The sequence below is a fragment of the Nicotiana tabacum genome, chromosome 2, assembly GCF_000715075.1.
Source record: "Nicotiana tabacum cultivar K326 chromosome 2, ASM71507v2, whole genome shotgun sequence".
Classification (NCBI taxonomy): Eukaryota; Viridiplantae; Streptophyta; class Magnoliopsida; order Solanales; family Solanaceae; genus Nicotiana; species Nicotiana tabacum.
In genome coordinates this window covers 114,656,111-114,728,199 of record NC_134081.1, presented here as the reverse complement: position 1 = coordinate 114,728,199, position 72,089 = coordinate 114,656,111, and the positions used below count along the sequence as shown (strand labels likewise).

At 38.3% G+C, this 72,089-nt stretch overlaps 3 protein-coding genes across 3 annotated transcripts; 2 read left to right on the top strand and 1 right to left on the bottom strand.

The window, feature by feature from the left end:
• The first annotated feature begins 7,728 nt into the window (after positions 1-7,728).
• Positions 7,729-12,396, top strand: LOC107788706 (GDSL esterase/lipase At2g04570-like). Its single transcript, XM_016610406.2, has 3 exons — positions 7,729-8,171; positions 10,825-11,323; positions 12,132-12,396. Exons 1-3 carry the CDS (start codon positions 7,806-7,808, stop codon positions 12,323-12,325), a joined length of 1,059 nt encoding a protein of 352 aa, XP_016465892.1. The 5' UTR covers positions 7,729-7,805; the 3' UTR covers positions 12,326-12,396.
• A 33,198-nt stretch (positions 12,397-45,594) lies between these two features.
• LOC107810512 (GDSL esterase/lipase At2g04570) lies at positions 45,595-48,378 on the top strand. The gene is made up of 3 exons (XM_075237878.1): positions 45,595-46,014; positions 46,991-47,480; positions 47,967-48,378. Exons 1-3 carry the CDS (start codon positions 45,643-45,645, stop codon positions 48,161-48,163), a joined length of 1,059 nt encoding a protein of 352 aa, XP_075093979.1. The 5' UTR covers positions 45,595-45,642; the 3' UTR covers positions 48,164-48,378.
• Positions 48,379-48,946: 568 nt separating this feature from the next.
• On the bottom strand, positions 48,947-55,463 carry LOC107810517 (protein disulfide isomerase-like 2-3). Its single transcript, XM_075237868.1, has 9 exons — positions 55,031-55,463; positions 54,226-54,384; positions 52,380-52,493; positions 51,701-51,858; positions 50,843-50,942; positions 50,044-50,220; positions 49,804-49,949; positions 49,532-49,678; positions 48,947-49,450 (listed from the first exon to the last, which is right to left on the bottom strand). The coding sequence occupies exons 1-9, from the start codon at positions 55,151-55,153 to the stop codon at positions 49,276-49,278; spliced, it is 1,299 nt and encodes a 432-aa protein (XP_075093969.1). The 5' UTR covers positions 55,154-55,463; the 3' UTR covers positions 48,947-49,275.
• Positions 55,464-72,089: the final 16,626 nt, after the last annotated feature.

Here is a 72,089-nt window from a genome sequence, read left to right as displayed (position 1 = left end):
ATGTGAGTTCTGGTTGAAGTATGTAGCATTCTTGGGGCATATTGTATCCGATGAAGGTATAAAGGTAGACACTCAAAAGATTGAGGCCGTGAAATCTTGGACTAGACCTACCACTCCGACAGAGGTTCGTAGCTTTCTAGGCTTAGCAGGATACTACCAGAGGTTTATAGAGGGTTTTTCTTCCCTTTCGGCACCATTGACGAAGTTGACGCAGAAATCAACTAAGTTTCAGTGGACGGAGGCTTGCGAGCGGAGTTTCCAAGAGCTTAAGAACAGGTTGACCTCAGCGCCAGTTCTAACACTTCTAGAGGGTCCAGAGGGTTATGTCGTGTATTGTGATGCCTCAGGTGTTGGGTTAGGATGTGTCCTGATGCAACATGGGAAGGTAATTGCTTATGCTTCAAGGAAATTAAGGAAGCACGAGAAGAATTATCCAACCCACGATCTCGAGTTAGCTGTGGTTGTCCATGCACTTAAGATATGGCGGCATTATTTATATGGTGTTCATGTTGATGTATTTACCGATCATAAAAGTCTGCAATATATATTCAAGCAAAAAGAGTTGAATTTGCGATAGAGGCGATGTCTTGAGTTATTGAAAGATTATGATGTTAATATTCTCTACCATTCAGGGAAAGCTAATGTTGTAGCAGACGCCTTAAGTCACCGATCTATGGGTAGCTTAGCACATGTAAAGGCCGAGAAAGGACAATTAACTAGAGAGATTCATCAATTGGCTTGTTTGGGGGTTCGGTTAGTAGATTCTGACGATGGTAGAGTTGTACTCCAAAACTCTGCAAAATCATCTCTCATAGCTGAAGTCAAGGAAAGGCAGTACAATGACCCAGAGTTGGTCGAGTTGAGAGAGCGAGTTCCGCAATAGAAGAATCCATTGTTAGAGCTCAAGGGAGATGTGATTCTCAGATATAGGGGTCGTTTGTGTGTACCAGATGTAGTAGGGCTACGAGACAGGATTATGTCAGAGGCACATTATTCGTGGTACTCCATTTATCCTGGGTTGACAAAGATGTATCATGAAATTAACGATGTGTACTGGTGGAACAATATGAAGAAGAACATTGCTGAGTTTGTCGCCCAGTGTCCTAGTTACCAGCAGGTGAAAATAGAGCATCAGAAGCCCGGAGGGCTAATGCAGACTATAGAGATCCCGACATGGAAATGGGAGGCGATAAACATAGACTTTGTTACGGGTTTACCTCGTTCTCATCGTAAGTTCGATTCTATATGGGTGATAGTCGATAGGCTCACTAAATCAGCTCATTTTCTACCGGTCAGATCTACATATATAGTAGAAGATTATGCAAAGTTATATATTAAGGAGATAGTACGGCTACACGGAGTACCAGTATCTATTATATCAGACCGTGGGGCTCAATTTACAGAACATTTTTGGAGGTCATTTCAGAAAGGTCCAGGGACTTAGGTGAATCTCAGCACAACTTTTCATTCACAGACTGATGGACAAGTCGAGCGCACAATTTAGACGCTCGAGGATATGTTACGAGCATGTGTGTTGGATTTTAAAAGAAGTTGGGATGAACATCTACCTTTTATCGAGTTTGCATATAATAACAGTTACCACTCCAGTATCCGGATGGCTCCGTACGAGGATTTGTATGGGCGTAAGTGCAGATCTCATATAGGATGGTTTGATGTTGGATAATCTGGGTTACATGGGCCAGACCTAGTTCAGCAGGCCGTAGAGAAAGTAAAGCTTATCCGGGAGCGACTGTTGACAGCTCAGAATCGCTAGAAGTCATATTCTGACGTGCGGCGACGAGACTTAGAGTTTGAGGTTAAGACTGGGTATTCTTAAAGGTATCCCCTATGAAGGGCGTGATGAGTTTTGGCAAGAAAGGCAAGCTTAGCCCACGGTATATTAGGCCTTACAGGATTATTCGGAGAGTGGGCCAAGTAGCTTATGAGTTAGAAATGCCCTCAGAATTGGAGTCAGTCCATCTGATTTTTCACGTATCTATGCTACGAAAGTGCATTGGCGATCCTACCAGAGTGGTGTCCACATATGATGTACAAATTATGGAGGACTTGTCATACAAGGAAATTCCAGTTGCCATCTTTGACCGACAAATTCACAAGCTACGAAATAAGGAGGTAGCCTCCGTGAAGTGAAGGTTTTATGGAGAAGCAATAATGTGGAAGAGATGACATGGGAAACGGAGGAAGAAATGAAGTATAAATACCCCCACCCATTTCAAACTGAAGATATGGCTCGAGATAGGATGCTACAGCACAACTCTATTCAGGCTAGTAGGTCATTAGGTAAGCTCTTATTTTCTGACTTTCAGTATTTATGATTTACGACTCTTTGAGGCAAAGTGTTGTTATTTATAGACATTGGCCATGTGTGGCATGCATAGTATGTTTTCTGGTTGCATGCAAGTTGGCTATAGTCTAGTGTACGGAGGAAACTCTGGCAAAATTTTTCCAAAGTCTCTAAAAGTAAACATTCGAGGACGAATGTTCCCAAGGGGGGAATGATGTTACACCCTATATTTTTTTGTACGTAAAACTGCGTCGTGAGCAAACTAATATAGGACCCAAAAATGAGATCATCTTTGAAAATATATAAAGCAAGTTAATCATGTTACCTCGGAAGTTACAAATATTGAATCTCATGAACAACAAGTACAAAGAGGGTTGGAAGGTTTAGAAGCTAAAGGAATTGAAGAAAATAATATTTTGTCGAAAGCCGACAAATTGGGAATGTTATAGCATGTACTTTTGGGATGAGACCAGGGTGTTTTACTTGATAAGGAGGTTATGTTACGAGTTATGTTATTCGTATGATAGTCGTGTGTTATGTTTTGAAGTCAAGCGAGTAGTGGAACAAAAGTCGATGAAAGTCATCACAAGTTACGTTCATAAGTTTTACTGAAACTTTGGGTCAAATTTAACTGCAATTTTCTCCCAATATACTTAGAGTTATGGGGTGTTCCACCCATCAAATTAAATATCTATGAGTCTACTTTCCAACGCATTAAACCATTTGTCAATACGATATTTGACTAGAGATATGGGCATTTTTGCGAGACTGCGCAGACTGTCACCTACTTGCTTAAACGAGAATCTAAAGCTGGGCCAGTTCGGGTCACTCAAAGAGGCCTTTTTAAAGTCCTATCCCCTTCATATATTAGGATGATAATAGGGCATAATAACCAGACTTAATCTCTGCAAAACTCCTCCCAAAAATTTCCCACAAAATTAATTTTCTCTCCCTTTCAAGTTCTAATTGGAGAAAAAGCCTAGAGTTTGAAGAACCAAGATAGGAGCTGAGTTATCCCACAAATAAGGTAAGTTTATTGCTCTCTTTTATCCATTCTTTACAGTTGTAGATGCATGGTAAGTTGTTCTATATTTGTAAGAACTCACGGGACGGTGATCGGAAGCCGTGAGTTCGAGTTATTCACTTGTAACAGACTGTTTTATGGATTGTTTTGTGGACTGTTTGGTGTTGCTGTTGGGCTGCGTAATTTACTACTGTTTTGTGGAGTTTTGGAGGAGGAAGGGTATGGAGAAACACCACATAAATGCAGGATGTTGGGCTGTTCGTTCGTCGTAACATTTTCGGGGTTGTTGACACTACTACGGTGGTCGTTTTGTGTATGAAGAGATTGGGGTGTGTTGGACTGTTTTGTAGTATTGTGTGGTGTACATAAGGTTGGAAAATAATGTATATATGTTGTTATTGTTATTTTTGGTATTGTTGGTGTTATCTTGAATTTGGAGGAAGTAAGGATTATAGGGGAAATGCTGTCCGTTTTAATACAAAATAAGCATGTCGTTCGTTGTGCGATAGTTATACGTTTCATAACTTAATGATAGTATTATTATCGTTGTTGTAGATTAAGGTGAGAAGAGGCGAGTTCAACTTGGTGATTGAAAAGAGCGTGATAAGGTATGTTAAGGCTAAGCCTTCCTTCATTTTGGCATGATCTCGTAGCTACATATGTTAGTAATGAGATATAAAGAGAAGTTCGTATTCATGAATTTATTCACATTATTCTAGTCTCATAAGTTACAATATTATTCCTTATCGAGACTCTATATTCAATTTAGTATTGTCTTCTTCCAGTCAAGAGAGCAGCAAGCCTATATATACAGTATTACAGTATTTTCATTTCCATCGAGCTATAATCGATGGGCAGGCCCCTATTGGGCAACCTCTGATCAGATGGAAAGTTATATACCGAGCCTACTGTGGCCGAGTGCCTATGAGCGAGCCCAGCATGGTCGAGATACATAGCCTAGTATGGCCGAGAGCCTATGAGCGAGCCTACTACGGCAGAGCAGTTATATATACCGAGCCTTATAAGGCCGGACAATTATTTTACTTACTATATTGAAGGAGTTGAGTCAGTATCAACAAGTAAGTATATCTCCAATCATCTTTGACTCCCAATTACTTTCAGTTATTATATTATCAGTCCAGTTTCAACTTTCAGTTATGTTATTGCCTTATATATTCGGTACATTATTTTGTACTGACGTCCCTTTTCTGGGGACGCTGCATTTCATGCATGCAGGTTCAGATAGACAGACGGGTATACCTCCTCAGTAGGTGTTTCCAGAGTTCAGCCTGATCGGTAAGCTCCACATTCTTCGAAGTTATCGGGTCTAGGTTTTCGTGTACATCTTCTGTATATATGTATATATATTATGGGTAGGTCGGGCCCCTGTTCCGATCACAATATATCTATCAGTAGAGGCTTGGAGACATATCCTGTCAGTTAGTGCACTATGTTGGGCTTGTAGGCCTGGTATGTATATTTTGGTGGTTTGTCAGTTGTAGTAGTTATGACGGCCTTGTCGGCCCAACTTTATATTGATGTTTAGTCAGTACTAGTTTCCATTCAGTTTTATATTTTGCTTCGCAAATTATCTTGCTAGGTGGCCCCATGGCCAAATTATGATATTATATGTTCAGAGTCCCTTAGTCGCAATTTGGTATACTAGGTTAGTTGAGGCACCGGGTGCCAGTCTTGCTCCCAGGTCGGGGCGTGACAGTTTCACTCGCGAAGATCGTTTAAAGTATCAGTTTAGTTTCGTCAAGGTAAGTATCTTGCCTAACCTTGAGTAGGGGAATTACCCCTTAGGCATTGAGTCTTATGTGAAAATTGTATGATTGAAAGCCGTGTACGCAAGGTGACGAGTACGTACTTGGTTTATATGTGCAAATTATATCGGTTAAAATTTGTAGACACCGTTAAGTATTAAATTGGAAATTGTTGGTACTTATTAAATCCTTTATTGTCGTGCTTCATTCCTTGTTTGCCGAATTTGCTCTTATATGATAATTTGGTGTGATTGTCACTTGACTTTTATGTGGATTCTGTGTTCTGTTGAGTTGTCATTTAGTGGAATTTAAGGATTTTTCATCTGCAAATAATTAATTAATTAAATTTGTAAAGATGTATTAATTTAATTACCAAGAATATGGATTAAAGAAGGCGTTGTTCTTGCTGAGTTACTTTTCCATCCTTATTGTTGTTTTTGAGATTTTATATACATTGTGTTGAGCCGTGGGCTCTTTGTTGTGAAATTTATTAATTTCGTTGTACCTTTGGAAAGGTTGTGGCCTATGAGCAATTTGTAATTACGAGTTGATTATGTTGTATTGTTGTGATAATATTCTGTGTGAATTATTGTGTGATTTGGGTTACTATTATGTGGCGTATAAGAGTGGCATCTCACTGTTGATATTATGCGGGCATAAGGGTAGTATTTCACTGTTATATGTGTTGGGATATTGTCTGGGCGGAGTGATAAGGGAGGCTGTTAAACAGAGCGATAAGGAAGGCTATTATAAGAGCGATAAGGGTGGCTATTGATATTGTAAGGACGGAGTGATAAGGGAGGCTATTACAAGAGTGATAAGGGTGGCTATTGTCGGGGATAATATGTGATGATGTGGGGTTATTGTACTGGTGATTTTCACGTGATGCTGTGATTTTTCTTATGTTTATTTTTATATCTTGTGCAACTTGTCTTGTTGTTTCAGTAAACTTGATAATAGTCTGATCTATGTTGAAATTGTGAGCCTGTGGCTATTATATTATTGGCACGTGAACTGTCCATGCAGATGTGATATGAAATGTGGGCACGAGTTGCCAGAAAAATATAATAATTATGTTATTGGCACGTGAACTGTCCGTGCAGATGTGATATAAAATGTGGGCACGAGGTGTCGGGAAAATATAATAATTTTATTATTGTCACGCGAGTGTCCGTACGGTTTTGATAGAAATATGGGCACGAGATGCCGTGGAAATATGAAAGTGGGTTGAGACACATGTTACGAAAATATGAAAGTGGGCTGAGACCCGTGTTTTATGATTATGAAATGAGGTGTCACAGAATGACTTTTATTTGAAAGAATTATATTCGAAAGATTTTGTTTGAAAGAAGTATATTCGAAAGATGATTATTTGAAAGAAGTATATTCGAAAGATGGTTATTTGAAAGAATTATATTCGAAAGATATTTATTGGAAAGAAGTATATTCGAAAGATATTTATTTGAAATAATTATATGTGACAGGTTTATATTTGAAGGACATGATTAATTAGTTGTACTTGTATTCCTTATTTGTTTGAGCAATAATTATGGTGTTCTTGTTGCCTTGCTGTTTATATCACTGGTTGATTTTTGTTGATATCATTGCTAGTTGATTTCCAGTACTATTGTATACTGCTATATTGCACAGGTTATTTGACTAGTGAGTGTCTTGACTATACCTCGTCACTACTTCACCGAGATTAGTCTTGATACTTACTGGGTACCGACTGTGATGTACTCATACTACACTTCTGCATATTTTTGTGGAGAGCCAGGTATTGGAGATATCAGATTTGGACAGAGATTAGAGTGTGATCGCAAGGATTCAAGGTAGGGCTGCTTGGTCGTCGCAGTCCCTTTGAGTCTTTCCATTTTATTGTAATGTCAACTCTTATTCGAACGATATTGTATATTCGATCCTTGAGATCACTGCATATATTCAGTTAGAGTTCGTGACTCAATATTATCAGTCTTGGGAGGTTGTTATAATTGTTTTCACTATTGGTTTCGATACTTGTATTAAATTATATGTTTCAAAAAAAAATGGCTCGAAGTGTAATTGTAATCGGCTTACCTAGTTTTAGAGACTAAATGTTATCACGACGCATGTGGTAAAATTTTAGATCGTGACAAATTTTCTCTTAACAATTTGAAACCATCATCATCATTAAGTATTAATAGTACTTGAGTATATTGCTCAAATTCTTCAAAAATAATATCATATTCGTGTCGGATTCTCTAAAATACATTACTTTTTGAAGCATCCGACCCTCAACCCGTGGAATTTCTGAAGAGTGCGAACAAACATAGTTACTCAGTAACGTACATATACGAGCAAGATTGTCATAATCTAGGAGCACTAAATTTGAGTAATCCAAAACCAAGAACCACATAAGAGTGACAAATATGCAATTTCCGACCCAAAATTAAAGAGCCGAAGCACAGAAACTGACACACTATAGCTGAGAAGTAAAAACCGCTGAACGGTCATTTACATGCTTTTCAACTAAGTCTCATTAATTGCTTCACTCCAAACTTTAATTTGCTGGACTCTTCACTGCTAAAGAGTAAAAATATTATCTACCGATATTTATTTTAGTGTCATTAATGATCTCAACAACCTTTCCACATACCCTCTTTCCCACACATTCACTTATATAAAAATCACCAAATTTTCACTCAAATTAATCTATAACACAAATTAAAAAATGGCTTACAATTTCATCAGTATTATTTTGGGTCAATTCTTCTTACTAATGACTACAATTTTGGCAAGCAAAGTTCCAGCAATTATAGTGTTTGGTGATTCCTCTGTTGATTCAGGCAATAACAACCAAATTTCCACTGTTTTAAAGAGCAATTTCGAGCCGTACGGCCGTGATTTTTACGATAAAAAACCAACTGGGAGGTTTTGCAATGGGCGAATTCCGCCGGATTTTATATCTGAGGCTTTTGGATTGAGGCCATTTGTTCCAGCTTATTTGGATCCGGCATTTAATATATCTGATTTTGCAATGGGAGTTTGCTTTGCTTCTGCTGGTACTGGTTATGATAATGCCACTTCTGATGTGCTTGTAAGCTTTCATTTTTACCCTTTATATGCTTTTTTTTTAATTTATGATCAAAATTTACTCGTAATTTAAAGAGGAGTCCTGTAACAACCGTAAAGTCAGTAGAAACAACCACTAATGTTTATATTATGGTAGACATCTACATCATACCTCTTGGGGTGCGGCATTTCCCAGACTATGTATGAATATGAGATGCTTTGTGTATGTCTTTTTTAAAATTTACTCGCATTCGATATTCATACCAAATCAATAATTGCAAACAAATGGCTTTTATGTACTCATTTATCACTTAACAGATAGGAGTAGGTATTTTAACTTAATTTATAATTACTATTATAGTTATATTACTTTATTTGATATAAATAACCAATGCGGATAAATAGGAATTCTATATTGGGATCAACTTGTTTTCTAGACTGATACTGTTTTAGGCATTGACCGTCAGGTGGGATTGTAACAATGTACTGTAGTAATGTTTATTCAAAGCGTAAAACGTGCTGCCTTTTGTTATATATGGAAATGGAAGGACAAATAGAGCCCATAATATAATTAAGCTTTTCACTTCTTTCTTTCTTATTTATTTATTGATAGAAATATGCATATGTTTAGCCGCTCCTAAATTAATACCCGACAGTATATATATTTTTTGTATATATGTATATTATATACATAGAATATACATATTTTTTTTTTTTTTTGATTAAAAAATGACAGATCGGTGTACGAAGCATTCCGAGTTCACGCAGGATTCAGGAAGGCCTGCACCCCAAGGGGTGTAGTGTAGATAGTCTACCCTAATGCAATCATTAGTGATTGATTCCACGCCTCGAACCATTTTATATAAGTTTTAACTAGCGATTGCAATTAGTTTCGACCGACCAATCAATTGTTTAGTTTTATCCTCTCTTTTTTTGATTGAGTATATCATGAAATAGTTCTAGTGTTTTCTAGATCATTTTATGTTAGATATATACTATTTGCTAAAATTCATTATGTAAGCGCGCTTGGTTTACTAAAATTGAATACACTAGGTTGAATGTTAAGTAGTTGGGTAATAATTAAAAACTTTCAAGGAAAAGAAGTTTCAGAGATTTTGAAACTCAAATTCATTAATCTGTTGATAGTTAATAAAAATTACCTAAAATTGCTTGCGACTCTTCCAAAAGGAAATCACGCCTCCTCACATTTTGATTTATGGGTGGTCATTCAATTTTGTGTTCATTATCTAAAAGTTATTATTTTTTTTTAATTACGTAAAATTCATTCAACTTTGTGTTCATTACCCAAAAGTCACTTTTTTTTTGTTACACAAAAATTATTTTACTATGCTCTAGTTATCACAATAATCACTTTGACCAGATTTTACAAACCTTTCACCTGAAAAGTCTATTATGCCCTTGACATTATAAATCCTCTCATTTATGTAACACCTTCTATATTATATACTATATACTATAATTTTACCCCTGTATTTTACTTATAATTAAAATAAATTAATACTATTTTATTTATTATTTTATAATATATTCATACACTTAATGTTTTCTTAAAATTAATTTTCAATATATATAAGTAGCATTATTAAATTTCTCAGTAACATTACCGTGAACAAATCTCAAGTCCACGTTCTTAATCATGCTTAATGAAATATGTTTAATGAAAATTAAAAAATCAAAGCTCATTGATTTATCAGCCAAGCTATACCTATTAATTTAATAAATAAATTACCCACATTTAGCAAAATGACATATCATATTAATACATTCAAATAAATAATATTAATAGATAAAGCTTAAAAAACTTAATATTAAACACAAATATCTTTGAAACTTTTTTTAAAATTTTTTATTGGCTATAAAAAATTATCATTTGTTAAACAAATCTATTTTTATTATGTTAAATAAATATTGAAAAATAAATATATTTTTTATCATTTTTAAATTTTAAAATATATTCATGTTTGAATATGATTAAACAAATTGAGTGCCATGGGAAAATTAAATGTATTGATATATAAAACTAATAAATAAAATAATTTAAAGTTATTTTAATCATAAGTAAAATACCTTGGTAAAAATATATTATATAGTACTATATAATATAGAAGGTATTACATAAATGAGAAGATTAATGTCAAGGACATAATAGACTTTTCAAGTAAAAGTATTATAAAAACTGGCCATGGTGACTTTTGTGATAAATAGAGCAAAGTCAAATATTTTTTGTGTAACAAAAGAAAGAAAAATGACTTTTGGGTAATGAACACAAAATTGAATGATTTTTACGTAACAAAAAGAAAAAAAATGACTTTTGCATAATGAACACAGAATTGAATGATCACCCGTGAAATTTACTCCTGAGTGTATATATACGCTCCCCTATGTGCCTTCTACAAGAGATTACATGGTAAAACAAAAGACAATTTGATGTCAATTAAATGGTGATTTTCTTGGACATTTTGGTCTCTTGATTTGGTTTATTTAACATTCTAAGAGCCAACATGCATAAAGAACTTTCTTGTTTTAGCATTTATAGTTAGTATTAATTGCTTAAATGAAAATCAAGGCATTACACTGATAATATAAAATATTATTTACGTTGTTGTTATGTATATAAGTTAAATGTTACTATTAATTACAACTATTTTTCTTCCCAGGATGTGATACCTTTGTGGAAGGAAGTAGAGTACTACAAGGAATATCAGAAGAAACTAAGAGCATACGCAGGCAAAAAGAAAGCCAAATACATAATAGAAGAGGCATTATATTTAGTGAGCATAGGAACAAATGACTTTTTAGAAAATTACTACTCAATGCAAAGTAGACGTGCGTCTCAATACACAGAAGATCAATTTCAGACTTTCCTTCTCCGACTTGCACAGAATTTTGTAAAACAAATTTATCAAATGGGAGCTAGGAAAATTTCCTTAACTGGACTTCCTCCTATGGGATGTTTGCCTTTGGAAAGAGCAACAAATTATATAAGTGGAAATGGAGATGGATGCAATGAGAAATATAATAATGTGGCTAAGCATTTTAATGTGATGTTGGGTGGTTTAGTTCAGAAACTAAACAAAGAGCTTCCTGGGATTAGAGTGGTTTTTGCTGATGCTTATAATCTCTTGCTACAAATGATTAGAAAACCTTCTTCTTATGGTAAGTTTTCTTTTTTCCTATTTGGATCCTCTTTTCATTCTTTCCCTTCATTTTATTTCCTCTGAAAACATTTTTGGCCCTCTAAGAAAGGATAATTCGTATAGGATTTAAATTATATTCATTAGTATAAAATACGTTATTGATCTAATTTAACTTGTTGTCTATTTTGTTTTTTTAGGTTACTCCCTCCGTTCCAATTTTTTTGATGCATTTCAGATTTCAAGAGTCAAACGGATATTTTTACCTCGACTTTTTTATATAATTTTTAAATTATTAATTATTGTAATTTGTACTATTAGTACTTTTGATATTGTTTCTAAATATGTAAATTTTATTTGGAAAAAACTAAAGATTTTATGTCTGAATCAGCGGTCAAAATTGAAAAATTTAACTCTCTGAAATGCATCAAACGACAATGGAAGTGTAAGTTATTAATTAGGAGATGTGAGCAGCTCTAATAGTTGATAGGAGTACTATTGTTTATGCTTTTCCAATAATTCAAGTTGGCAAAATGAACTTCAAATAGAACAAAAGCTTCTTGTATTCAACGATGATAATGCACCTAAAATTAGCTTAGCCCCTTCAAAACTTATTTAAATCTCATAAAGTTTTGGTAAAAGTTCTTCTACAAATTAATTGTTTTTTTTCTCTATTTGTCAACTTAAAAGGTTCTAAAATAATTAATCTTCTCTATCTCCACTTCATGCAACCAACTTTTCTTCAATTTGTTGAAGAAAATCAATTTTTCAATATGCATTTATCCATTTATTTAGTTGTCTCCTGACCCGTGTACATTTTTGGAAAACAGGGTTTGAAGTGGCAGGTGTAGCATGTTGTGGCACAGGATTATTTGAAATGGGTTACTTGTGCGATAGTTTAAATCCATTGACATGCACAGATGCAAACAAGTACATATTTTGGGACGCTTTTCACGTGACCGACAAAACAAACCACATTATCTCTAATTTCTTGATGAAACATGTCTTTCGCCAATTTCAATAGTTGCAGTGTTGGATCATATCATGTGTTTTGTACATTTGATAGGAAATGCATTATAGCTTTACTTGTTTTTACTGGTTTATTTTGTTTCTGCTGTGTCAATTATCGAATAGTCTATCGAAAATCGTCTCTCTAACTTTATAAAGTATAGGTAAAATTTGCGTACACATTATTCTCTTTAATATGTTATTGTTATTGTGTCCTAGGTGAAAGAACGTGCTACGGAGAATTTGAAAAGAAAATATTTATTGTACTTTTTTATAGTCTCAAGGTCAAGGGTATATAACTATCGGACTAGCTAGACATGTATACTTTTCGAATTATGTAAGGGAGTTCGATGTCAAATCAGTGTTTTGAAAGATGATGGTGTGGTGCGAAAGTCTCAAGAGGCGTACGCCCAACAATTTGGGGCGTACGCCCGGACGTTTGAGGCGAGTTTTTTTAGTGAGATGTAAGTCCCAGAGATTTTTTAAAATTAAAACAAAATTTATTGAATAAGTCGTTCATATAATACCCAAATTTTTAAAATTCAGCTTGGTAATTACTCAAAAGTTTTAAAAAGGAACTGAAATGTATTAAATTTAAAAGTCAAGACCTTTTTTATTGATTGAAACCCCAATTCATGGTCTTTCCCAATTCTATATCTTGGCAGCTAGTCTGCTAATATCTCCCAAAAGCAACGAATATTCAATTTATTTTTTACAAATACAAAGAGAACGTCATTCTCCTTCATAGCAGCAAGTTCAAAATTCAAATTGAAGGTTAGTCATCCTTTTTGTTCCTCCATGTAGAAAACTTTATTCTTTTCGACTCAAGTTACTTGAGCTTCTAAGTAGCGTATAATAGATTGTTTTGACTAGTTTTTTGTGGAGATGATACCCTTGTCCTTGTAAATGAATGGGATGAAGCAGGTCTATATATATACTTTTCACATATTTATAGTTTTATTCATATTTTATGCAATTTTACCTGTTTATAAATATTTACTGTAATTATATTATTTTATAAAATATTAAAAATTAAATACCTATGGGACTTACGCCCCGTGTCTCGCTTATGCCTCGCTGAGACATATGTAAAACGCCTCGCCTTACGCTCACGCTTTTTAAAACACTGTGTCAAATCCACTTATTATGGAAATTTATTTACAATTATGTTAAGGTGACCAAATATTGTATACTTCTTCTATATTTTCAGAATACAGAAGTTGAATTCTATTGAATATCATTATAAGTTGGCTATCCTAAAAAACGGATAACAATTAAATTTGTAAGTGATTTTCAGGATACGTGGATTAATTCGATACAAACGATAAATTGCGTTAGATTAAACAAATAAAGATGTAATAAATTCAAACCACTTGAGGAGGATAATTCCAGTCTTGATGAAATATCCACCCTCGATCCGGGTTCACAATGGCTAGCAATGATGAACGAGAATAAGAGCTATGAATAACAGTGAAAATAATAGTATATTGCTTTGGGATGCGTGTTACAATGTGTTCAATAAATAATCAGACCCCTTTTATATAGTAGAGGAATCTCACTCTAGTTACAATTCCATAAAAGGTAAAAATCTCCCGTTTAACTAATTACTGAATTTTCGTCGATATGTACCGAGATCCGCGTCGTGATACCCGGTTGGTCACGGATATTACGGTCTTCCGTTAATTGTGTTCGATTGCCCAATAATGCTCTCCGAATTCTTTTGGGATTTGGACTGATCCCGGAGTTATGGCCTCGATATACTCGAGGGCGGAGTCGCGCCCCCGGTGCCTACCTCGATGAGTCCCTTACCTCGGTTCTGGCTCCTCGTCATCGCGTCCCCTACTCGATTTATTTTATCGGGAACCGGGCTAGCTTATGGGTCCGGTTTCACCCGTATACATATAGTCCCCTCGTTTCTCGGAGAGTAAGTTTTCCGGATACAACGAGGAAACGACAAGTGTTCTTCGATCTCTTCTTCAACATGCTGCGACACAAAATGACAAAGAGACCGAAACATCCTGTCAGTCGCGTCATAATAACCCCTAACGCGTCTCAGCCGTCGGCAGGTCGTGCCTGGATGCGAAATGGCGCCAAGACCTTATAAATACTCCTTCATACGTTCATTTTTAACTTTGGACCAAGTTTCTACCTTCGATCCTTTAAGATATTACGGTCTTCTTTCATCCCTCAATATTCTTACCTTCGTTCTTCAAGTTACAACCTTTTTTTTACCCCTTACTTAAGCCAGTGTGCTTGTTTTTGTTAGCATGTTCTCATCCTTCATCTCCTCATTCTCCTTCATAGCTTCAAACCCTTCTAACCAGATAAAAGAAATGGCAAAAACTTTCAATACCGTTCCCCAAAAAGATGCTCATTCTTCTTCGCGACCGGCCACTGAGGTCGAGGATACCGCCCCTGATGTGGTCGTCCTTGAGAAGTCCGTTCCGGACGCGGCCACGAATGAACCGGCAGCCGAGCCCCCCTTGAAAATGTTCATCCCCGGGGGGTGTTCAGTGAATGACGATTTCAAGGTTGAAAAGCACTCTTCGGTTCAAGGCCGATGTGAGGTGGTGTTACGATACATCTGCTCTATTACCGAGGCCATTCTTCCTGCAATTCGAAAAGACTACGGCTGGGCTGATAAGGATGTAGTGATTCCCGGGCCCGATGCCGATATCACTACACATGTTGAGGGATATCTAAGTATTTACACTTATCCCTTTACATTGGGTCTGGTGGACCCAGTCATCTTGGACTTCTGCAGGAGGTACGACGTATGCCTTGGCCAAATTCACCCATCATTGTGGAGGATCGTGATCCTCATCCGATACATTGTAAACAAAATCGATTCGTGCACGTTACCATTGATCACCTGCTCCACTTATACAGTCCCCGAATCCTACGGGGGGGACTGATAAAGCTTATACGTCGGGCTAGTAAAGCCCTATTTTTGAGTATCGACGAGGACCGGGATCGGGGCTGGCAAGGACGCTTTGTCCGGGTGAGGACCGCCGACCTGATACCTGCCGAATGGAGGCCGTTCCCCGAGAAGTGGTACATATCACGTACGTATAACTCCTTTTAAACGTCGATTTCATGTTTTATCTTCCCTTTTCTCATCGGTGTTTGCTGTAGTGCAGCCCTCGCTCGAGTTCTGAACGCCATTTCTCGACTCAAGGAGTGGATCGGAGGCATTTGTTCGCAGATGCCTTATGTCGAGCGCTCGTGACGCGAGCTCTCAAAGGGATACTGTGAGGCCTAATCTCACAGTAAGATTCCTTTCTCTGGATAAGTAGCCTTAAATCTTCTTTTTTCATTACTATGTCCTCATTGTTTCTTTTCGTTTTTTTTTCAGGCTTGCCTAAGACCATTGAGGTTCGGCCCTTGGTAGTGGGCGAGGACCTACCCAGCGATCCATCGGCTAAGGGGCAGTCCGGAGCCACAGCTGGAGAGAAGAAAAATAAGGAGGGCCCCGAGTTCCCCGAGCTCGGAGAAGAAGAAATCGAGGAAAAGGTTGGCTCGTAAGCCAAAGGAAAGCTTCAGCTCCCGAGTGCTTGACTCGGATTTACTCTTCCGGCTCAGGGATGAGCCCTAGGAGGATGACCTTTTTGTAGCCCATGAGTCATCCGTTCCTGAGGAACAAGTTGAAGCCGGAGGGAAACGACAGGGGCTAACCCCACTCAAGTTCACGAGGCTCGTATAGAGGTGAGGGTTGAGACCTCTCGAGTCGCCGGCTCTGCCCCGCCCGGTGTTATAGAAATTTCGAGATCGCCCTTGTTCACAGAGTCTATGTTCGATGAAGCCCGAGCGACGAAGGAGCGATCTAATGAAGGGGCTCATGGAGCGGACGATCCCCTCCGAAGCTTCTTTGATGGTGTAGACTCAACTGCCCTGGAAGACTACTCTGGGTTGGGTGACTTAGAGGTGCCGAGGAAATTTCCATCCTCGGAGGTTCGTGGGCCGAACTCAAGCCCGAGGTTGATCAACCGGTTCCCCGCTCTGAGCATAGATCCTGGCCGAAAGCGATCAGTAGTTATCACCGTCCTGGATGATACTCGGGTTCTTTCCGCCCCCGTCGGGGTAGCTAGCTACCTCCAGTGCATGGTAACCGAAGAAGACCAGGTAAAGATGAACGAGGTGGACGCGCCATGCTTGTTCAACAAAGCGCAACATGTGTTGAACCATGTAAAGTGTTATCACACTCTTTTATCTTTGAATTCAGTATTTGGTGACTCTAATGCCTTTTCTTTTTTACATTCAGCAGGCCTCGGTGCTCTACCATAAAACCTTTCTCAGGTACCGGGATATGCTTAGCCAACTGGAGGCCGAAGTCAAAGAGCTTGCTGAGAAGAGGGACATATATAAGCTTCTTGGCGAGCAACGTGAAGGAGAAGTCAAGAATCTCCAGGCTGAGTTGAACGCGGCTCAGAAAGAACATGTCGCCCTGGTGGAACAGGTAAAAGATCTTTGAAGTTAGTGATGATGAGTTATGCATGGTGACTAACGGTCGAAACCCGCAGGTCCAGTAGAAGCTTGATCGGATCGACCAGCTTCGAGCTGAGATGGACGAGGTCAAGGCCATGGCAGAAGAGTGGAAAGGCAAAATAGACCGATTGACTTCGGAAAAGGAGACAGCCCGGGAGCAGCTGGCTCAACTGAAGTCCAACTTCGAGGGAGAAAGCTGAGGCCCGGTCCCAAAAAATTGAAGACCTCCAGTCTCAACTGGGCTCGGCCGCTGCCAAACGGGATACCCTTGCCAAGGAGCTTAAAGCAGCTAAGTCAGTGGCGGAAATAACCAAGGCCGACGCGGAAGAGATGGTGATCCAGTACAAAGCTGATGCTGAGGCATCTCAGGACCTCCTGAAAGTCATTGTTGAATACGTGAAATGGTAGTTGATCTCGTCCAAGTTCACACCTCAATTCAAGGTTATGAAAATGGTCGATGCAATGATAGTACCCAACAAGAGTCGGGGTCGAATTCCACAGGGAGCTATATGTATGGGAGTAAGAAGTATATATCTTAGCGTGTGAGTTTGTATATCTAAATTTACACTTCCAAAATATTTGGTTTGTTTAAAGTCTAAACTAAACTACAATTTCAATTTAAGAAATAAAACTAGAAGATTGTTTTTGTTATTTTTCAAATGTTGTAAAAGGCCTAGGGCTATGACCTTTGCCTAGGTGTTTGCCTAATGGGTTATAAACTTTAAAGCTTGTTTTATTGGTCGGGGTATATTATAGCTATCAATACTCGGTTACCCACTCAATATCTCTCGGTTAGCGAGTAATTTTGCCCAATTTGGCTTTCTCAAGCCCAAATGGGTATTCAACAAACGGTTGATAAAAAGCTCAAGTCGGGTTTTACTATCTCTAGGTTCAACCCTTTAATTGGGTTTATCAATCTCTCAATTGACCCAATTTCTTGTTAGCCAAGTTTTCCTAGACTAAGTTTCTCTTTCTCAAGTAGAGACCAAGTCAAATAGGCATGAAGTAATGTTTGCAACCATTAATTCTATAAATAAAAGCAAGAACAAGGCTAAATAATAAACACCCAACCATAAACAAACAATAAATCAAACACCCATTAAGTTTACACACTGGGGTTGGGTCACAACCCTAGTGAAAATCTAGCTACTCATGCTTAAATTGGAAGAAAAAGAAGAAGAAATGATAATTAAACCTAGGGGTGTTCGTCGGTCGGTACGGTACGTTATTTAGATATTTCGATTCGATATTTTCGGTATCCGGTTTCTTAAAATGCAATACCAATACCGTACCTAATTAAATTCTGTATGGTTCAGTTTTTTTCTCCTTTCGGTTTCGGTTTATTCAGTTTGGTAACTTCGGTTTATTCGGTTTGAATACTAACTAGTGCATGGAGTCATAAATTGTAACATTGTAAATTAAAGTACTCAAAAGTACAAAACTAAAAATATTTGTTGACAAAAGTTTTGTCCAAAATTAGCAAATATCAACCTAGAGAGGAAAAGTCGTACATAAAAGAATAAATTTGATCATTAGAAATGTCTTGTTACTTGCTTAGAGTTAATTGATGAATTTAGAGAATAAAGGAAAGTAAAATTTTAGATTTTTCATATTTATGGTATAATTGATAATATGTATTTTGCGTAATATAATATATATTTCGGTACGGTATCAGTATTTCAGTATTTTATTTTAAAATACCAAATACCATACCTAATACCAATATTTTTTAAAACTTAAACCAAATACCATACCGAATACCAAATACCAAAATTTTCAGTTTCGGTACGGTAATTCGGTATTTACCAAATTATGCACAGCCCTAATTAAACCCATATTGCTAATTAAAATGATGAAATCAATGTTCAATTAGCTCAAAATAGCAAAAACTACTAAAAAGAGTAAAAGAAATCGCTTACTGTAGCAGTTGATGTCAAAAGTTAACCAAAAAATGTGAAACTCTTATATTTATATATGGTCAGAAATTTCGGACAAAAATGCCTTTTCGGACGTTCTGCGGCTGCACAATTCCATGTGCGGTCCGCAATTTTCTTCAGCTTGACAGGATTGAAAATCTGCGGCCGCATAATTCTTAACTGCGGCCGCACTGCGCTTTTTATGCGGTCCGCACAATTGTAAGTGTGGTCGCACCTTGCTCTTCTGCGGTCCGCATAATTGTAATTGCGGCTGCTTAGCTCTTCTTCTGCGGCCGCATAGCTCTTCTTCTGCGGCCGCACAATAATTATGCGGTCCGCACTTTTGGTAGACTTGAAATGTAGGTTCTCTGAACTTTTGCTCTGACCCAGCTTCCGTTGTGCGGACCGTACTTTGCACCAATCTCTGATGGATTTTTCTTCACAACCTGCGGTCGCAGATGATATTCTACAGTCCGCACTTCTGAGCTTTTGTGCCTGTTTTTGTCCTTGAGTTCATATTACTCCTTCTTGAGTTGGATTTCATCTTGAGAGCTCATCTTCCAATACTCCTGCAATTAAGCACATTTCATCAGTTTTTGAGAACACAATTAACCGCTTTTGGACTAAAACGAAAGCTAAAGGGAGCTAATAAGTAGTCAAAATTTCCATTTATCAACTCCCCCAAACTTAAGCTTTTGCTTGTCCTCAAGTAAATAAAGTAATTCCCACCTCTACAAGTTAATAGCTATTCCAGCTAATAAAAGGTGAGTCATTCACACGTCAATTGGGACCAACAATTACCCACATCACTTATGAATTATCAACAAGGCAACAAGTTAAACTTTTAAACACAGATAGTTCTAATGGGTAACTTGAGCATCAAGAGTTGACTTTATTCATCAAGGAAGCTCGCTCTTTCAAGTAGGTCATTGTGGATCCCAAACTCCTCCTCCTCTACTCTCCGTTTTCCTATCTCACTTCAGAATATAGCACTCAATCCAAAGATTTACGAAAGGTTCACTCATCTCTCTCAAAAGAATATCGCAAGTATGACTTTAAGTACCATAGGCTTGCCCCTCATATAAATCACCACTAATGTAAGCTCACTAGGCTTGAAATCACATAGGGCTTTTTCGAAATACAATGAAGGCTTTTGGACTAAGGTTGGATACGCTAAGATAGAACAAGTTCATCTTTCCTTAAGCACTCCATTTTCTTTTCTCGGCTCAAGCTTTGCCAACTCTTTGAGGCATTTTCTTTTCCTTGGGGGAACTAGAGAGATTTAACATCTTCATTCTTGGTCATAATATTCATTTTTCCTTATTTGAATTCTCCATGCTTTGCATCATTACTTTTCTTTGAACCCCTTCAACTCTTCAACTTATTCACTTTTTTTTGCATTTTTCTTTGTGTTCTTTCTTTTTCTTACCTTTCCTTCTCTTCATTTCTTTTCTCTATTTGTTCCCTGATACCTCTTTCAAGTTCCTCATATCTCCCCCAAACTTATATTTTTAGCTAATTATTTCACAAGAGTGTTAAGGAAAGCTCGGGTTCCAAGAGAGGGTCACGACAAAATGGGTCAAGACTTGTAACATGGTTATCAAATGAGAAAGGTTTTAGGATCGAATGGGTTGACTAGGGATGACAACATTGGTGGGCAATGAAAAATTTCAAGTGGGTCAAGGAAAGCATACAATCACTTCTCAAGCCAAGCAAAGCTTAAAATTTCGCCTAGAAACACATTCGGGGTAAGTTCTAGACCATTAGCACGGGTACTTGGACTTACAACAACAATATCTCACCTCTCACGCAGCTGGATTGTTAAAGTGGATAGAGTTGAGGGCCCACACCGACCATATTCAAGATTGCAAATCACTATGGTTCGATTGAACCACTCGATGATTGTCTAAGTCAACACAAGAGTCACAAGGTCACTAACTAGAGCTATTTCTTTCCAAAAACCTTGTTTTAAACCATAAGCACGTAGTTAAGTGTGTTGGTACCAAGTAACGCATGTTTGGCTCTTCAAGTATGCCTCAATTAGGTATTTTTCTTTTCATTACTACTACTATTATTACCTAAACACGAAAAACAGACTCAATCCCTTAAGAAAGTTATCACACCATCCATCGTTGGGAAGAGTCACCCGGTTCACACAAACACCACCTTTGGAAAGAACCGTGGCATTAAGAAAATCAAAGGTTTATTATCCACTAAAACATAAAAAAAAAGTTATTAAATAAAAAAGAAACTACTAATTCAAAAAGAAGACAAACATAAAGATAAAGAAGCTATAAAACAAAAGAACTATTGAAAGCTAAACGAATATACATAATGAGGGATAAGAGAGAATATATACATAATGAGAAAGAAGAATAAAATAGTAATAAGTTAATTACAGGCCAAATGTGTCATAGTTATCAAAATACAGAATCAGAATCATCAAAATATCAAAGAAACTCCACCCCCTGAATAAAAATAAGCATTGTCCCCAATGCTTAACAAAATAAGAGTAAAGGAAGGGTAAGAGTGAAGAAAACTCCCTATGGCCATCTCGGTGTCCCCATCAGTGGCACCGACCTCAGTCTCCAATTGGATCTCATCATCCTCAAGTCCGGGAGTGGCTGGGTTAGTGAACATCTGACGTACTACCTCGGCAGTGTCAGCAGCAATGTCTGGCTCCTCAGATTGGCCAGCTGGTGCTGTAGGTGCTATAGGATCTGGGCTTGGGTGGTGCGGGTCTATCAACATATCAAATGGAATGTCTCTAGCTGCTGCAATCTTGGTAACCTATCGCCGGAGCTTGTCCACTGACTTCTTGGAGGCATGTGACTTTCGCATCTTCTTCACTTCCTTTCCCAGCTCCTCTATGACTGACCCATGCTATACTAGAGTGGCCATAATTATGTTCTGGTTGTCTAAGAGCTTCTTCAAGGATTCTTCAACTGTGGGGGGAATCTGGGGTGCCAGAGAGGATGACTATGCTGCAACATGACTGGATATGTCAATCAGCTTTGCAGTAGCTATGTGCATCCAGTTGTTGAGGCTCGCCAGTGTCTAGAAGACTCGTAACGCGGAGAGTGGAGCAGATGGCATAGGTACCGGATTCAAAGCCGAGGTGGGAGGCACTGAGGCTGAAGGTGCAGGCATGGCAGCTGCACTGGTGGAAGGCTCTATTGAAGTGGATGGCATATCAGTTGTCTCTGTAGCTACCACCAAAGGCTCATCAGACTGGCCAACGGTAGTAATCAGCTGACCCTTTCTCTTCAGGTTCTTCGGATCCATTAGAGAATACCAAGAGAAAGGCTTATTTTCCCGAACCTTCGTGTCAAAATCTCTGGGCTCTACCCATGCATCCGTAAGGTACTCTGTGAGGGTGTTGGGATATGGGTAGGAAGTATCAGCCTGCCTAGAGACCACTGACATGTTGGCCGACATCACGACACCCACATTGATTGGGTACCCGGCCATAATAGAGGTGACAAGAACTGCCTGTAGAATATGTAAGTTTGTCACGTTCTGGCAAGGGTCTAGTCTGCTGCATACGAAGGTCTGCCATCCCTTCGCCTCGAAATTTAGGGTGTTCCGCTGAATAGGAACCTCTGCAGTGATCCATGGTGGCGGTGGCTCTGGGGCTACAAGAAGATCAGCTAGCCATGGGCGAGCTGCATCACCCATCGCCAGCTTCTCCAAGTACCGTGCTGGCTCAACGTCCTCAAACCCCAAGTAGGAGTTCAGTGTATGCTGGTCGAACCGCACCTTCAGATTTCTCACTTTTGTAACTTTGGTCCCTTTCTTAATATGTGCCACATTGGCATAGAACTCCCGAACCAAATACTCATTGGCGTCCACAAATGACTGTGTGAACCACATCCACCCCTTCCTCTCTCGGAACTGTCTCGACACTTCTGGATTGTACTTGTAAATATCTTTAAATTGGAACTGTCGCTCAAGAGTGAGAGATCTCACTGGACACCACCCACGGAAGCTGGTGAAGGCAGCTAGACTCACAAAACGGTCCACCCAAACCTCTTTCTTCTTCGACCTCTTAAGGCTGGCGACTGTAGTATCACCCCCTCATCCATCGTCCGAAATATAATCAACAGTAGTTGCTGGTGCCTCAGGGACAGGTGTAGCAGAGGGCTCTAAAGCCTGACTTGCACTCTCCGAACCCTCGAAAGTGCTATGTGAGGAGGAAGGCTCGTCCCGGAGTTGATACTTTCCCTGTGGCTGTTGTGGTTCTGATTGGACAGCAAGCTGCTCTTGCACTGAGTCGCCCTCCGTTGCTTCCCGAGATGGGGCATAAAACAAGATTCAGAGGGCTCAGGCTCTTTTCCTTGGCCTGTGGTAGCTTTCTTGGTGATTATCTTTTGGAGGGCGAGGGGTAAAGTGATTTTGCCTCGACCTCTGGAAGGTTCACCCCTCCCCTTTGAAGTGTCACCGCGGCCACGAGATCTAATCATTTTCTGTAACAAGCAACAGCAGCAGTTAGTTGTAATTCAATTACACACGGACAGTATATCACATTGTAGAACATGATAGCAGGGTGGAGAAGTGTGGTCTGCATAATTACAAGTGCGGCCACAGACTGGGTTGTGCGGACCGCACAAATTGAACTTGCGGCCGCAGAAATGAAACTGCGGTCTGCACAATTTTGAGTGCGACCACAGAATTAAAGTGCGGTCCGCACATTTCTTATTGCGGCCGCACATTAGAATTCCCAAAAGTACTAACTCTCTGATGATAGAGATTGATCTGATCTTCGGTCGTGGTGGAATTTCTATGGTCCGCACAATTTCAAGTGCGGCCGAAGAATCATGCTTCTCATATAGTACCCTAATCTTGACTTCTGCGGACCGCACAATTTCTTGTGCATCCGCAGGTTTCAAACCAAAGTCGATCAGACTCCTAAGGTTTACAAAATTTGTCAAAAATTGACATGGTATTAACAATTAAGCATGCAAATCAATTGACGCAGTCCCCATAAAGCAATTAGTAGTTGACCCAACACAGATTAAACCCCACATGGTAGTAAAATTGAAATATATTGACAACTGGCCTAAAACTACCTAACAAATTATAAATTAAACTAAAAGTTGAAAAACTCTATGAGAAACTAAGCATACCATATATGAAGGAGTGCAACTAAATGATCACAGATGTGGATGGAGTGTGGCAGATGATTGGACAGATGATTTCCAAGTTTTAGAGTTTAGAGTGCTGAGAGAGGGAAAAGTTTTGTACAATATCCTTAGGCTACTATTTATACTTGCGGGCAAACTTGGGGAACAAAGGAGGAGTGCGGCCGCAGAATTCTTTCTGCAGTCCGCACTCTATTACCTGGAGGCTCAATAGCCTTTGTTGATCTGTGATCCGCACAATTTATGGTGCGACCACAGATTTTGGCTGCGGACCACAGAATTCGATGTGCGGCCGCAGATCGGCCAATTCTCTGACACACCAAACTTCGAAGAATTTGCATTTTCCCTTTCCAAGTTGTGCGGCCACAATTGCCTTCTGCTGTAGCACTCCTAATTGTACGGTCCGCACTTTTTCCACACTTAGCCAATTTTCTGAGCACAGTTCCTGTAAAGCACACTCATTCTTGAAACACATTTCAAATCCAGTTAGCACAAAATAACACCTATCTATAAAAGAAGAAAAGATAAAGAAAAAGAAAATATGGGTTGTCTCCCAAGAAGCACCTGATTTAACGTCGCGACATGATGCAGATTACCATCACTTCAAACAAATAACTGCCACCACGTGGCCATCATCAGCTTGTCCTAAAAAATACTTCACCCGGTTACCATTAACTCGGAATACCTCATCATTTTTGTTCTTCAAATCCAATGCACCAAAAGGTATTACACCCAGAATTTCAAAGGGACCACTCCATTTGGATTTCAGCTTTCTGGGAAACATCTTCAATCGTGAGTTCAACAACAAAACAAGATCGCCCACCTTGAACTCCTTGTTTAGGATATATTTATCTTGAAGGTACTTCATCCTCTCTTTGTACAATGACGAACTTGCATATGCATGGTACCGGAACTCATCCAATTCAATCAAATGCGCAACTCACAAGTTAGAGGCTATATCCCAATCAAGATTCAACTTCTTTAAAGCCCACATGGCTTTGTGCTCAAGTTTCACCGAAAGATGACAAGCTTTGCCAAATACCAAATGGTATGGAGACATCCCGATAGGAGTTTTGAAAGAAGTCCGATAAGCCCATAGTGCATCATCAAACTTCTTTGACCAATCCGTTCGGTTAGCATTCACTATTTTGGACAAGATACTCTTTATCTCCCGGTTGGAGACTTCCACTTGACCGCTAGCTTGTGGATGATAGGGAGTCGTAACTTTATGAGTGACACCATACTTGCTAAGCAAAGTGTCAAAAGCCTTGTTGCAAAAATGCGACCCCCCATCACTTATGATAGCCCACGGAGTACTAAATCATGTGAAAATATTATTCTTCAAGAACGCCACCACACTCCTCGCTTCATTGTTGAGTAGAGCAATAGCCTCAACCCATTTAGACACATAATCAACCGCGACCAAGATGTAGGTGTTTCCACAAGAACTCACAAAAGGACCCATGAAGTCAATACCCCATACATCAAAGATATCGATCTCCAAAATGGTAGTGAGAGGCATTTTATTCTTCTTCGAGATTCCACCGGCCCGTTGGCATTCATCACATCTTTTCACCATATCACTTGCATCTTTGTAGAGAGTGGGCCAATAGAAACTACAACTTAGCGCTTTAGTCCACCACTTGATTTTCACTCCCTTTCCAATCTTGAATGCCAATATCAAACTCTTGCAACAATAGCACCCATATCATCAACCTAGCTTTTGAATCTTTCTTGCTCATAAGATATCGAAGTGCCGCATGATCCGTATGAACAATAACCTTTGCACTCATCAAGTACGGGCGAAACTTCTCAATAGCAAACACAATAGCAAAGAGCTCTTTTTCAGTAACGGTGTAATTGATTGGCATCATTTATGGTCTTACTAGAATAGTAGACCGGATGAAAAATCTTGTTGATATGTTTCCCCAAAACTGCTCCAACCGCTAGATCATTGGCATCACACATGAGCTCAAAAGAAATACTCCAATTAGGAGAGGTGATAATAGGAGTAGTTGTCAACTTGAACTTTAGAAATTCAAAGGATCTCATGAAATCATCATTGAAGTGAAATTTAACACATTTCTCCAAAAGCTTGCACAAGGGGTTCACCACTTTGGAAAAATCCTTTATGAAGCGTCGGTAGAACCCCGCGTGACCCAAGAAACTTCTCACGCCTTTCACTGATGTTGGAGGTGGAAGTTTAGAAATCACCTCTATCTTTGCCTTGTCGACCTCAATGCCCTTCTTTGAAATTTTGTGGCCAAGGACAATGCCTTCCTCGACCATGAAATGGCATTTCTCCCAATTCAACACCAAGTTCATTTCTTCACACCTTGCCAATACTTATCTAAATTTTCCAAGCAATCATCAAATGAATCCCCGACTACCGAAAAATCATCCATGAAGTCTTCAAGGTAGTCTTCTACCAATCCGTAAAGATCGCCATCATACACCGTTGAAAAGTTGCTGGTGCATTGCATAAGCCAAATGGCATTCGCTTGAAAGCGAAAGTGCCATAGGGACAAGTGAAAGTTGTTTTATTTTGATCTTCCGGGGCAATAAGGATTTGGTTGTATCCCTAATATCCATCTAGAAAGAAATAGAAAGCATGGCCGACCAACCTATCAAGCATTTGGTCAAGAAAGGGGAGTGGGAAATGGTCTTTCCTTATGACTTTATTTAGCTTCCGATAGTCCATACACACTCTCCACTCGGTCACCGTTCTTGTGGGAATCAACTCATTCTTGTCATTTGTGACCACACTTATGCCCCCCTTCTTCGGAACACATTGCACCGGAGAAATCCACGAACTGTCATAAATGGGTTAGACAACTCCGGCATCTAACCACTTGATGATCTTCTTTTTGACCACGTCTTGCATGGCTTCATTGAGTCTCATTTGATGTTCAATGGAGGGTTTGGCATCTTCCTCCAAGTTAATCTTGTGCATGCAAAATGCGGGGCTTATTCTCCGAATATCCTCCAAAGTCCACCCAATAGCTTTCTTCCTCTTGTGGAACACCGCCAATGTAGAGTCAACATGCACGTTAGTCAAACAAGAGGAAAGAATAACCGGTAAAGTAGAACAAGGGCCAAGGAATTCATACCTGAGATGTGGAGGCAATGGCTTCAACTTCAAGATAGGAGGCTCTTCAATTGAAAGCTTTGTAGGAGAAGTTTTCCTATTCTCAAGATCCAAGGAAAGTTTCCGGGGTGCATAGTTGTACGATCCCATTCCTTGCAAAGAATTAACACATTCCATGAAGCCATCCATCTAGTCATCATCAAAATTGAGCAAGACGGCCTCCAACATATCACCCACAATAATTGTGGCACTTGTATCATCAATAATCACATCGGTCACTAAGTCCACGAATGAACACACTTCATTGCTATTCGATTGCCTCATAGATTTGCACACGTGGAACACCATCTTTTCATCACCCACCCGAAAAGTGAGTTATCCGGCTTCCACATCAATAAGAGCCTTCCCCGTAGCAAGTAAAGGCCTACCAAGAATAATCGGCACCTCATAGTCCACTTCACAATCAAGAATAACAAAATCCGCTGGGAGAATGAACTTGTCAACACGAACTAATACATTTTCAATCACCCCCAATGGTCTCTTCATTGTACGATCGGCCATTTGTAATCTCATAGATGTGGGTCTTGGTTGCCTAATTCCCAATGTCTTGAAAACCGAATAGGGCATCTAATTGATACTCGCCCCAAGATCACAAAGAGTTTTTGCAAACTTGGCACTTCTAATGGTACAAGGGATTGTGAAAGCACCGGGATATTCCAACATAGAATCCATCGAATGCACAATTGCACTCACTTAGTGAGTGACTTTAATGGTTTCAAAATTCATCGACCGCTTCTTTGTCACCAAATCCTTCATAAACTTTGCATACTCGGGCATTTGTTCTAAGGCTTCAACTAATGGCACATTTATAGAGAGACTCTTCATTATATCAATGAACTTTTTGAATTGATTCTCGCCATTTTTCTTGGCAAGCTTTTGAGGATAGGGAGGAGGTGGCTTAGGCAATGGTGCCTTATCCATTTGCACTACTGGTTCCGGTATGTCAATCATATGATCCCTAGATGGGTTCACATCCTCTTGAGTCTCTTTCATCGTGTCATCAATATCAATCTGTACTTCATCATTTGCTTGCACCACACTGTTCGGGATCTCCTCTTCTTCAACCACTTGCTCATCATCCACAAGTTGCCTTTGACTTGAGGTGGGTGTATTCCCACCTCTTCCACTTCTTGTAGTAACGGCCATGGCATGCCCCATATTGTTCCCACCCTACCGGTTCACCACCGTATCACTCGGTAGTGCCCCTTAGGATGAAAATTTAACGCTTGAGAGATTTGACCCATTTGCACCTCTAGATTGCATATCGATGTGTTGTCTGAAGCAAGTTGTGCATCAGAATCGGCATTCTTGTCCATCATTTGTTTGAACATGTTCTCAATATGGCCCATTTCATTGTTGGATGAACTAGGAGCATGGGAAGGATAACGGGGTGGGTTGCTCGGTTGTTGAAACATCGAGGGCCTTTGAAAACCCGACCCCCTATTTCCTTGATTGTTGTTCCACCCACCTTGGTTGTTGCCTCCCCAATTACCTTGGTTATTATTGTTATGCCAATTCCCTTGGTTATTTTTTCCACTCCAATTGCCTTGATTGTTGTTATTCCAATTGCCTTGATTGTTTCCACCACTCCAATTACCTTGATTTTGATAATTCTAATTGTCTTGATTGTTTGAAGGTCTCCATTGTTGTTGACTAGGGCCTTGGAAGTTGTTTCTTTGCCCTTGAAAATTATTCACATATTGGACCTCTTCTTCTTGATCATTGTAGGAATCACCTTGATCAAATCCACTATCATCTTGCACAAAATTGTTCACTCTTTGTTGTACTTGTGGACTTCTTGTTCTTCGCTTGTTCACCATCATATTGACTCCCTCCATAGCATTGACTTGCCTTGGGTTTTTCACTTGTTGAAGTTGAGCCTTTGCCAATTGGTTGATGGTGGTTGTCATCTCGGTTATAGCTTGTCCATGGTCATGTAACTCTTTATGAAGAAGAATCGTATTAGGGTCACCTTGTGGGATATTGGATCTAGATTGCCACACCGATGAAGTATCTTCCATCTCATCCAAAATATCACATGCCTTAGCATAAGGCATAGTCATGAAGTTACCACCGGTAAGTTGATTCACTACACATTGGTTGGTTGTATTGATCCCCCGATAGAAAGTTTGTTGAATCATGTTCTCCGTCATATCATTGTTGGGGCACTCTTTCACCATTGTTCTATATCTTTCCCATATCTCATGTAGTGGTTCATTGGGATCTTGCTTGAATGCTAGAATTTCATCCCGAAGAATAGCCATGTGCCTGGGAGAAAATTACTTTGAAATAAATTTCTCTGTTAGTTCATCCCAAGTACGAATGGAATAATTTGGCAAACTTTCCAACCAATCTAAAGCTTTCCCTCGTAGAGAGAAGGGGAAAAGCCTTAGCCTCAAAGCATCCTCGGAGACATTTGTTTGTTTGCTCCCCCAACACGTATCAATGAACCCCTTCAAGTGTTTATATGCATTTTGACCCGGTGCACCAGTGAAGAACCCTCGTTGCTCGAACAAAGTGAGCATCACGTTGGTTATTTGAAATTTGCTCGCCCTAATACGGGGTGGGACTATAGCACTTGCATACCCTTCATTCGGCAACACTCGGTGTGGAGCCGCTCGTGGTGGAGGTGGGGGTGGAGCGGGTACATTGTCATGAGGCGGTCGGCCTCGTCTATTGGCTTAGGGTTCAAGAGGGACCTCATTCATTTGATCATCCTCAACATCCATGTCCCCCACGGCTATGTTTCCGAGCTCTTTGTTTGCCATGAGTGCACCTACAATAACAAGTAAGGAAAAGAAGATATCCCAAAAAATACACCTAAATATATAGCTAACACCGTTTTTTAGCTCCCCTGCAACGGCGCCAAAAATTTGATCTCGTCCAAGTTCACACCTCAATTCGAGGTTATGAAAACGGTCGATGCAATAATATTACCCAATAAGAGTCGGGGTCGAATTGCACAGGGAGCTATATGTATGGGAGTTAGTAGTATATATCTTAGCGTATGAGTTTGTATATCTAAATTTACACTTCCACAATATTTTGTTTGTTTAAAAATCTAAACTAAACTATAATTGCAATTTAAAAATAAAACTAGAAGATTGTTTTTGTTGTTTTTCAAATGTTGTAAATGGCCTAGGGCTATGACCTTCGCCTAGGTGTTTGCCTAATGTGTTATAAACTTTAAAGCTTGTTTTATTGGTCGGGGTGTATTATAGCTATCAATACTCGATTACCCACTCAATACCTCTCGGTCATCGAGTAATTTTTCCCAATTTGGCTTTCTCAAGTCCAAATGGGTATTGAACAAACGGTTGATAAAAAGATCAAGTCGGGTTTTACTATCTCTAGGTTCAACCCTTTAATTGGGCTTATCAATCTATCGATTGACCCAATTTCTTATTAGTCAAGTTTTCCTAGACTAAGTCTCTCTTTCTCAAGTAGAGACCAAATCAAATAGGGATCAACTAATGTTTGCAACCATTAATTCTACAAATAAAAGCAAGAACAAGGCTAAATAATAAACACCCAACCATAAACAAGAAATAAACCAAACACCCATTAAGTTTACACACTAGGGTTGGGTCACAACCCTAGTAAAAATCTATCTACTCATGCTTAAATTGGAAGAAAAAGAAGAAGAAATGATAATTAAACCCATATTGCTAATTAAAATAATGAAATCAATGTTCAATTAGCTCAAAATAATGGAAAAAACTAATAAAGAGGGTAAAGAAAAACGTCTACTGTGGTTGCTGATATTCAAAACTTGACCTAAAAAAGTGAAACTCTTCTATTTATACAAAGCTAGAATTTTCGGACAAAAATGCCCTTTCGGAGGTTCTGCAGCCGCACAATTTCATGTGCGGTCCGCACTTTGCTTCAGCTTAACAAGATTTGAATCTTATGGCCAAACAATTCCAAATCGCGGCTGCGTATCTTTTTTTCTGCGGTCTGCACATTTCTGAGTGCGACCGCACATGGCTCTTCTGCGAATCGCACAAATGCAACAGCGGCCACGTAGCTGATCTTCTGGAGCCGCACAATAATTGTGCGGTCCGCACTTCCTTTGAACTTGAAATGCAGGTTCTCTGAACTTTTGCTCTAACCCAGCTTTCGCGGCCGCATAATTCATGCGCGGACCACACTTTGCACCAATCTCTAATGGATATTTCTTCACAACCTGTGGTCGCAGATGATATTCTACGGTCCGCACTTCTGAGCTTTTGTGCCTATTTTTGTCCTTAAGTTCAGATTACTCCTTCTTGAGTTGGATTTCATCTTGGGAGCTCATCTTCCAATATTCCTACAATTAATCACATTTAATCAGTTTTCGGGAACATAATTAACCGCTTTTGGACTAAGACGAAAGCTAAAGGGCGCTAATAAGTAGTCAAAATCCCCACTTATCATCAGTCCCGAAGAGAGTCTCTCGAAGATGTTCATGTGAGGTTTCGACCTTTCGGCCGAGATCGAAAACGTTAAGCGGATCAAGGTCGAGGCCAAGAAGTTGGCATTCCCCGATGATGACGAGGGCTATAAGGGTTTCGGCGGATCCGAGGGCGGAGAAGACCACAATGGCCCCGGTGATGAGATGGGCTCCGGTGAAGATCGGGTTTTGGTGCCTTGTAGGTTTTTCTTCATTTTTGTATTTTTGTAGATTTTGTTGAGGTCATTTGGCCTTTGTAAATATCTTTATATATATATATATATAAGGCTCTTCCTTTTTTCCCTTTCACAATTTCAAGTTTGTTTCTTTTGGTTTTTTCTTTACGATCGCAAATATTTTAAATGCCTTGGCACGTAGTAATAAGGTCTTGTTCAAAGGTTCGAACAAACCTTGTTCTCGATATAATTTTGTTTAGAACTCGTGGGGGCTTGGTATGACCGGAATCTTTCCCCAAAGTGCTTAATTAGAAGTTTTTAGATTATAATTTTGTCGAGGGTAGCCTTTGAACCGGTTTGAAAATTTTGAAGGCCTTATGTTTTGGTTTCGGGTTTTGGACGTCTCCGAGCCATTTCTAAGATGGTCGTAGCCTTTTAATTGTTGGTATTTCCCAATAGGATTATTACCCCAGGATTCGATACCCGATCCATCCGGGCTTGCCCAAGACGGCAATCCCCGAATGGGAGTGGCCGTAGCTTTTAATATTCGGGCACTGCCTAATAGGTTTTTATGCCCCGGGCTTCGACAGACCGATCCGTCTGAGTTTGCCTTGGATGACAGTCCCTGAGTGGGGTGATCTCTTAGATCCGGAGAGAGGTGTCCCTTGGGCCCGATGTCCTTATGGAACAAAATGTAGTAGTTTTTAAGAGACAAAATATGTATCTACAAGGTAGAAACTTTCTTTTATTTCTGTGCGCAACATACAAGATGGAGAATGTGTACAAGCTTCGTGTTATGGCTTAAGTTCTCTATGTGGGCACGGTTCATTTGATCGTTTGTCCCTTACAAGAAATCCTATCCACCAAGCCCAGACTGTTCAGGCACAAAGTTTCCTTCCTTGCAAAAATCATTATCAAGGGTAATGACCCCCAGTATTCGAGGCCGATCATAGAGAGGGCTCGGATACTGTTGATGTAACCCTTGACTCCGGTTCATAGCCGATCTTCAATTCTATGTTAGCATGATCTACTATTGCCTCATTAAAAACTTTACCGAAAAACCCATTTGGGACAAAATCGGTTCAAGGGAAAAAGAGTGCAACACGTGCTTTCAGGCCTAATAACTACATCATTCTTTGGTCGTTGCCTGCAAATGTTAGCTCAATTTGTAATATAGGTAAAGAAAAGAATGAATGGGGTCCTACCTTAGCAGTAGTACCGTTTTAAGTGAGCCACGTTCTAGTTGTTCGGTAGTCGCTCACCGTTCCTTGCTTAGAGTTTGTATGATCCTTTACTGGTGATCTCGATAATTCGATATGGAATTCCTAATTCGGTCCCAGCTTGCCTTCGTTTGGGTTTCGGGTGTTTAGTGTCACTCTTCTTAACACCAAGTCCTCGATATTGAAGTGTCGGAGGTTGGCTCTCCAGTTGTAATACCTTTTGACCTATTATTTTTGGGCGGCCAGCCGAACGAGGGCGGCCTCGCTCCTCTCGTTTAGTAGTTCCAGGATTGTGTTCATGGCCTCGTTGTTTGACTCTTCGGTCGCGTATCATAATCGGAGACACGGTTCTCCTACTTCGACCGGTATTAGCGCTTCGGCACCATAGACCAACGAGAACGGGGTGGTCCCGGTACTAGACTTTGAGGTCATTCGATATGCTCACAGGACTTCGGGCAAAATTTCCTTCCATTTTCCTTTAGCGTCGGTCAACCTCTTCTTAAGATTTTAGAGTATGGTTTTGTTCGTAGACTCCGTCTGCCCGTTCCCACTAAGGTGATAGGGTGTTGATAGGATCCTTTTGATCTTATGGTCTTTGAAAACTTCACTCACCTTACTACCGATGAATTGCTTCCCATTGTCGCACACAATCTCGGCCGACATTCTGAACTGGCATATTATGTGGTCCCAAATGAAGTCAATAACTTCTTTCTTCCTGACTATCTCAAATGCCTGAGCTTCCACCCATTTAGAAAAATAGTCAGTCATAAATAATTTGAATTGAGCCTTACCGGGTACCCATGGTAGGGGGCCAACGATGTCCATTCCCCAATTCATCAATGGCCAGGGTAAAAAGACCGAATGTAGCAGCTCCCCGGGCTGATGAATCATCAGTGCATGTCTCTGACATCCATCGCATTTTTGCATGAACTCCTTTGCGTCTTTTTCCATGTCGATCCAGAAGTATCCGGCTTTGATTATATTACAAACCAACGATTCTGCACCCGAATGATTCCCGCATGTGCCTTAGTAAATTTCCCTCAAAACATAATCGGTATCTCCCGGTCCCAGGCATATGGCGAGTGGTCCATCGAACGTTCTCCTGAATAGGGCGTTGTCTTCGGACAAGCTGAACATGGCCGCCTTCGTGCGCAGAGCTCTTGATTCTTTAGGATCCGATGGTAGTTTTCCGGTATTCAGGTAATCTATATACTTGTTTCTCCAGTCCCAGGTTAAGCTCGTCGAGTTTATCTCGACGTGACCTTCTTCCACTACCGATTTCATGAGTTGTACGACCATTCCCGAGTTGAATTCATTGTCATCAACCGACAATCCTAAGTTGGCAAGAGGATCGGCTTCGCTATTTTGATCTCAAGGTACATGTTGCAAAGTCCATTCCTTGAACCGATGTAATGTCACTTGTAGTTTATCCAGGTACCTTCACAATCGCTCCTCTTTGACTTTGAACGTTCCATTGACTTGGTTCACCACATGAGGGAATTGCACTTAGCTTCAATTACCTCGGCCCCCAGGCTTTTAGCCAGTTCGAGACCTGAAATTATGGAGTCATACTCGGCCTCGTTGTTAGTAAATTTTATAGTTCTAATAGATTGTCTAACTACATTACCCGTAGGTGGCTTCAACACGATGCCAAGTCCAGACCCCTTTGCGTTCGAGGCACCGTTCGTAAAGAGGGTCCAGATTTTGTAGGAGGTCCCCGAGTTCAACAACTCCTTCTCGGCCTCGGGTATTAGGGCTGGTGTGAAGTCGGCCACGAAGTCTGCCAAAATTAGAGATTTTATGGAGGTTCGGGGTCGATATTCGATATCATACCCGCTGATTTTCAAGGCCCATTTGGCCAATCATCCCGAGAGTTTGGGCTTATGCATTATGTTCCTCAATGGGTAAGTAGTCATGACACATATATGATGGCATTGAAAATACGATTTTAACTTCCTAGAGGCGCTTAGCAAAGCGAGCACCAATTTTTCCAGGTAAAGATACCTAGTTGCGGCCTCGCCTAGAGTCCTGATAACATTGTAGATAGGAAATTGCGTACCTTCTTCTTCCCGGACTAGGACTTCACTTACCGCTATATCGGATACCGCTAAGTATAGGTACAACTTTTCATCTGCCTTCAGAGTAAGAAGCAAAAGCGGGCTCGAAAGGTACCGTTTGAGTTCTTCCAAGGCTTGCTTACGAGAAGAACCGATGGCTCTTGTCGAAGGACCTTGAAATGAATCGGCCCAACGCAGCTATGAGCCCGGTTAGCCTTTGGATGCCCTTGACATTATCCACCACGGTAATGTCCTTTATGGCCTTGATTATATCGGGATTGATCTTGATTCCTCTGTTAGACACTATGAATCCGAGAAATTTAACGGACCCGACTCTGAATGCGCATTTCTCTGGGTTCAGCTTTATATTGTATTTCTTCAATATGTTGAAGGTTTCCTGTAAGTGTTTGAAATGGTCCTCTGCTCGCAGGGACTTAGCTAACATATCGTCAATGTACATCTCCATTGATTTTCCGATTTGTTCTTTGAACATTCGATTTACTAAGCGTTGGTAAGTGGCACCAATATTTTTTAGTCTGAATGGCATTACGTTATAGCAGTAGGTGTCATACCTAATGATGAAGGACATTTTTTCCTAGTCGCTCGGGTCCATCCAAATTTGGTTGTACCCGGAATAGGCATCGAGAAAGTTGAGGATCTCGTGGCCGGTCATCGCATCGATCATACGATCGATGTTGGGCAGAGGGAAAGAGTCCTTGGAGCATGCCTTATTCAAGTCTTTGTGGTCTACACACATTCTTAATTTATTCCCTTTAGGGATTACCACTAAGTTTGCTAGCCAATCCGGGGATTCAACCTCCCGGATAGACCCTATTTTAAAGAATTTAGATACCACGTATTTGATGAATGCATGTTTTACTTCGGACTGGGGCCTCATTTTCTGTTTGACCGGGTGGAACTTCGGATCCAGGCTCAGCTTATGGGTAGTTATCTCCAACGGTATCCCTATCATGTCAGGGTGGGACCAAGTGAAACAATTTATGTTAGCCATAAGGAATTTAATGAGTTTTTTCCTGAGCTCGGGATTTAACCCTGTGCCCATGTATACCTTACGATCAGGCAGGTACTCGATCAATATGACTTGCTCCAGTTATTAGACCATTGATTTGGTGGCGTTGTAATCGTCGGGGACTATGAAGGATATGGGAACTCTGTAGTCGTCGTCCTCATCCGTCCCCTGCTTCTCCGACTAGGTCGGTGCCGGTGTCGGTGATTGCTATTTGGTCCCTTCCTCGGTGACCGAACTCGGATCCTTTGGTGTAGAAAGTGCGGATATCGGGACCACCTCGTCGACCACGAACATCTCCTTTGCGACCGGTTGTTCTCCATAAACTATTTTAATCCCTCCTAGCGCTGGGAATTTCAACATCTGGTGCAGTGTCGAGGGCACTGCCCTCATATTGTGAATCCACAGCCTCCCGAACAGAGCGTTATATCTCATATCTCCTTTGATCATGTAGAACTTTGCCTTCTGAATGGTTCCGGCGGTGTTCACCGGTAGCGTTATCTCCCCTTTAGTAGTCTCATATGCTATGTTAAATCCATTTAGAACTCGGACTGCAGACACAATTTGGTCTTGTAGACCCAGTTGCTCTACGACTCTCGATCTGATGATATTGGCAGAGCTACCTGGATCAATTAACACACGCTTAACTCGAGATTTATTTATGAGTAAAGATATTACCAGTGCATCATTGTGTGGCTGCATGATGCCTTCAGCATCCTCGTCGTTGAAAGATAAGGTTCTTTCTAGCACGTAATCGCGAGTCTGTTTTTCTCTAGTGATGGACACTTTGGTGCGCTTTAACATCGGCCCCTGGGGGACGTCGACCCCACTGATGATCATGTTAATGACGTTCTGAGGTTCCTCCTGCTCGATCTACTTATTAGAGTCCATATTCCTGAAATGGTTTTTGGCTCGATCGCTCAGGAACTCTCAGTGATGTCCGTTGTTGAATAACTGGGCTACTTCCTCTCTCAATTGTTGGCAATCTTCTGTTCTGTGGCCGTGAGTGCCGTGATACTTACACATTAGGTTGGTGTCCCTTTGGCCTGGATCGGACTGTAGAAGTCGAGGCCACTTGGTGTCTTTGATACGTCTGATGGCAGATACGATGGCAATAACATCGACGTTAAAGTTGTACTCCGATAATTTTGGCGTTTTCTTAGGCCCAATGGGCCTGTTAAAACCATTTTTTCTCATGAGTCCCTATTTATTTTGACCTCGATCGCTTCTCCTTTCACTTCTCACAAGGTTTCGTCCGGACCCATTACCTCTTCGATCCCCATTGTATGGTTGATACCGATCCCTATTTAATCTCGATTCACGATCAAAGTCTCTCTTGGGTCTGTCGATAGCTCTGATGGGATAAATGGACCCGGAAGGGTCCCCAAGCTGATCATCTTCGACCCTAATTTTTTAGATATACCGGTTATGTACGTCGGCCCAAGTTATAACTGGATATTCTACCAGATTTTTCTTTAACTGTTGTGAAGTCAATAAGCTTCGAGTATTGAGTCCTTGGGTGAAGGTCTGAACGGCCCAATCGTCTGTGATCGGAGGCAAGTCAATTCGTTCCATTTGAAACTGGGACATGAATTCCCTGAGCATCCCATTATCTCTCTATTTCACTTTGAAAAGGTCTGACTTCCTGGTCTCGACCTTGATGGCCCCGGCGTGTGCTGACACGAAGGAGTGTGCAAGCATAGCAAACGAGTCAATAGAATTAGGGGGTAAATTGTGATACCATATCATAGCTCCCTTCGACAAAGTTTCCTCAAATATTTTCAGCAGGACGGACTCGATCTCATCATCCTCTAAGTCGTTCCATTTGATGGCGCACATGTAGGAGGTCACATGCTCATTTGGGTCGGTTGTTCTATTGTATTTGGAATATCGGGCATACGGAACTTCTTCGAGATTGGCTTCGGAGCTACGCTTGGAGGAAAAGGTTTTTGAACAAACTTCTTGGAATCCAGACCCTTCAATATCGGTGGTGCCCTTGGGATTTGGTCGACCCTGGAATTGTAGGTTTCCAGCTTTTTGTCATTGGCTTCGATTTTCTTTTCTCCCGATTCTACCTATTTTGTTAGCTCCTTGAGCATTTTTATGATCCCAGGGTTAGTCCCGGGTTCGGCATCACTCGGCCTCTTCATGACTAGTTTGTTTCTGCAAGCGATTTCTTAGGGCGGCTCAGGCTCAACCCTGCTAGGAGCGCGGCTCTGGTTCACAGGTGGGCTATTGCTGCCTGTTGATCCTGCAGCATTTCGAAGATCACTCGCAAGTTGATCCCATCTCCTTCACCATCATGTGTATTTTGGGTTGCCGATCAAACTCCCCCGCAGACGTTGTTCTCAGGATCAGTAGGCAAATTCACATTGATGGCCACATGTGAGTTAGCGTCGATTGGGTCCGCAGTTGGAATTCAGTTGGGATTGACAGGGGCATCTCGTTACTGGGTACCATATTGTTGTTCTCGTCATGATGACTGGACTAAACATCCACATTTAGAGAGGCTGATTGGGAGTTCGACATTTTAAACTTTGACCTGAAATTAAAGATACTCCAAAGAAGTGTAAAATAGGGTGTGTTATGGAAATTTGTACCAAATTGCCACTATTATCCTTAGCCCCACGGTGGGCGTCAAACTGTTTATCCTAAAAACGGATAACAATTAAATTTATAAGTGGTTTTAAGGATACGTAGATTAATTCGATACAAATGATAAATTGTGTTAGATTAAACAAATAAAGATGTAGCAAATTCAAACCAGGTAAGGAGGATAATTTCAGCCTTGATGAAATATCCACCCTTCGGATTCACAATGGCTAACACTGATGAACGAGAATAAAAGCTATGAATAACAGTGAAAATAATAGTATATTGCTTTGGGATATGTGTTACAATGTGTTCAATGAATAATCAGACTCCCTTTATATAGTAGGGGAATCCCACTCTAGGTACAATTCCATAAAAGGTAAAAATCTCATGTTTAACTAATTACTGGATTCCCGTCGATACGTGCCGAGATCCGCGCCGTGATACCCGATTGGTCACGGATATTACGGCCTTCCGTTAATCGTGTTCAATTATCCAATAATGCTCTCCGGAGTCTTTTGGGATTTGGACCGATCACGGGATCATGACCTCGATATACTCGAGGGCGGAGTTGCGCCCCCGGTACCTGCCTCGATGAGTCCCTTACCTCGGTTCTGGCTCATCGTCATCGCGTCCCTTACTCGATTTATTTTATCGGGAACCGAGCCGGCTTATGTGTCCGATTTCACCCGTATACATAAGTAACAAATTTCTCGTAACAATAGGTTACTAGAGATATGTAACCACAAATTCTAAAGTCCTCAACCTTTTTTTTGCATCTTAAGCCTCATTTTGTGCCATACGTTTAACCTTACAATTTTCACAGCTATTTTCTTTTTCGTTTTCATAAAATATAAGGAAATGGAGCATTCAAAAGAATGGTCATATTTTTTCCTGCAAAGCAACTTTGCTAACCGTGGTTAAATTAGGATAAATGATTTTACCTTTCTTGTGCAATATGAATAAGATAATACCATTACAAGAGCCGAAAACCGGCCGACATCGGAAATAATATTAATTTTTCAAAAAGAAGTAAAAGAAGAAAACAGGGTAGACAGTGCTGTTGGCATAACAAACAATAAGTTTTCTTAAAAATATTCCTACTCCGATGTCTACACAAAATTATATTAGTATTTCATAATGAAGTGATAGATTGATATAATAATAGACATTATTTCATCATGGTTAGTTAATTTTATGTAAATTTACTTTTTATTTACACATGTAACAACATCATCATCTTGTTCTTCTATCTTTGGTAAAAGAAAAAAGACCATAAATAATAAGTGGAAAGCTTGTGCATTTCAGTTCACAAGTTTCTCTTGGAAAATTTCACATGTAGTTATCCAAATGTAGCTTTCTTTCACAGATTTTTGGGGGGAATCATAAATAGTCATATTTACAATTGGTAATTGTAAAATAGCCAAAGTTTTAAAAGTAATCGAAATATAACCATTTTTTTATGTAAAGATAAAATCTGAACAAAAATACTATTAAAAATTCGGAAAAATTCCAGTATAGTATGCTAGAGTTCGAATTTTTTTACATATGAGATTCTAGCATAATGTGTTGGAATTTGATAATATGCTGGAAGTTTATATGAAGGAGCTCCATAATCCAGCATATTATGCTGGAACTTTCCGTATGATAGAGTTCCAACATAATATACTAGAAATTTATACGCATGAACTCCATAATCCGGCATATAATGCTATAACTTCTCGTGTTTCAGCAAAATAGCGGCAATTTTTCGATGACTTTGATAACGCTAACTATTTTTCAATCATCAATCTAAAAACTGGCTAGCCCGTGCTATTTTGACCAGATTTTTGTCCAACGCTTTAGCTTAGGGTGTCTAATGGGCCAGTCCATACAAGTTTTGGTTTGGGCTTTCAGGTTCCCGTCTAGGCCATAACCGGTACAACCCCATACTCTTTTGCTTTGCTGATTTTAGGTAAAGAAAATATGAAATTATACACGACTTTCTTAGAGCAAAATATGAAATTAGCCAGTTCGCCAAAACTAATTATATTTACTAATTAAAAGTATATATATATATATTATCGGCATATTATTTATGCAAGCGTCTAAAAATTAAACATTTCTCAAATTTGTTTCAATATATTGAGTCGATTAATGATAGCTTACCAGCCTCTGTTTGCCCGTTCCGTTAATGAACTGTTCGATCTATAGTCACAGCTAGGGGTGGAAAGTGGGCGGGTTGGGTTGAATATAGGCGGGTCGAAAATGGATAACGCAAAAAACGGATAAAATATCTTATCCGATTCATATTTAATAAGGATAAAAAATAGGTTAACCTATATCCATATTATCCATAACTTCTTGAATATGACCACTTTTGGGACAATTCCTAGTCTCCAAACTTGAGGAACCCCATATTTAAAATTTTACAAATATAAAAGTTAAACTCATTAGTTAAAAATTTTTAAGTGGATAATATGGTTCTTAATCATATTTGACCCGTTTTTAAAAAGTTCATTATCCAACTCATTTTTTTATAGATAATATTGATGAATAATTATTTTCTTTTAATCATTTTTCCACCACGGTTTTAAATACTTCTCAAATGTGGACAACTTCTCTAATTATAGGAGTTGTTTTGTCTGTATAATGCTTCGGCGGTTGTATAACTAGCTAGGAGTTTTGCCTTTATCCATATCAAGGTGAAACAAAAGGCAAATTTTGTACTACTGATTAATTAAATGCAAGATATTATTAATCTTGACGGTCTTGAGCTAAAACCCAAAACAAAGAAAGGGAACAAACACAATGAGTTATCACGTCGAATTGCTTGGCTATTATTATCTGATAAATATAAAGGATATCCAACTACCACCTCCATTTCTGCTCAACAGTGAATATTAGTATGTAGGTTTCTAAGTTAATGACCTCCTCCTTTCTTTCGGTGGTTGGTTGGTAAGTACTACGAAATTAGTAATTATGTTTCTCAACCATATGTGACTATCCTATCATTCTGCATCATACATATTACATAATCTAAAATCTTATTTATAGGACCCTTAAAATGGTTTATTGGATGGATAGTTTATATTTCGTAAATGTGAGGAATTTTTAAACTAACCTAACATTGTTATTTAACATATTCACTTGACCTAATAATGTAAAATAATAATTTCTTTTACACTACAGAGTATAAAAGTTATACTCCCTCTGGTCCACTTTAAGTAAATTTTTACCCTTTTTTCGGTCTATAATATTTGATTTTTTCAAATATAAAGAAGGAATTAATTTTTTCTTTTCAAAGTTATCGTGGGAGTAAAGAGCCTAGGATTAGTTTGCTATATTTTGAACGAGTAAATTAAGGTTAATCTGGTCAATTTTATTGTTAACTAATGCTAAATGGTGAATTTCTTAATATGTATAAAAAGAGTCCAAAAAAAATTACTTAAAAGTTGACCGGAGGGGAGTATGAATTTGTTGACTAAGAAACGGCAAGTTTTCTTCTACATGAATTAAATGTAAATCTTGACTTTTATACATACTTACTATTTATTAGTACTCCCTCCGTTCACAACTATGAACTTTGCACATTTCTTGAGAAATAATAAATAAAGTGTATAATTTACCATGATATTCATATTAATTTATGTATATTTTTAATGGATTTGAGAAAATGATTTGAAATGAGTAATTAATACTATGGGTATAACAGAAAAAAAAATTGTCTTCTCTTGATATACTAAAAGTGATAAGTAAAAGTAAAAATTTATTTTTAAAATACTGGACAGGTACATGTGAACGGCCAGAGTATTTTTGTAGAAACCAGGATTCTCTAGCGTTGAGCCACATTGAACTCACCATTCAGAATTGCCATTAAATGAGTCACCTAATAAGACCAATTCCACGAGCTTGCACCACGTGGATGGCCCCAAGAAGTTTTCCACCTTTGGATCCCGGATCCACCGTGATATTATCGGGTTCATCTGAATCCAATATTTTTGATCCGAAACATAAATTTATGTATAAGAGTGAAGAGTCCATTATAATTACAACAAAGAGTAGATATAAACCCATAACTTTAAAAAATATGATAAGTTCAATACTAAAAACCTTAAAGATTGATCTCATAAAATTTAAATCTTGAATTCGCCCGTGATTGAATCAAACTTTTGTGGCTACATCTTTTTATTAGTACTACGTACTTGTTACATTTCCAAAGTAGGAATGTTTTCCTATTTTATTATACGTCGAAGAATCAATGAACTACATATGTACATTCATTATGATGATGCAAATTTCGGAAAGGAAAAAACTGCAGTGAGATAATAAAACATATTTGATATTCTTTCCGTTTCAATTTAGATAAGGTAGTCTGATTTGACACAAAATTTTAAAAAAAAGTTTTGAAATATGTGGTCCTGAGTTTAAGGGACAACAACTTTGTGGGACCATTAAAATTTGTATGGTTATAAAAACTTATAGTTAAGGGTAAAATGAATAAAATAAATAGTTTAAATTTGAATTGCTTTCAAATATATGAATGTGTCATTCATTTTTAAACGAATTAATAAGGAAAATGTATTAATTTGGAATCTTAATTAACTTTCTTATAGCTTTAATCTAAGGTTTAAGAAAAATGAAAAAGAACTCGTATAGATGAGCAAGTTCATGTCCCCTATCATGTCTCCCTAAATTCCATAGCCCCGCTAACCACCAATATACCTTTCATTTGCCGTATATTTTACGGCGTACTCCAAGGTATGCAAATGGACAGGGGCGGAGCTACAGTAGTGTCTGCGGGTTCGGGCGAACCCAGTGATTTTTTTCGGAACCTTGTATTTATATTAAAATATTTATTAAATTTATATAAATATATACTGCCGAACCCAGTAATAAAAGGGGTTTTGATTCAATGGTAAGGCTGTGAGTTCGCTGGGAAAGATGGGAGTTTCGATTCTCGCCGAAAGCGGGAATCCTAGCTCCGCCTCAGCAAATGGATATACGGCTTTGGTTGGTTTCTTAAGTTGCAGATATTAGAAATGAGGCACATTTTCCTCTATTTCCAACAGTTAAATTGGTGAACAACAAAGAAAGTTGGTCAATTGAACACATTTGACTAAAAAAATATATTAGTATATATATACGTCAAATATTATTTTATATACTTTCGGGGAGATTCATGGTTGGGCTACTCATTTTGTGCTATATATAATGTTGAGCTAGCTTTAGAGCCCGTTTGGACATAAAATTTGATGGAAGTTTTTTTCAAAAAAAAATCACTTTTTTCGAAATCAACGTTTGTTCATAAAATTTTCAATTTTCACTTGAAGATGCATTTTGAAAATTTTTAAAAATTTAAAAAATTACAAAAAGTTGTTTTTCAAAATTTTCACTCAAATGACTCACAAAACTTCAAAAATAACCCAAACTGAAATTTATATCCAAGCACAACTCTAAATTTCAAATATCATTTTCACTAGAAAAATATTTTCACTATTTTTTCGAATTTTACAATTCTTAGGTCCAAACGCCTACTTAGTATTGACCCGATTTAGCTTCTCAATTCTTTTCCCGATAAGCCAATAGTTCAGTAGTTTTTCGTCTATTAACTTAAAATCATGAGGAAACCAACTTCAATTCCATCTAGAAGTTAATTATGTTTTCTTAAATTCTTATCCTCAATAATAAACAAAAAGACGTCCGTTCTTTCTTTTAAATGTGCAGTTGATCTTTTGCTCAATAAGTAACAGGGTAAATATGAATACAAGTAATGGAAAAAATACATGCTCTCACCAGCAAGTTGGAAACTTGCAAACCAGAGAGAAATACATTCCTTTAATTTTTTGGATTAGTACAACTAAATTTGTCACGTATTATTGTGTTGAAAATAAGTAGTTGTTGCAGTGAAAAAATAAATAAGAATGTACCTTAAGCCATTATTATTCAAGCAAGAGTAAAAAATTACCTTTAATTTCTACAATCGATTTGTAATCCTAAGCGTTGCTTTCCTTAAGTCGATGGTCTATTAAAAACGGTTTTTATATTTTCATAAGATAGGTTTTTATATTTTCATAAGATAGGGGTAATGTCTGCGCACACACTACCCTCTATAAATCACACTTATAAAATTATATTGTGTATGTTATTGTTGATATTGTTGACTCGTAACCCTGAGCGAACATTTTTATACGATAGGCTGTGGACATTAAGTAAGAACCTTAACCATAAGGACTTACTAAAATACAGTTTCTAAGGACTCCTAGTAAAACGTTTCCTTCCATCAAGAAAACCACTGGATATATTTTGCATATATATAAAATCATATATTTATACTTGACTTAATACTTAATGCAGATCAATACATTTTAATTACATACATACCTAATATGTGAGCCACATTAAATATCTCTAGTTTAAGAGACTATAATTTCTAACATTTATAGCTACAATTAATTTGGATTAACAAAACTAAGTTCATCAACAGAAAAAGAAAAATGCAGTCAAAATTATTTCTACACGTCAGGAGATCAGTTATCGAAGTATGTTTTTGGTATTAGTAGAGACAAGGGCATATTTGAACCTATAGTTTTCGCTCATGCCTTGTATTTTTGTCCAAAAAATTATTAGAGCTTTGAACCAATTAAATTAAAGTAAAATTTCGAATCTGAACTCATATTCAAATTTGAATCCGTCTCTGATCAGAGAGAAGTGATGTCAAACTCAAAATAGTACTCCTAACTCCTAAGCATATATATTCAAGTTTCAACAACAATATGTATGGTTGTTAGAGGACCACAAGACAAATAGGATCATTTCAAGTGCACTTCTTCAGTAGAAAAGGCTAAATTAAACTTTTCTATATCAGAGCCAAAACAAGTACGAAGTTGGATTCATAAATTAATGCACCTATTTTTTTGGATTTGGTAGTTTTACAAAATCCACTTTCCGTCATTACAATGTCAACACGAAATGACCCTCGTGTAGCTCTGTGTCCTTGTCCCTATACTGCCTAAAATTGTACACCTATTTATTATAACCCCCAACAAAATTAGTTCATTCATGACTTTGGTCTCTCCTTTTTTCACTACTAGCCTTTAATTTTTGCACTATATAACCACTCAACTACATAGCACGAAAATAACCACAGAGAAATTAAAATGGCACATATTAGAATATCATGGCTCCTAATTATAACTCAAATTTTCTTGTTATTACTAGCTAAAACAAATGCCAAAATTCCGGCAATTATTGTTTTCGGCGATTCATCGGTCGATTCGGGTAATAACAACTATATTCAGACAATTGCGAAGAGTGATTTTATGCCATATGGTAGAGATTTTGCCGGTGGTCGGCCGACAGGTCGGTTTTCTAATGGAAGAATTACAACTGATTTTATTTCGGAAGCTGCTGGTTTAAAACCAACAGTTCCAGCATATTTGGATCCAGCTTATAATATTTCTGATTTTGCTGTTGGAGTTAGTTTTGCCTCTGCTGGAACTGGATATGATAATGCCACTGCTGATGTTCTCGTAAGCCTCTTTGCAATATTCTTAACATGCTTTTGACTTTAGAGCTTGTACTTGTAGAACAGTTTAATAAAAAAATAGTACTACTGCTACTTTGATTGGCCTGGCACTTGCCCCTACAGGCGACGTCCCGATGTAGGTCGCGCGCTTAAGCATCATTCATTTCCGGAGCTAGTTTTACAGTGTTATTTGTGCGATCAAAGTACATATTAAAAGTCTATAAGAAAAATAAGTTATGTTTACTCTTAATTGCAACCTTTGAAGAACAAAATCCTGTGGTCTTGGGCTTAAGGGAATAGTATGATAGTATCTTACGAGTATATTTGGGTTGAAGTAGCTAATAATAATTAACATTTTGGAAGTTTATAGCAGTTTGATTGAAAAAAAGGCAGCCCGGTGTACTAAGTTCCCGCTAGCTATGCGCGGGGTCCGGGGAAGAGGCGGACCACAAGAGTCTATCGTACGCAGTCTTATCCTGTATTTTTACAAGAGGCTGTTTCCACGGCTCGAACCCGTGATCTCCTGGTCACATGGCAGCAACTTTACCAGTTAGCAATTTGATTGAATATAAAGTTTAAGAAATAAAAGAATATTTTTGACAAAAAAGTAAAATATATGCAAGGTACCGAAATTACTCTTATTATGAAGAGTTAATTAAAGGTGATAAGAGTTTCACATGTTCTAAATTTTATCAGTGTCCCGAATTGACATAAAAGTTTCACATGTCACTTATTATTATTTTTCCCTAATAATACATCGATTTTCCTATCAAGTGAGGTCCCAAAAAAGTTATTTATGTTAGAATAAAATACGAAATTGTTTACAATACAAATTGGTGTCATATTGTCTGAAGTGATTAAGAAGAAAAGAGTGTTATATAAAATGGGATAAAGGTTACGTTATATATGATCATAATCTTACCATGCTACTCTTGTCGTTTTATTGAATGGCTTCTATTGCATGACTTAAATTATTGCAGGGGGTCATACCCTTATGGAAAGAATTGGAGTATTACAAAGAATATCAAAAGAAACTAAGGACTTATCTTGGCGATGCAAAGGCAAACGAAGTAATAAGTGAGGCGTTATATGCCTCAAGTCTTGGAACAAATGACTTCCTTGAAAACTACTACACAATGCCTCAAAGAAGATCTCAATACACTGTGGATCAATACCAAAGTTTCCTAATTGGAATAGCCAAGAATTTTGTAACCAATTTGTATAATCTTGGAGCAAGAAAGATATCACTAGGTGGACTTCCTCCAATGGGGTGTATGCCATTAGAAAGAACATCAAATATGGCAAATGGGAATGAATGTTTGGAGAGTTACAACGTTGTGTCTATGAATTTTAATGATAAGTTGAGTGATTTGGTAATTGAGCTAAACAAAGAGCTTTCTGGGATTCAAGTTGTTCTCTCTAATCCTTACAACATTATGCTACAAATGATTAAAAAGCCTTCCTTATATGGTACGTCTTTCCCCTTTTTTTCCTTTAGTTAATTAAGAATATATTTTTTGATAGCGTAAACTCTAGTCAAACTCTTCTATATTGGTCATAATTAACATCACTTCACTATAACAATCAAGTTTTCTTTGGAACCAATATTTCATGTTATGTTATAATATTTTTTCTCTATACCATCACTTCACTATAGCAATTAAAAATATCTTAACCAAATGAGACTATTATAGATAGGTTCAAGGCAGCTTGAACCTTTTGAAAAACCGAAGTACCATAAATAGTTTTAAATATGATCCCGTAAAATAATATTTCTAAACTTATAAGATATATTTTTCCAATAAACAACTCCTCTATATTGATTTCAACTATTTTCTACTAGTGCTATAACGTCTTAAATATTATAGTACTTATTAGAGTTTAAGTTATACACTTATAGTTTACACTGTCACATAAACTCATAGTAAGTATTATGGTAATCTTGTTATTTGACAGGGTTTGAGGTGGCTTCACTCGCGTGCTGCGCAACAGGACTATTTGAGATGGGTTATGCGTGTGATCGATATAATCTTTTCACATGTAAAGATGCAAATAAATACATATTTTGGGATGCATTTCATCCAACGGAAAAAACAGATCGTATCATCGCCGACCATGTGGTTAAAACAGCTCTGTCCAAGTTTTTAGAATAATTATAAGATGGAGATTATCTATTTGTATGCTTTGGTTATTCCATAAACCCATATATAATTAGTATGTAATTACGTGTGTATATTCTTAGATTGAGTGGATTTCTAGTTACGTAAACTGGTGTTGTTGCGTGATGTTCTTTCATCCCTCATACGAAGAAGGATATGTAATATGAGAAGATGAGTGATTTTATGTTGCTAATAGAATTACCTTTTATTGATATTGTTCTTGTTCTATACTCTTTTATTTTTCTAAAAGTTAGTTCATAGAAAGATCAAAAAGAGTTCATAATCATTTTTATGGTCATTCGAATTGCTAATCTAAACAATTTGATTATCTTTTATTCGATTGTGGAACTAGTTACGAGTAAATTTTTATTTACGAAGCTAATAGAGAAAGAGAAAAACTTCTTAGTTATTATACTCGCTCTGAAGGGACAAGCAGGTAAATAATGAAGAACCATGTCAAAATCAATGAGAAATAAAAAAAAAGATTGACTTTTAAACCATGATAATCTAAATTATTCACGTAAAAACACTCAAAAAGTCAAGATTTATATGCCCATTTTCCTATCATTTAATTTGTGAATCTCTTATTAGTTAACCAGAATATCATCCACGAGCTTGGGAACCTGTTTCAATCTACTCAGTCATTTACCAATTATTCATTTCAAGATTCATATACTATCATTTGTGAATCTCTTAAAAACTTTTAAGAAAGGGAATGCATTCAATTATCGAGGATCAATCAAAATATCATGACCATCCACACGATAAATAGCTAACTTTGACAACAAATACATAGTCCAGATAATCTTGAAACTTTTCCCGGCAATACAAGGTGGTGTAGTGCTATAGTCTGCAATAAATATTATGTTCTAAACCTGTTATAGCACTGACTTACGTAATATAACAACAGAAAAAGTGACTTCTGATATATCCCCAAGAGTAACAATCCATGTAAACTTCCAGAGGAAACAAAGGAAAAAGGAAATCTTTTGAACTGGGGATGTCAATCTGATGATGAATAAACTATAACACGGTAATACACGGCTTGTTACGTCAAAACTGTTTCTAACTAGCTTAACATAATACTCCATGAGAGTGAAGAAGAATTATAACTCATCCTTGTTTGGTGTGTCGTCGCCCATAAGTTCTTCAAGGGAAAACTCATCTTCTTCAATGATTTCCCCATCTTTTCCATCCCATGCTTCAGTTTTTACAATTGAAGGAGTAGCAGCTAATGGAAGATTACCTTTTCCACCAAGTCCAGCTTCTTTCACAAAATCTCTGTATACGCAAAATGAATAGTGTCATGTTCAATCCCAAATACAGTAGGGAACACAAAATGGTGTGGGCGAAGTTACTTACATTATCGGCTGGCGCTGGAACGCACTCTTAAGAGGTGCATATACTCCTTTTTTAACATTCAAAGCTACCATAGCTGGATATCCATAACCACCTACACCGACGTGCTTTTCAAGGTCTGGTTGCTTACCAGCAGCCACCCAAACGTAACTGTAAAATTGACCAAATATTAGGTTTATGTCTATATTCGAGAATAGTTCAAGCCACATGATTGTATTACACCTGAGAAGATTTCTATTGAAGAATAGATTGCAATATGTGTGGTGTGCACTTGCCTGTAGGGATTTCTCTTGAACTTCTCCGCAACAGATAACAACATTTCTAGGTATTTGTTCCTTCCTTCAGCCTTGGAATCTAATATATCCGGCAGGAACGAAACAAAGCAGATTGCAGCAGAATTACATTTCTCTTCCATGACATCCTTCAGTAGGAAAGAGATCAAATTAAGTCATATTTTAATGGTTATAAAAAGCAAGACAGAAGAAGAGTTCAACGGATTATTAAAGTAAGCTTACTGGGCTAGTCAACTCAATCACTTCAGGAGGTGCAACATTTGTTTCCAGCTGCTCTAATCCAAAGGACTCAATGGCTGATGCTGTTCTTGCACCTTCGTATGGGACAGGGCTGTCCTTGTCAGCACCAAATACCAAAATTGTGGGGAAACCTTGGACATTGAACCTGCTCATCAAAGACTGATGACAGACCCTAATTAGAATTGGGACATTCATAAGGTATTGTTAAAAGTTAAACGGAGCTCCTATCAGAAATTCTGTTTCTATTTGTAATGTCAAATCAAGGGATGAGAACAACCATATCATCCTCACTTTCCATGTATTGCATATGATAACCAAGCGTATCTCACCATTTTGCTTGGTGCTTTTTATTCTTTTTTCGCGAAATGTCTAATCATGCTTGTTAATTCAAGTAAGTTCATGACCTTGACTTTTAAGGAAGCTAAGCAAATATTCCTATTCAAAGATGGAGAAATTGTGTGAACAGAAAGAAAGAAACATATGATTATAGAGTTAGAAATTATCAGAGGAATAAAGAACTGCAGGCCAGAAAATTCGAACAATCAGAGAACCATCAAGAACGAAAGTATAGCAACATAATTCATTTTTTTTGGGGGGGGGGGGGGGGGTTGTTGGGGGTTGGTTCACTTTTGACAGGTTCCACTTTATAACTCATGGTAATAGGTGCAAGCAACTTTAAATTAATACAATTTAGTCTCCACCAACTACCTTCATGTGTTCTCTATTTTTCTGTTTTATTAATATGACAGATGTCTAACTGATCATAAGATTCCAAACTTACCTTCTCTGCATCACAGTCTACGTGGCCCAGCTTCACCTTACCCTCAAGGTTCTTAGCAGCTTTCTTCCACTCAGGAGCAAGCTTTTTGCAGTGCCCACACCTTAAAAGAGCCATTTAAATTTAAGATCTCAGTAAGTAAATAGAAACAACATACCAATCAAAAAAAGTAAATAGAAACAACATATAATCTAAAAGAAAATAAGGGTGAGAAGGGTCTTGACATCAAAATTGGTAAGCAAAGCATAAAGCTGGATGGAGGAAGTAACTTATGACTCATCAATCACATTCACATATACCTTTAGCACACGCATCTTCAGAAACTTAAAGAGTAACCTTTTCATACAAAAATAAACTCTAGCGAAAAGGTCCACCTTAAATGTTAAGGGCCTTCTAACTTCCAACCTTATAGAGAAACTGACGTTCCCTACCATATAATTCTTCTCTCAGGTTTGTGAATAGTTAATTTCTTTGAAATGACGTAAAGCACTACATTTACTTGAACACCTAACTATCAGAGTTTACACCAGGTGAAATAATGTCCTGCAGTTTCCTCCCCCAGAAACTGGAATTATAAGATTAAGCAATGGGCCACAGAATTTAGGGGTTACTGATTACAACAACCTAGAGTCATTTACAGATCTTTAATCTGCGCCGCGCCACCGCACTAGTCTTAAACAGTAATTCGACCACTCAACTGAAACATTCAGAAATACTTTCAGCGAATGGGTTATCACCATGTGAAAGAAAGAAACAGCATATATAGACCAACAGAAAGGACCTAGACTCGTGCAAGTACAAATAATTTAGTGGCTGGCAAGTGGCAATGAAGAAACTAAAGTCTTAACAGTTGAAACTTACCAAGGTGCAAAAAACTCAACTATCCAGAGATCTTTGCTCTTAAGCACCTTCTCATCAAAATTTCGTGAGTTCAACTCTACTGATGCACTAGGCTCAGAACTCTCAGAAGATCCTCCTGTTGCTTTTCCATGTACTCGCTCCTTCAGCAGTGTCTTGATCTGTATGCAAAGCAGTTAACATCAAAACCTTTCCTGGTTTCTCATGAAGACTCAAATGGGGCATGGAGAAAGGACTCAAGACCATCATTCCATCAATTGTGCAAGACATAATGATTAAAAGCTCGTTAGGATAATTTATCAGTTAAATAGATTATTTACTATCATCAAATGTGTAAAGTGTAAAGAAAATTATCATGCTTTAAACAAATATAAGGAGTGAAGACATAGAATCCTTTTTTTAACAAGTAAATGAATACAGCTTAACCCCAGATATCATTAAAAAGAAATTTATTCATCTTAACTACTAGATTTGGATCTGGCAATGCATTATATCCGGCAATAAGAAGATGCACAGCAGAATCATTTGATTTGTTCAAGACAAAGAGCTTTTGCTGAAGATGAAATTGTAAAAAGGCAGTAAAAAGATATGATGCTAGGTAACTTTTAACATAAAGAAAACTTGGAAAGAAGAAAGCCCTAGTACAGACTGACTTTCAACCAATGTAAACAATGACAATTACCTGCTGCAATGCGAATTCGGCAATTGGTTTCGCTTCACGTGCCCCTTGGTAATCAACAGGAGGTTTTCCAGGTGCAAACACCTTGATGGTAGGAAATCCTCTGATGCCATATTCCTAAATCACAAATACATGAGTCAGCTTTATCATTTCTGAATTTATCTGAGAGTGTGAAACAAAAACCTTAAGTTCGACCCATTGATACTCTGATGACACTTGGCATCTTTAGATTTTAGAATTTTCATTAATTGATAAGATGTATGAATGTGCACAGAAAGATGTGAAAAATGAGAGAAACAGCACCATAGAACCAGATCAAATGATTGAAATAGGTCACAAATTCCGACTCCAAAGATTCCAACCAAATTACAGTGCTTTTTTAAAAACGAAAAGTGCAAAGGAACGACAAGGTCCATGGTTTTGAAGAGAAAAGCAAGAAGTGAGACGCGTTCTTCTTTGAAGTGAAGCGCAATATATACAAGAAATTAAAGAATTTCCAACATCTGTGAATTTAGTACAATAAAAAGTAAATTGTAATTAAAATAACTCAGTGTCCAATCCAATATACTATAATGCTGATGTTGTTCCAACTTCTCAAAGTTGAGAATTGAGATTGAAAGATGCGACTGGTTCTCATTAGAATCACTTTGTGCACCACTGTTTGATGCACAAACTTCTCTAAAGTGCATGGCTTCACCGATGGAGTTATGACCCCTTGCTTCACATTGCTTCCACGCTTTAAGAGACAAAATGATGCCTTTTAATTACACTAAACCAAATTGTCCTAATTTGACTTTACTACTCAGCTTCTTCCCGTATTCTATTAGATTGGAATCTTACTCAGGCAAGGGAGACTATAAGCTATTTTAGATTAGTTCCCAATCCTCCTAGTATTATTCTATTTCCTAGAAAAATTGGAACATGAAACCATGTTCTAGAAGCTTCAGTAGCCGACTAGCCGCTGTGAAAATAAAAATAAAAGTGGACCAAGTCATAGCAACTACGCACAAGTTCAATAATTCTTTAACTTTTTTGGTTGTTTCAATGATTCTTTAACTATGCTAAAACGTCAAGGATTCTAATTATTTCTGTAGAATTAAATGGTTCAAAAACAGCAAGCCAGTCATTGAAGAATAGAACCTAAGTGAGATAGATAGAATTCGTTTAGCTAATTTTCTCCTTTACTCTAGACATATAGTCATATTCATCTCTATATAATCAGGGATACTTCCTTATCATGTTAAGATTGCTCCAAATACCTCAATCATAATGCACAAAATAATTTCCAAAGCGTAGAAGCCCAGAACTGAGTGATCCACCATAATTCAAGCAAAGTCTATCTGTGTTATATGAATCTGGGCATGGATATGTATTTTCTACAGTATACTCTGCTATGAGTATGTGCAGTTAATTTCAGTGTATGCTGAAGAATTTGCACAAAGTGGTCATGCCCATGTCCCAACCCATACGATTAAGTCCACGGATACGAATGATTTCAGTGACACAGGGTAATTAAATGACGACATGTATCTCACTTCTTTCTTTTTTCTTTTTCCAAAGAAAGATGATATACATCTCACCTTTGAATGCTCTTTCAGTTTTTATCAATCAGTCATCAACATTTTTTTTTTGATTGTTTGTTTCAGTCATCACCATCCCTTTAGCATATTATCTCTGGTCCATAACCAATACCATACTAGAAGGTTTCATTTCATCATCTCAATACAACCGTATCTGATCTCCTTGCAGATTTTAATAGTTCTTGTTCAGGTTACAAGACAGAAGACACTACTATAATTGATTTAGTAAATGAATATCCACGTTTAAGACAACATTAACCAAAAAATACCTGTGCGAGGGATTTGTGAGCATCAGCGTCAAGAGCTGCTACGGTGGCAACACCTTTCAATATAGTAGCTGCCTTTTCCCAATGGGGTGTCAGAGCTTTACAATGACCACACCAAGGCGCAAAGAACTCAACTAAAACAATACCATTTGAATTTAGCACCTGCAATCACCCATTAATAGTTGAAGTTTTTTGAAATGCAATTTATACTTTGCAGTGTCGAATACATTAAATAGCTGATATAAGGCAATAAAAAACCCCAAAGTAGGATATAAACACATTTCATAAAGATTCAGATGGGTACTAGTTTTACCCCCCGAAAACTTTTTATTTTTACTTGATTAAGTTATAATTTTTGAAAATGACAATTGAAGCTTATACAGATTGCTGTTTTTCACTCTTTGCTAATGATACAAAACTTAAAAATATTAATTTTGCAGTGTCAAAGTAGTCTACAAATCATTACCACTAACACATACTCCAATAAAGCAGTGCATAATAGCTAATAAGGACTAATAGAACATCAATGATCCACTCTGTAGAAAATTAACAGTGTGTGTTTTGCCCTAAAACCAAGAAAGAATGGCATTAATCAATGAAATAATTCAGGAAAAACTCAAATTCCAGTTCAATCCATTCCCAAATATTACACCAACAAATACTGATCTCGCGTTTAGAGAAGACAGTCATGGATATTACAAATGGGTTTTCCCCTTCAACTAAAATCAAAGCGAATCTATGTTATAACAATTGGGTCTTGAATGAAAATTGGAGAAAAATAGGGAGCTGAAAAGAAGGGAGAAAATACCTTAGACTTAAAGTTGTTGGGATTTAACTGAAGAACTGGGGATGAAGGTCCGTACAATGCATTGACGGTAGCAATAAGGTGTACAACTATCAATAAAAGTGGAACAATCGAAGCTCGATCCATTCTTTTCTTCTTTCGTCGTTTCTGTGAAAGAGAATTTTGGAGTATTAATGGTGAAGGCTAATATTATCGAGGAGTAAAGAAAGAGAGAAACACCATGTTCTAATTTCTATTGCCGTGGCAATGACTACGTGGTATTAACCAATTAGAGTTGTCCATGTCAGCTTATGATGTTATATCGGTTTCAGAGATCCAACACAATGAGACTGGACTCGATAGTTGGAAAAACAAAAAATGGACGGTATGAGTTGTTTCCCTTTTTTTTCCCTTCTTTCAAGTACTAGAAAGTTCTAGATATTTTCACCAATACTTTGGTTTTTTTTTAAGTTTACCATTTAGTATATGATGTTTATTGAAGTGATTAATTTAGATTCGCACGTGAATAGACCCTATTAAGTTGGAATAGGACGTTTTCTAAGGAATTTTTTTTTATTTTCAAGGTTCGAATTCAAACTAGTTAAAAGTAGAGAGATATCATTATATTCGGGCGGATCTATGTATTGAGTTGGGGGTGGCACGCCACCCGATCGTTCGGATAAAGTTTTATATACATACTAGTATTTTTCACAAAAACGCCTACATAAGGAACAAGTGGCACCCCAAGTCACAAAATGATTGAAGGTGTCATGATTGATGTGTTGAAATTCCATGCACAATACTTGGGATCGAGACTCTTCAGATGCAATCATTGTTCCCTTTTTGTTCTTTTTGTTAATTTCTCTTATTTTCTTCATCTTAAATATTCACTTTTCTGGATGTTAGTATTTTATTTGGATGGATGTAATCTAATCATTTTCTTTTTATCCATATAATGTTATTTTATTAATTATAATTTTTTTTAATAGTGATGCATCAAAGACATAATATAATATTAATCAGCTACATGTAGATGGAAGGGGTGTATCGCATATTCGTTTATGCATAAAATAAATTTTAAATTGAATTGAATAAATTCAAAATGGATCGAACTGAACCGAACCGAAGTAATCTAAAACGGATCGAATCGACTGAATGTACACTCTAATTCAATCTTCTTTACTAGTGGTCATTTTTTATTAAAATAGTGGCACCCGTAACCATGAAATCATGGATCCGCCTCTGGACTTATATCATAGGGACAAAAAAAATAATTAACTTCGATGGGATCAAGCTAAAAGAGAAAAGTCATTTCGGAATTACACCTTGAATTAATAAGTTAACTGCTTATTGATGTAAAATCGTCTGTTCTTCCGAAAGTTCTTTAAATTTTAATAAAAGAGGTTCTTATAATTTCCGAATTTAAGGAGATGCAAGATATGATTTACTTTTTTTCAAAGTAAGAGAGTCAATTCATCAAATTTAAAATTTCTCTATGTAATACGTATAACGTGACTGCGTCCTCTCTTTTCTTACCACTAATACAGTTAGTTCAAATTTGCTTGTAGATCTTTTGAAAAGCTTTTAAAGGGTTTGTTTGGTTAAATCTTTTTTAACAGATTTTTTATTAGAAAAGATTGGTTGAGCAGTTTCTTTTTCAGCAAATATTTTTCATAACTTCTACTTACAAAGTTTTTAGACCTATAGCTATTCAAGCACAATTTTGTTTTGAACATTTGACCTCAAAAATATTTCTTCAACGAAGAAAAAGACTATAATGCTACTGTATTCAACTAACAAGAAGAATTAACCAGCGCCCATGCATGAGAAATGAATAAATATCAACCAACGATTATATATATATATATATATATATATATATATATATATATATATATATATATAATTGTGTATAACTAATGTGTAAAGGTCTCTACTAACCATGCATTCGCTCTTGGGTTAGCTATAGTTCGAACTTGTTTTGGGCTTCAAAAGCCAGGCACAGTGTGGTGCGGCACGGGCTCACAGCTTTCAACATTCTGAACTTTAGTTCTACAATGAATTTCAGTTAATATACATTATCAGTATTAAAAAAAAATTACACTATCAAATTGAGCTGACTTGAATTTCTTAACACATCTTTGAAGTTCTTCTTCATCTTCATTACCATAATCTCTAGTATGTTGATCCTCTGAAATGTTCAAACCCGCCAAAGCATCCTCAAATTATATCCTGCAATCGAGAGTGAGGGGCATAGCGATACAGTGTTCATACTTGAGTTACTTAGATCCAGTAAAAATACCTTTGAGGGTCTCAAGAAATCCTCTTACGTTCATTTGCAAGAAAGAAATTGTACATTAGGTGGTTGTCTTGAAGAAATTATGCCACGTCAACACACTTGATTCTCTAGTACCCACATCTAGAGCGATCAAAACGAGTTGACCCATACCGTCCATCTAAAAGCGGAACAATTCAAGAGAAAAATATAAAATTGACCGATCGGCTAAAATTAATTGTATTTTCTAGTAAAACAAATATATAATATATATTATTGGCTATTAATTTAAGGTGTGGCTAAAAATATAATATATATTTCTCAGAATTCAACGATTCAGCCCAAATCGACACTGATCTTTATTTGAAAGGGCCTTAAAAATATTAGCCCAACTCATTTCTCCGCGGTTGGCTCGTAGGCTAGCTCTTATTTATTTTTTAAAAAATGAGTGAAAAAAGATTTCGAAAAGATATGATAAATTTGGATGAGGTATCAATTTCTTTATTTATTAGACATTTCATTCAAAGAACTAAATCTGTCAAACTTCCCTCTAAAGATTCCCCAATTATCCTATATTACTGGAAATTCTGATGAAGCAATTTACAACAATTCTATTTGGTGAATCTAGGAACCAAACGTGAAATAGTAGCCCTCAATGGCGAGGTAAGTGCCTAGAATTCTTCAGAATTTAGAACAAAATATTAGACAATTTATAAATTCAAAGAAAAAGTATTATGAAATAGCAACTACTTAAGTTTTTGTTTCAAAAGACTAAATAGATTAATAGCTTATTTGGCCAAGCTTCTTTTTAACCAAAAGTGCATTTTTTTTTGTTGCCAAAAGTACTTTTTTCCAAAGTTAAGGTGTTTGTTCCAGCTTTTAGAAGAAAAAAATACTTTTAAGTTGGAGTAAAAGCAACTTTTGAGAAGCGAAAAAAAATAGTTTCTTCCAAAAAATATTTTTTTGAAAAATACTTTTGAGAAATATACACTTAGAAACACTTTTTTAAAAGCTTAGACAAGCATTAATCGATGCTCAAAAATGATTTTCACATTAATTAGCTAAAAACAAACTGCTTAAGTATTTTTAAAAGATCTTCGAGAAAAAGCATTTTTTTTTAAAACAAGCTGATTTTAAAAATTTGACAAAACAAACTATAAGACTAACTAGACAGTTGAATTGCATGATTCTAACCCAAAAATCTATTCAAATCGATTTAGCACAACGAAATACATATAATTTAAAGATCCATGCACGGAGAAAATGACAAGCAAACTAATCATATTTTTTTCTCTATTATTTTACGGAATTAATTATTAGTTATCTCTGTCTTTCTCAACCCTCTCCCCACCCTAACGGACACACACCAAAACACAGTAACAAACACAAAAAATAGTAACTTAAAGACTAAAACTCAATTTACCCCGTAACCTTTATAGGTTGGGAACGGATATCTCTCTCACCTTTTGAATAGAAAAAGGAACCCCCTTATGTATTTATTTTTTTTTCGATTAGGCTTTCTTCTTCTTTTATTTTATTTTATTTTTTTGAAAAAAATTATTATCCATCAAAGTAAAAAGTCAAAGCAATCCTTTTTTGGAGGGAATATAGTTGGCACTAAAAAATAATTTTGACGCTATATTTTGGTAAGATTACAAATTATAGTAATTTATTTTTAAGTGAAATCTTGGATTGTTGCTCTTCGTCGATCGTCATGGAGGAATTCATATCTTTTCAATCCAACAGCAAGAAATTGCAACAACAAGAACTTTCCAATCCTATGTCTTATTATATAATACAATTTTCTAGTACGGCATCTTTTGATAGTGTCACTTTAATTTATTGGCCTAAAATTTTGATAAGCATTGGATTATCAGTTGTTGTTTATGTATCTAATAACATTGTGTTCTATGGTCCTTTGACTCACTTTCGCTTGTTTGAGTTCTAGTAAAGAATAGCTGGATTAGCTTTCATCTAGAAGGTGCAACAACACAGAAAATTGTCCTTAGGATTTTAGTCACACTCTTATATTTAATCAGGGTTTGTTAATATGTGAAAAAAAGACCAAGAATAAACAAGGAGTTGTTTTTTTTTTATAAAAAAAAGCCTAATAGGAAAAAGAATGAACAAGGGGTTCCCTTTCCCATTCAAAAAATGAAGGGGTATCCTTTCCCAACTTATAAAGATTAAGGGGTAAACTGGAATTTACTGTAACTTAAATCTCAAGCAAGTGACTAGTCTTAATCGAAATCCAATTTGACTCTTTATTTTGGTAAAGCGTCTACCAAACACATAACGAACTAGGCTAGCTACTTCTCTCAAACGTTTCTATCAAGAAGCCATTGCGAAGTAGATATCATTATATCTCAAGAAAATAACTACTCCTATAACATTGTATTTTCAATTTAGTAGTGGCAATTGACACTCAACCAAATAAGAATTAAAGTTTATAAACGCCGGCTATTGGGTAAAGCAAATAAAGCACATGTTTTTATGCCCCTAAAAATTTGGGGTGGGTGGGGGGCACTTTTTATCATTAGGGTTATATTTTTATTTTAAAAAAGTACTTTCCAGTAAAAAAAAAAAGGCACTATATATTTTGATTATACAAGGAAAGATAATTCTTCTTTTATCGTTCTCACCAAAAACGTATACACTACTTTACTATTATATTTTTATTTTTTCCTCCAAAAAAGTCCTCTTGCAATATTGTTCTGGAAAAGCTAAAGTGTATTGTTTTGTGTATTTTTGGATACCAAGCATATAAAAATTATATTGAAACAACAAGTATTTATTTTCAGATCAAGTTATTGAACTAGATTTTGTTATTTCAACTTTTTAGTGTTATTTCTCAACTAATTTTTTTTAGAATCTCTATTTCGTAGGTACATAATATTACAGTCGGTTGAAATAATTTTATTTTTATTCTTTCCAAAAAAGTATCAAATAAGAAGTACGAGTCCGGTTATTCGGAACGTCAAAAAAGGTTAGGTTGAATCTGTGAGAAAAAATATATCTATGAAAGCTATTTTTTTCAGGAAAAAAAAATTAAGGCTTTTCATTGAAATTTGGCCTTAGGCCCCTATTAGTGTTGAACCGCCCCTGTAATTTGTTATAAGAGGTAACAAGTCTTATATTCAAGATTAACTGTTATTGTATATTTTATGATAATGGTGTATATAACTTAAACCCATCAAATAAGTGTTACCCACTAGTCTCTTATTTTCTATAAATTTTTTCATTTACCGGGTTAAATCTATGATAGTTACTAACATGTTAAATTAAGCTCTTGATTAAGTTTGTTAAGTCTATCGATCAAGTATTTTATTATGTTTCGCAAATTTTGGTGAAGGGGATGGGGAAAAGGAGAAGGAAAAAAAGCAGAGATCAAAGTTGTTATTTACTGAAAAAAATGACTTCCCTTGTTTGCGATATATTTCCCATTTCCCATATAATACTTCGTGGAACACAGACTAATATGACAGAGCTTAATTTAATTTGTTGATAAAGATTACAGAAAATATTACTTAAGTGACAGAATAATTATTTTTCTATTTTAGTCCTAATTATTTTGTCTTTTTATGCTTCTTTACTTCACTATCATGTATTTCTACAAGTTGATGAAGGATAAATTCTCTAAGAAAGCAAGTAATACAAGTAGATATTTATCAGAAATACGTGTAACACCAAGCATGTTATTTTTCCTTAATTAGGAACCTTATGGATAAGTGATCAAACAATTCCCTATTTATATTATATAGTACTTATTATTACTCCATGTAAGATGATGTTGGCAGCATAGATCCCTTCGTTGAGTATCGTTGGAAGGAAGTGAAATTAGGAAAGAGATTTTTTGAGTTATTCTCTATTCTTTTCCTTATTTTTATTATTATCCTCATACCCTCTAGTTGTCTAGTTTTTTTGTCTCAAATCAAAGAAAAATGTGATTTGTTGAGTAGTAGAAGCAAGCTGGTTTTGATACTTCAACTGTCTTCCTACTCCTTCTACAAGTTTGAAAGACAAACATAACAAGAATTGGTCCCTATCATCAATCCTACCATCCAATATTCAAAGTCCTCTAATAAAGATATTTGAAGAGAAGATTACGATTAAATAGAACTACCAATTGGTTTAAGCAAAAAAAAAAATGGTTATGACATACTTGGAGATGTCAACTAAGCAACCACCTCTTAATGAAAATATATAAAACAAACAAATAAATAATAATATTCCCCCTTATCATTATTATGCATAGAAAAAAAAAATATATATATATATATCATGTCAAATTTTAAATTTTGAATAAAAATCATCAAGTTTGACAAAATTAGTGAAATTTTGAATAGTAATATATTTGAATGTTCCAAAACAGAACGAATATCTCATAAAATAAAAAGCAAGGAAGTAGTACTAGCTAGTCCATACTAATTAACTATTTATGTTGGTCTTCTAGAAAAGGGATGTTTTCTCCACTTTTGTTTTCCCGGTCATTTCCGTGGGCACATGATTTGAGTCTTTTTTGACAATATGATTTCAGTCAAGTTCTAACTTTTGCTAAGCTAGGAACTTGACTCGGTATGGGGTAGGAGGTGATAATTTCTTTTAAATACATGCATATATAGACTTATGCGAATTATAATGGATTTTTTCTTGTAGTACTCCATTTATATATTAAGATGTTGAATTTTCGAAATTTACAAATTAAAGAGAGGTAAAAAGGTCACATGATTATCTTTTGTTAACTTTGAATGACAAATATTGTATACGGTCAAAACCGAGTTCGGCCTTCGAACGACTAGTCGAGATAGGAACATAATGGACCGAAGAGTGTCTTCATAATATCGGGACGAGATCTTAAGCCAGGTTACCGAGCTTCCAGTTTCAGGGACCGATCAATACCAAGCTCAAAGTCATTATCGAGCTCGAATTCAAAATCGAACTATGATGGAAAGCGACGTTATCGAGCTTAAGAGTCAAAGACCGACCAATACTGAGCCCAAATTAATACGGGCCCCGAGTCAAAATCGAGCTCGAGTCAATATCGAGCTCGAGTCAATATCGAGCTCGGATCAATATCAAGCTCATATATAAGAGCTGTTACAGCCGCACTAAGAAAGGGAATCTCGGCGGAAACTAAGAAAAAACTAATTTATCATGGGTTCCCCACTATGTATTTTTAATTATATCCAAAGTAGGATCCCTCCACTATAAGAGGGATGACTATTATTCCTGTAAAGGGGATCCATCAAGTGATTCATACACTGTAACTCAAATACGGTTGACACATTCCCATATTAAGAGATTATCCTTTTGAGTTTCACACATAATTTTATTTTGCTTGTTCATAAATCATCTTCCTTTCAACTCAGTTTGTATCTTTTCTTTATAGTCAATATTCGATATTTCTACTTGCTCTTACGATTTGTGTCAAGTTATACCACGTACCCTTAGAGCTACGTACAAATTCAACTCTATCCATTTTTCGGGTAAACACAGTCAATATTTGATATTTTTATTTCTCTTTACGATTCATGTCAAGTTATACCATGTATCCTTAGAACTACATACAAATTCAACTCTATCTGTTTTTCGAGTAAATAGTTTGGCGCCCACCGTGGGGCTAAGGATAACAGTGGTTATTTGATATGAATCTGAAAAACACACCATTTTATGTTTGTTGTTGAAAGTATCTTTGATTTCGGATTAGCAACGACGAACTCTCAATTAATGGCCTTACCTATCGACAACGAAGCTGGCCTTCAAGGTGATAACAACAACTTGACGCCCAGGGCCGAAAGGCCTCTTGTCGATACCGTTGGGGCTCGAGTCGAAGTACCATTAGACGTTAATTCGCATGTAGCCATTGAGGCAAACCAACATTCTGAACCTGAAAATAACATTCATGGTGGTACTCGATCTGCAGCTCGAGACACCCATAACGTTGAGGAAAACGGAATCAGCTTGCGTATGATTTTCAAAATATTGCAAGCTCAATAAGTAGCGATAGCTCAGTTGCAGAGTCAAACCCAGATACCGAACAGGCCGGAGCCCAGTCCACCCCGAGAAGTCACCCACAAAACGGAGCCAGTTGTAGTAAGGTCAAATGAGTAAGAATCGGGGACTAATCCCGAAATTACTAAGATGTTCGAAGAACTGACCAAACGAATAGAATCAGAAGAAAGGAGGATTGAGGCAAACGACAAAAAGGTGGAAATGTATAACTCCAGGATCGATCAGATCCCGGGGGAACCACCAGTGTTGAAGGGTTTGGATTCCAAAAAATTCGTGCAAAAGCCTTTTCCACCAAGTGCAGCTCCAAAACCGATTCCCAAAAAATTTCGCATGCCCGATAGTCCTAAATATAATGGAACGACCGACCCTAACGAACATGTTACCTCTTATACACGTGACATTAAAGAGAATGACCTAGAAGATGATGAGATCGAATATGTACTGTTAAAAAAATCGGAGAGACCCTGCCACCAAACTCCATCAACTCATTCGCCATGTTAGCAGATTCTTTCGTAAAGGCACACGCAGGAGCCATAAAGGCCGCAACGAGGAAATCAGACCTTTTGAAGGTGAGACAAAGGGGTAATGAAATGCTGAGGGAGTTCGTGTCATGATTTCAAATAGAACGCATGGAATTGCCACCGGTCACAGATGATTGGGATGTTCAAGCTTTCATCTAAAGCTTGAACGAGCAGAGTTCGATAGCATCACGTCAGTTGAAACAAAGTTTGATCGAGTATCCGGCCGTAACCTGGGCAGATGTGCACAACCGATATCAATCGAAGATCAGGGTCAAAGATGACCAACTAGGGGCCCCTTCAGGTTCAGTACATCCAAACAGGTCGGTAGTCAAAAACCAGAGGGACATCGATAGGGAGCCAAGGTCGAACAGAGACCGATATCAACCATATACCGCAGATCGAAGGAACAATGGTTCAGGACGCAATTCCACCCAGAACAATCGAAGAAATGATCGTGGACAAAGTTCTCGGGGACTTATGAGAAAAAGTGGTTTTGACAAGTATGCCGATCCCACAGAGGCACCTCGGTTATCGGAATAAAACTTTAGCATCGATGCATCGGGCATTGTATCAGCAATCGGAAGGATCAAAGATACTAGGTGGCCCAGACCCAAACAGACCAATCCTTCCCAAAGAAACCCAAATTTGATGTGGAAGTATCATGGCATGCATGGTCACAAGACCGAGGATTACAAACAATTAAGGGAGGAGGTAGCCCGTCTATTCACCAAGGGTCACCTTCAAGAGTTCCTCAGCGATCGAGCCAAGAATCATTTCAGAGAAAGAGACGCCAACATGAAAAATGAACAGGAGGAACCCCAACATGTCATTCATATTATCGTCAGTGGGGTCGACGTTCCACAGGAACCCATCTTCAAACACATTAAGGTATCAACCACTAGGGAAAAACGAACCCGAGATTATGTGCCCGAAGGCACTTTGTCATTCAACAACGAAGAAACAGAAGGCATTTCTCAGCCCCACAACGACGCTCTGGTAATTTCTATCTTATTAAGTAAAGTTCAAGTTAAGCGTGTTTTAGTGGATCCAGTTAGTTTGGCGGATATCATCCGATCGAGGGTCGTGGTAACAGCTCGACCTACAGAATCAAATCGTACCCGCAGCTCGAGTTTTAAACAGCTTCAATATGTCCAGTGAAACAACTAAAGGGGAGATTATTCTACCGGTGAACGTGGCTGGAACAATTCAAGACACCAACTTCCACGTAATCGAGAGTGACATGAGATACAATGCCCTGCTCTGAAGACCTTGGATCCACAATATGAGGGCAGTCCCTTCGACCCTCCACCAAGTGATAAAATTCCCGACGTCGGACGGTGCAAAAACAATATACGGGGAACAGCATGCTGCAAAGGAAATGTTTGCGGTCGATGAGGTAACACCGATATCGACACTATCAACCTCGTAAAGGTCGAGCATCAAAGGTAAAGAGGAAGTCAAATAGCAATCACAACCATCAGTCTCGACCGAATCGGGGAAGCATAAGATAGAAGAAGAAGAGGAGGACTTTCTGACCCCTCAAACTTTTATTGTTCCCGAAGATTCTGACGCCACCAAATCAACGGTCAAAGAGCTGGAACAGGTTATATTGATCGAGTACCGCCCCGAGCGAAAGGTATACTGGGGAACGGGATTAACCCCCGAACTCAGGAAAAGGCTTATTCAATTTCTTATTGATAACATAGATTGTTTTGCTTGGTCCCATTTAGACATGACAGAGATCCCACCGGAGATAACGACGCATCGGCTAAGCCTGGACCCCGGGTTCAAACCGGTGAAGCAAAAGAGGAAGACCCCAGTCCGAGGTAAAACACGCATTCATAAAGGACGAGGTAACTAAACTTCTCAAAATAGGGTCAATTCGGGAGGTAAAATATCCTGAATGGTTAGCCAATGTAGTTGTAGTCCCTAAAAAGGGAACAAACTTAGAATGTGTGTAGATTATAAGGATTTAAAAAAGGTGTGCCCCAAAGATTCTTTTCCACTGCCTAACATCGATCGCATGATCGATGCCACGGCCGGCCATGGGATCCTTACTTTTCTCGATACCTATTTCGGGTACAATCAAATCCAAATGAACCCGGAGGACCGAGAAAAGACTTCATTTATCACCAAGTATGGAACATATTGTTATAATGTAATGCCCTTCGGGCTAAAAAATACAGGAGCTACTTACCAACGCCTAGTAGATAAAATGTTCGCAGAACAAATAGGTAAATCAATGAAAGTTTATATTGATGACATGCTAGTTAAGTCCCTGCATGCAGAGGAACATTTGGTTTATTTGCAGGAAACGTTCGAGATTTTAAGAAAATACAACATAAAGCTCAACCCCGAGAAATGTGCTTTCGGGGTTGGTTCGAGCAAGTTCCTTGGCTTCATGATATCGAATCGGGGGATCGAGATCAACCCCGATAAAATCAAGGCCATCGAAGACATCACCGTTGTGGACAATGTAAAAGTCGTACTGAAGCTAACTGGACAGATAGTTTCCTTAGGCCGATTCATTTTGAGGTCGTCGGATCGAAGCCACCGATTTTTCTCTCTACTCAAAAAGAAGAACGATTTCGCCTGGACCCCGGAATGCCAATAGGCATTATAGGAATTGAAGCGATACTTATCGAGCCTACCACTGCTTCATACTCCGAAGGCAGAGAAGAAACTTTACTTGTACTTGGCAGTATCGAAAATAGCGGTAAGTTGTGTCCTAGTTCGAGAGGAGCAAGGTACGCAATTTCCTATTTATTATATAAGTTGAACCTTAGGGGAAGCAGAAACTAGATATCCGCACTTAGAGAAATTGGCACTTGCACTGATAAACGCCTCTAGAAAGTTAAGACCATACTTTTAATGTCTCCTTATATGCGTATTAACCACTTACCCACTTCGTAATAATTTGCACAAGCCCGAACTATCGGGCCGATTGGCCAAATGGGTTATCGAACTCAGTGGGTACGATATCAAATATCAACCCCGGACGACCATCATGTCTCAAATTTTAGCGGATTCCGTGGCCGATTTCACGCCAACCCTCGTACCCGAAGTTGAAAAGGAACTCTTGTTAAAATCGGGTACATCATCGGGGGTATGGACCCTCTTCACAGACGGTGCCTCGAATGTGAAGGGGTTCGGGTTAGGCATTGTTTTGAAGCCGCCCACGGGTAGCACTATTAGGCAATCTATCAAAACTTTTAAGTTGACTAACAATGAGGCCGAGTATGAGGCCATGATTGCAGGTCTCGAGCTAGTTAAAAGCTTGGGAGCAGAAGTCATTGAAGCCAAGTATGACTCTTTACTGGTGGTAAACCAAGTAAACAAAACCTTCGAAGTTCGAGAGGATAGAATGCAAAGGTATTTGGACAAACTGCCGGTAACTTTGCACCGTTTCAAATAATGGAATTTACAGCATGTACCTCGAGAACAAAATAGTGAGGCTGATGCACTTGCAAATTTGGGGTCATCGGTCGAGGAAGGTGAGATCAGCTCGGGGACTGTCGTTCAACTCTCAAGATCCATGATCGAGGAAGGTAATGCCGAGATAAACTCTACGAGCTTAACTTGGGATTGGAGGAATAAATATATTGAATACTTGAAGAACGAAAAGCTCCCATCAGACCCTAAAGAGTCGAGGACCCTACAAATCAAAGTCGTTAGTTCACACTGGCTGAAGATGGAACATTATACAAAAGGACATTTGATGGACCATTGGCAGTATGCTTAGGACCAGGAGACAACGATTATGTTTTACGGGAGGTCCATGAAGGCACTTGTGGGAACCACTCCGGTGTCGAATCACTGGTACACAAAATCATTAGAGCAGGATAGTACTGGGATAGCATGGAAAACGATACTAAGGAGTTTGTTCGAAAATGTAATAAATGTCAAAGGTTTGCACCGATGATCCATCAGCCCGGAGAACAACTTCATTCGGTCCTACCCCCATGGCCATTCATGAAATGGGCGATGGACATCGTCGGCCCTCTGCCATCGTCCCCAGGTAAAGCTAAGTTCATTTTATTTATGACTGAGTATTTCTCTAAATGGGTTGAGGCACAGGCATTCGAGAAAGTGAGAGAGAAAGAGGTTATAGACTTCATCTGGGATCACATCGTATGTCAATTTGGGATACCCGCCGAAATAGTATGTGACAATAGAAAATAATTTAACGGCAGTAAGGTGACGAAATTCCTCGAAGACCATAAAATAAAAAGGATATTAACAATGTCGTTCACCCTAGTGGGAACGGATAGGCCGAATCGACGAACAAGACTATCATTCAAAACATAAAGAAAAGGTTGAACGGCGCTAAGGGGAAATGGAGAGAAATTTTACCCAAAGTCCTTTGGGCATATCGAACAACATCAAAATCCAGTACGGGGGCATCCCCATTCTCCTTAGTATATGGCTCCGAGGCCTTGATTCCAGTTGAAGTCGGGGAACCCAGCGCTAGGTTTTGACATACAACAGAAGAGTCAAATCATGAGGCTATGATTACGAGCCTCGAATTATTGGATGAAAAAGGAGAAGCCGCTCTCATCCGATTGGCCGCCCATAAACAGCGGATCGAAATATACTATAATCGAAGAACCAATCTTCGCCATTTTAAAATCGGGGAGTTAGTGCTAAGGAAAGTCACCCTCAACACCCGAAATCCAAATGAAGGAAAACTGGGTCCGAACTGGGAAGGACCGTATCAGATACTCGAAATCGTCGGTAAAGGATCCTACAAGCTCGGTGTTATAAACGGCAAATAACTACCATGTAATTGGAACGTGTCGCACCTAAAACAATACTACTGCTAAGGTACGACCCTCCCATATTCGTTTATATTTCGGAACTAACCCTTGCAGGAGTTCAGCCAGGAACAAGAATGGATTATTCAACACAAAGCCTTAGGCCTGAAAGCACGCATTGCACTCTTTTTCCCTTAGACCGGTTTTATCCCGAATGATTTTTTCGGCAAGGTTTTTAATGGGGCAACCATTGATCGTGCTAACTTAGAACAATTCAACAGTATCTGATGCCTTTTTACAATCAACCTCGAATACTGGGGGGCATTACCCTCAAATATATCAAGTAAGTTTGATTATCAAGTTCGATGCAAGAAAGTTACTTCATAACAACAGGGTTTTGATAGGAAAAATTGTAGGAGCCAAATGGTAAAAACGAACCATGCTCGTGTAGGTTGCTCGATCCCTGGTACAAAACATGAACACATGTACTATGACATAAAAAGAAACTTCTTCTTCGCCGATATCTCATGTCTCAAAACCCATCCTCTATTTCATGATCTATTATGCAAACAGGCTCGAGCATCGACTATTACCCCATTAATAGGGGACTGCCAACCGAAAAGTCAACGAGGTCAAGCCCCACACTAAGCCTACGGGCTACCTTACTTCGAGTTCGAGCAAAGCACTCACTCGACTACTAAGCCTACGGGCTACCTTACGTCGAGTTCGAGCAAAGCACTCACTCGACTAATAAAGCCTACGGGCTACCTTTCTTCAAGTTCGAGCAATCACACACTTGACTATTAAGCCTACGGGCTACCTTACTTCGAGTTCGAGAAAATCACTCTCTCGACTAATAAAGCCTACGGGCTACCTTACTTCGAGTTCGAGCAAAGCACTCACTCGATTATTAAGCCTACTGGCTATCTTACTTCGATTTCGAGCAAATTACTCACTCGACTAATAAAGCCTACGGGCTACCTTTCTTCGAGTTCGAGCAATCACTCACTCGACTATTAAGCCTATGGGATACCTTACTTCGAGTTCGAGCAAAGCACTCACTCGACTAATAAAGCCTACGGGCTACCTTTCTTCGAGTTTACTCACTCGACTATTAATCCTACGGGCTACCTTATTTCGAGTTCGAGCAAAGCACTCACTCGACTAATAAAGCCTACGAGCTACCTTCCTTCGAGTTCGAGCAATCACTCACTCGACTATTAAGCCTACAAATTACCTTACTTCGAGTTCGAGCAAAGCACTCATTCGACTAATAAATCCTACGGGCTACCTTCCTTCGAGTTCGAGCAATCACTCACTCGACTATTAAGCCTACGAGCTACCTTACTTTGAGTTCGAGCAAAACACTCACTCGACCAATAAAAGCCTAAGGGCTACTCTTACTTCAAGTTCGAGCAAATCACTCACTCGACTAATAAAGCCTACGGGCTACCTTTCTTCGAGTTCAAGCGATCACTCACTCGACTATAAAGCCTACGGGCTACCTTTCTTCTAGTTCAAGCAATCACTCACTTGACTACTAAGCCTAAGGGCTAACAATTATTCTAAGTTCGAGCAAAGCACTCACTCGGTTATAAAGACTACAAGGTCCGAATTCGATCAAAATGCCTAAAGCCTCGAACTTATGAAAACTTTCATAAGGCATGAATGAAACAAGATCTTCACAAGGCAAAAAATAAAATAGAGACAAGTCAGGAAAGGAAAAGATCTTTATATATATATATATATATATATATATATATATATATATATATATATATATATATATATATATACAAGAGTGTTTACAACGTCCGAACAGGACCCTACACAAAAAATGGAAACTAAGGGCTAAGTTTCTTAGTTATCTCCGGGGGCGGTCTCTTCTCCATCGGGCTCCTCCTCGCTATCAGACCCACTCTTGCTCCCATCATCATCATCATCATCATCGGAAGCCAAGGCTTCAGCATCGGCTTCGAGCTCTTTAGCCATTTTTATCTCTTCGGTGAGATCGAAACCTCGAACATGGATCTCCTCATGGGTCACCCTCTGAGATTGGCATTTGGCAAGTTCAGCAACCCAATGTGCTCGAGTTTTAGCGGTCTTGACTGCCTCTCTTTCTTGTACCTCAGCAACTTCAGCATCGACCCGATAGACGGCCTCGAATGCATCCGTGTTGGCCTTTGCTTTTTCGGCGTCAGATTTGGCCTTGGCAAGTTCATAGGCCAACCGAGCCTCGAGATCCTATATTTTTCTTGCTTGAACCGAGCTCTTCTCCTTCATGCTTTGAAGTTGGTTTTCGGCCAATGATAATTGGCCTCGAGCAATTTCTTTTTCTGCAGCAAGACAGTCCATGCCATCTTTCCATCCCAAGGTCTCCGCCCTTATCATATCGACCTCCTCACGAAGCTTCCTAATCACCTCAAGCTTCTGCTGCAGATGTGAGATCGAAATATTATCCACCGTTCCAGAATCGAGCCCATGTATTTTTAAGAATATCAATACCTACTCGGTCAGGTCGGTCTGGTCTTGATGAGCCTTGGCCAATTCAGCTCGGAGGTCCTTGATTTCTTCTTCCCTTTGTCCGAAGAGGAGTCTAAGGGCATTCCTCTCCTCCGTGACCCATCGGAGGTCGGCCGCATACCAACGCAGCTCAGCTTGAGACCGAGAACATGCTTCTCGATGAACCGTTGCGGCCTACGAAGAAAGAAGAAAAGAAGTTACAAAACTATAGCAAACATGAAAGTGGTATCAACGAAGGGAGTTAGAGCTTATCCGATTCAGAGCTTGTTGCACTTCACAGAAAAGGCCCGACACATCACTAGGGCCAGCAACATCCTCGACACCAGTAAACAAATCACGGAAGGGGTCCTCCCCTTCATGAGACCGGTCTACCCCGAAGGCCCCCAAAGCTTGGGCTTCCCGAATCGCCCCTTCGGAAAAAGTAAGGAGAGTGGGCGAGTCTCCGATTACTATTGCCCCAAGCGACTCGCTTGGGGCGTTCTCCTCAATTCGGAGAGCTTCAGGACCGTCCCCTTCAGATATACCCACCGTTTGTTGACTTCGGTGGGAAGCATCCTCGATCTCTAATGATTCGGGGACTCTGCCCGAATCTTTCTCTGATATCCCCTCAGTTCGAGGCGGAGCTTCATAAACCACCATCGATCCAGCTGCCTTTGGGGCATCGATGGTTTTCTTCACTAGGGCCACTAGTACGGACCCATCAACTTCTTCTTCTTTGTCTTCATCCCTCAGACACCGAACGGATTCTTCGGACAGAGGGATAATTTTCCTCTTCGGCTTACGAGCCGTCCTTGTCTTGGGTTCTGGATCCTCGGAAGTGGAGGCCCTTTTTCTCTTATTGTCCTTTGTCAGTTTTGGAACCGGGGCCGAAGTCTCTTCCTCACCATACGGGGGCCTCATGACCGCATCTTTGCCCAAGCCTACGCACAAGAAAATTGGTTAAGTATATGGAAAATCAGACCTGCGTAGTTCGGTTAGTTTTGACATAACCGGGAAAA

Coding starts and splice junctions, on each gene's coding strand:
- LOC107810517 (XM_075237868.1), bottom strand. CDS start 55,153: ATGGATCGAGCTTCGATTGTTCCACTTTTATTGATAGTTGTACACCTT. Junction 52,494..54,225: donor CTCACAAATCCCTCGCACAG/GTATTTTTTGGT, acceptor TTTGTGATTTAG/GAATATGGCATCAGAGGATT. Junction 50,221..50,842: donor TAGACTGTGATGCAGAGAAG/GTAAGTTTGGAA, acceptor GTCTGTCATCAG/TCTTTGATGAGCAGGTTCAA.
- LOC107810512 (XM_075237878.1), top strand. CDS start 45,643: ATGGCACATATTAGAATATCATGGCTCCTAATTATAACTCAAATTTTC. Junction 46,015..46,990: donor ATGCCACTGCTGATGTTCTC/GTAAGCCTCTTT, acceptor AAATTATTGCAG/GGGGTCATACCCTTATGGAA. Junction 47,481..47,966: donor TAAAAAGCCTTCCTTATATG/GTACGTCTTTCC, acceptor GTTATTTGACAG/GGTTTGAGGTGGCTTCACTC.
- LOC107788706 (XM_016610406.2), top strand. CDS start 7,806: ATGGCTTACAATTTCATCAGTATTATTTTGGGTCAATTCTTCTTACTA. Junction 8,172..10,824: donor ATGCCACTTCTGATGTGCTT/GTAAGCTTTCAT, acceptor TTTTCTTCCCAG/GATGTGATACCTTTGTGGAA. Junction 11,324..12,131: donor TAGAAAACCTTCTTCTTATG/GTAAGTTTTCTT, acceptor TTTGGAAAACAG/GGTTTGAAGTGGCAGGTGTA.